Below are 71,415 nucleotides of genomic sequence, written 5' to 3'. Positions count from 1 at the left end.
AGGTTGATCAATAGGAAAAGAAAGAAGCCTCATTAAATGGTGTCCTGGAAAAAGCTATGCATTTGTAACCAATGTTTTCTCTAGCTCTTGCTCCAAAAGAGGCAATGTAGGAAGCAATAGTTATTTTTAAGGTACAAATTACCTTTTTACTTGATGGCATACTAAAAATATCAGGAGGTTCATGGATAGGCCAGCTTGGTAATAGTGTCTGTTCTGCTCTGTGAGGAGCCCGGAATAGATTCTTGGTGATGGGTTTTTTCCTAGTGGAAATCTGGAGTTCCTGTGCCCAAGGTGTGACTTTTTTTTTCTAACACTATTTACTTAATATTGTTTCCTAGTTAAGTAATGACCTTTGTGTGAATCGTATCTACTTTGTCTCAAACTAATAGTAACCGCTTTGTGCAGTAAGAGTTTAAAAATTGAATTAGCATATGAAAATTGTAGCAGGCAAAGGAGCTATAGAGTACAGACGGGCCATTAGGTAGACTGAGGAGAGTGAATCCCTCTCATTGCCAGAAATCTCTGACAATTTCTTTTAGTTGGAGAAATGTGTTTACAAGCTCATCAGGGACATTTGCCAACTTTTGAACTTCGCCTAAAAGGCAAAACTCCCACTGCCTTTGGGATTTAAACCTTAAACACGCAAATGGAGAGAGCTGGCTGTGAATTGTAAGGCAGGTGACTGACAGTGAGTGTTAGCATGTCATAAGTGTGTGTGTGTGGGGGGGGGAGAGTAATACTCCCTATCTATGTTCAAAACAAAACAAAAACCAAACAAACAAACAAAAAAACACCAAACTAGAGCCACTGAAGATGAAACACAATGCTCTGGCTAGAATGAGCTTTGAACACACAATTGTCAAGTGGTGTTCCTAACCCTACTGCTGCACATGACTTTTATTGAGCACATAAGCAAATAGGTATATTTTAATAGAAGTTCTAACACAAACTCTGCCTTGAATTAATTGGAAAAACTTTATAAGTATTTTCTTCTTTCTTTTTCATAACTTCACTGTGAGCAATGCTATGGATGGGAGAGGAAAGGAAACTATTGAATCAAGGATTTTAGAAAGGGTATAAATAAAATGTTCAGGCTATTAATTAAACTGGTTTCCAAATGAACAATCCAATCTCTTGTCTGTGTAATTTCACTATTGGCAATTTGAAAGGGCTCGAATATTTTTCCTCTAGTGTTTTAACAGCAGATGTAGACTAGACTAAGTATGTTAATTGAGAGAGATTGTTTTTTCCAGTTGCCAAGAAACAGACAGTTTTCTTAGGGAATGCAGTGTTGTGCTTAGAGCCTCAGCATCCCCCTGTTCTCCTGCAGCGTTTAGGAAGTTGATGTTCTGGTAACTAAGTTACCCCTGACAGCAGTGGCACGAGCTCAGTTCCACTAATGGATAGAGAGTACCAGTAGGCAATAGCTGATGTTCAAACATGTTGAATGTTAAAAGAGAAACTTTTTTATTCTGCCAATGACTTTGTACCTTCAGGAAAGGGAATTAGATTTTCATGATGAAAAGAAGAGAAGATATATTTAAGTGAAGATTGCTGTTAAAAAAGAATAGCTTAACAGACTAATAATAACCCATCCCAAGCTGACTGCCAGCTACTGTGAACAATTATTTGCTCATGTTGTGAGTGCGCTGTGGTTGCACTTTGTAAGTTTGCTCCCTGATGCCAGTGATCCTGCTGCATTGTTCCTCTCCTATTATTGACATCAGAAAGTGGGCCAGGAAATCCTGAATCTTTAACTCATAAGACTAATGAGCCAAGAATTATGATTAGCTTTATGAGTTAAGAATGTTTAGTGGAATGGGTGATGGATGTTTGATAACCTTTTCTGATGTGTTGTGCTTTTTATGATATTTTCTTTTTTCCAATTATAATTATTCCACTTTATAACTGAGGTTTTTGTGTTTCTTAAATTGCAGTCATAATTTTTGTCAATCATTCATGCCTCCTTGTATTCCCAGCTGCTTGTTTCCATCCCAATCTTCCCATCTTCCCGTTTCCAGTGTTCCAGCTTGCTGCTTATGGTACTTCGGCCCTGTAAGTCTATTCCACGTTCTCCCTACCATGGACTTGAGGGATGAACAGGGGAAAGTATCTTCTTGAGGTGCCTATTTTTCAGCTTAATATGGACTCTCTGCTCCCCCAACAGTCTTCGTGTCAGCTGGCTTTAAGGGATAAGACACCTGCTTGTGTGTGCTGAGCAAGCAACCTTTTCCTCTTTCTTCCTCAGCCCAGACCTGCCTCGTCCCCATGGAGATGCCTGATGCCCTGGGCTGGGGGCTGCCCTCAGGCTGACCTGCTCCCTCGCTCAGGTACAGCAGGACAGGCCCTGCCAGCCATGTTACTGCTCTGGGGGTGCAGCTGGCCCCTGCGGCAGCTGGTGCTGGTGCCCCTGGGGCTGCATGCCTGGAGGCATGGGGAGGCTTGCCTTGCCTGCTGGCTTGTGGCACATCTCTGGGCTCTGTTCCTACCTGTATTTCAGTGTTGATGCTGAGAGTTTTCAAACTAAACACTTCCAATGGAAAGGTTTACAATCTGCTTTAGCAATCTGTTTTGGTTGGCCTAGTGGAAAGTGTGCCAACCTCTGCCTCTCCATGTCCCTTCATGCCTTTCGGAGAGGCTAGGCTTCCTGACTGAACGGTAGCTGTGTTTCTTTGTGATGTGTACACAGTCATCTGTAGCAATTACCCTTAGAACAAGATGATTTGACTTTCAGCAAGCTTTACCCTGAATGATCTGGAGAATCAGTACAACAGAATTTGTATTGGAGAATGTCAGGCCAGATTCACAAAAGAATCTGGAGGGCTAAAGTGCCAATTAAGTGAGAATGTATCCACCTACATTTGAGAGCAGCCTCCAAGCGCTCTGCTCGACCACTTACCCAGACATCTATGGGTATCCATGTTTTTGCCAGACAAGCTACGCCGGCTCCTGGAGTTGCACTCAGCCTCGTCGGAGCCACTGCAATTGTGAATAAGCATCTCTGCACCTTGTCCCATCATAAAACCACCTGGGATTCCTCCTGCAGAGCCTGCCTGTGCGGCTGATTTGCAGAGTGTGATGTGAGCCTGAGTAAGATGCAGTGATTAAAAGGAGGTCAGCAAAAAGCACAGAACTTGCAGCCCCACTGTCATTGAAAATTATGGTAGGTTGCAGGAGGGAGCATCATTATAAAATATCCCAGAGGCACTCTCTGGGAGGTGAGAAATGAGCTCAGCACCATTTGTAGTTAAAAAGAACTGGAGGTCACATTTTTCCCTGGACAGGAAACCTTAAACTCTCCAGCTCGTCTACTGAGAGGACCCCTTCACCCTTCTGTGTGAAGACCAGCCACAGTGTACCAACAAGATACGCATGGGCCCAGGAGAGCCTGGCGCTGTGTTCTCACCATAAGAGACATTTCCTCCAGGGGGCACATAAAGATGATGTTTCTGGCTGCTCAGGCAGCAGCTGCGTCTATGCTTTGTGCGAACGCTGGGAAAACAGAGGTCCATCCCAGTGTTTGCACAAAGCAGACCCAGAGTCCATCTCTTGCGCCCTGTGTTGCTGTTGTGGTATCAGGTGTGAGTTTGTTCTTTCCTGAGGAATGATGTAGGTGTTTCACTCCAAAGCAGATTTGGACTATAGACTTGGTCTATAATTTGGTCTTTGGATGGTGCTAAAATCTGGATAAGCTTTTCAGGCATTCTTCCACTTGGATGTTGTGAATGGTAACCACAGGCATTGAAACCTTTCATTGCACAGAGGATGTGCTTGCAAATTCTATTCTTGTAGCCAAGCATCACCTGTACCATCAAATGGAGCAGCCATCCTACAAGCCTCAGCACAATCTAACTGGGGCTGTCATAATGAGCAAATAAACTGTGAGATGAGCTAGGGCTGTAATAAGCCCTGGAGATGATGTGATTTGCAAGAGATAATGTAGTTACTTGCTATACAACAGAAGAGCGTTCTTGGCATTTTGTAGAGATAAACACTGCAACTTGGCATTTCTCTGAGCAATGAATTTGTGCCTGCAAATGTCATTACACCTTCTTTTTATCAATACTTCATTGCTAGTTGGAGTTGTCTATAAGCTGTATCTCTTCTTTCAGTTAGAAGCTACTGGACAACTCAGCTGAAATTCCCTTCCCTTCTCTGTATCATCAGACCACAAGTTCACTCTTCAAAAAGCAAGTGTTTTTCATATTCTGGGTAAACTACAGGGTTAAATTCTCATGTTTTCTGTCCCTCAGGCAATCTGGTAGTCAGAACAGGTGAAGAGAGAAATATGTTCTTTGTATTAGTAATAGTGCTTGCTATTTTTCCATCTACCAAAGTAATTTTTAAGCAGCCTGCTGTGGGTGTGGGTTCAAAGTATCCATTCTTGAGAACCAGAAATATTTTACTTGAATCTACAGCAGCTAAATATGAAAAGTATAATATTCTCTGCTCCTTCATAACACTGGGAAGAACTCCAAAGGCCTAGGCTGAAGAAAAGAGACGTAATGTCCATACATGGGGGTAAAAATAGCATGAGAGACTGATTGGAAATAATACATTCAGCCTACAGCCATTAAAGGGAAACAGTAAGTCGAAGTGAATGCCTTTCAATGCTTTGCTTATGAGACTTCTCAGAAGTGCTTGTTCTTACTCTGTCACTCACTATGTTGAAGCTGATGTTATTCTCCCAGGCAAGGGAGCAGTACTTAATGCGACCCTGTCCCTCTTTCTCTTAGGGTCTGCCCACACTTGCCATGAGTACCTAAAAATGTAGTTTGCTTAGCAAAGAACTGTTTATCAAATCAAAGCATCTTGAAGACCTATCTTGTTTCTATCAGCTACATAGTACAAAGTTGCACTTTGTTACAACAAAAAACTCTCATCGGTCCTACTGTTCCTGCATGAGTCCCTTCTGTCCCTATCGCTTTCTCTCTCTGGCTGGCACTCGGCTCTAACTGTTCGTCACTGGCTCCTGTGAATCACGTATACAGTTCTCATCCTGCAACTAGAGCAAAGCCCTTCAGGGAAAGAGCTTTTGCATTTTGATCTTCTGAGAAAACTTTTTTTATTAGTGTCATCTCCCTGGCATTTCTCCCTTTACTGTGCTTAAGATAAGTAAAATTGCATTTTCTTCAAGTTTTAACACATCCATAAACTGTGAGAGTATCAGGCTATGAAACTATGAAAGACATCCTGCTGTTTTCGTGTTTGTTTTTAAGGCCATTGTGTTTCAGTTACTACTTTTCATGTAGTCACCCCTCCTCTAAGGTGTGTTACACGCAGCTGTAATATGTTTGTGGCAAGAGTTTTCTCTGCAATCAGCACATGCACAGCAAGCTGATTTTGGTGGTGATTCTGCAGCAGAATACAGCTGCAGAGTGCACCTGGCAAGGTAATATGAAGGAAAATTTTCACCTGTTTCATAATGGTGTCTGGAATTATAGGATCCTGACCCTTTTCAAACTTTAAGCAAATGACCTTGAGCTTCTTCAGAAGGAATTTTTGGGTTTTGTTATGTTGTTAGTTACGTCTGAAGGGAACCACATGCTGCAATCTTGAGTCTAAATTAACAAGCTGTAAAAAAAGGTTGCACAACTGTGTGCAAATAGACAGCTGTTAAAGCCACCCAACCAACAGAGAGCCAAATCTGATAAAAAAAAAAAAATAGCAGAAACTATGTTCTTACTCACTCAAAGCTCAAATGACTACAGATTTTTGTTCCTTTATTCCCCTTCTTCCACCGCAGGTTGAACTGATTCAGATGCTTTCTTGGGGGGGTGTGGAGAGTCCTGAGAACAGCCTGGTTCATGAAGAGGCAAGAGCTTTCTGGAAAAAAGAAAAGCCAGGCTGATGCTATTCTATTTAAGATTTGTTTGCAATTGTGTCTTTGTGTGCACATGTGTAACTATGTGTGAACCTTTGAGGACTGTTGCTATTATGCATTTTAGCTTTTCCTCAGATGGTGATTATTCAGAAACAAGTGTGGGACACTGAGCCTGTCAATGTATTCACTGTATTCCACCATTCGAAGGCTAACGTTGGCCTCACACAGGATGTGTTTGATATACAACATGCCTTTCTTAGAGTCAATCTCATCATGATGTTGGATGAATATTCTGTGACATCTATTGTAGCTGCCCTTTTCTGAAATGCCCTTACTTGCTTTGCAGAGAAAAATAGTGAGGAATATTGTCCCTTCGTGAGCGAAAAGAGGTTGAATAAACAATGAGCTCTTGCATTTGTTAGCACTATAATCGACTGAAAGGCACAGAGCCACACTGTTCCCTATCGCTCTTTGCACATTCACTAACTCAGAGCACAGTAGCTGGAGTTTGGATCTGCTGGCATCCACCATGTACTTCTATTAACCAAAACTGCGCATGTGACTATATACCTGCACTTTCTGTGCCTGTGATACCTCCTTGCTTGTTTTACTGAAGTAATATGGAAGAATTGAAACCAAATCTCCTGAAGCCAGACTGCAGCCTGAAGAATCATTTCAGTTGTGCTCTCACTACTTTTCTCCTCTAACCCGTCTTTCTCTCAAAATCAGAGGACACTGATCTTCCAGCTTTCACAAGCATTTCTGGAAACCCTGCCTTGGTTTGCCTATGCACACTGCTTTTTGCAGAAACAGGAAATCAGTTTCTAGTATTTCAATCCTGGTGCTTTCACGTAAATATGTGCCATTATTTATAACATCTCTGGGGAAGGAAAAAAAATGTCTGCAAGCCTCCAAAATTGTGTCTCCAGAACAAAATATTAATCTGAAACAGGAAACTTGATACTGGTTCATAGAGGCTATAAGGTAGTGCCACTGGTGTTCATGTGGCTTCCATTGGTGCTGATCTTTATTTCTTCTTCCATGTGTGCAAAATATAAAGGAGACATCTATGCCATCTTTTCATGGCTATTACTACAGTCACCTTTTTAGGGATAGCTGAGTTGGACAATTAAAGGGCTGCATAGCACAGTTCTTCATGCCTTGCATCCTTCACACTCTGGTCTAAAGCACAGCAGGACTTTGTTGAGAAGAAATTAAAGTGGGAGGGTAACATAGCTGGAATTGCTCCTTCAAGTCTCCCACTACTTTAAATCTTATTCCATCCAAATGCTTACTTCAAGTAACCACAGTGTTTCACTCAAAATTTTACCAGACACATTAGCTGTACATTAATGGCTCTTGCATAGATGATGTATTTGTAGCTCTAGGGGAAGGGCAAGCAAGGCCACTTTGATATCAGTTTATGTAACACAAAATTTGTTTCTTGGAAGGCTCGAGGCCATTAAGAATAGAAACTATATTGGAATATGTTCCATATGGCAGTTTCTCAGGTACTGTGATAGCTAACCCAAGTTAATAATTAAAATCCATTTCTATCACTCTTTCCTTCTGGATGCAAAATAGGGCTGGAGCTTTCCTTTTAATACCATGCCATCTTTTTCTAAGGATGTGACACTGTTGTCATTACCACAGCACACTTAATCTTTTATTGCGTAACATTTCATCTGGGTAAACAATCAAAGGGAGGAGGGTTGGCTTGTTCTTTAAGATATTTTTGTACAAGATGAGCCTATGGTGATATTAGTGATTGATGGAGCATGAGTAGCACTGGCAGCTTTAAGACTGCTTTTCCAGCGTAATACTGGAAAATGTCCTCTACTCCCTTCCTCCTAGCCGCACGTTTTGATGTGCTGTGATCTTGGTTTGGGCAGCCACAGAGTGTGCTGTCCTTGTGCTCAGCAGCATCAGCAGCCGCTGCACTCAGCAGGAGCTATTTTGGGATTAGTCTGTGTCAGAGGGACTTTCAGAGGTTGAAGGTATAAGAGTAGCACAATAGAGATATTAAGCTCAAAACTCTAGTTTCATGCCCTTAAGTTCTTAGGGACATTTTACCACTTCTTCAGTTACAAAACATGAGGTTTTTATCTGCCTGCCTGGCAGGGTGCTGTGATCTCACGATTGCTGGATGATGCGTCCTCTATATTAAGAAGCCCATAAAAGAACCATCACCATTAAAATATATGAACTAGGTGTAAATACTGAGAAATCTGAGCTTTAAAAATTAATGTACTTCAGGTTTGTTTGTTGCTGTTCCCCCCTCCCCGAACTGTTCTGCTGGGAAACTAAGTCCATGCGTAAAATAGAGAATATTCCAGTGTCCTTCCTCAGTATAGGGGGATAGGACTTTGGTGTCCTATCACCAAACCAAAGGAAAAGGTTTAGGCTAACTTACATAAAATGTGAAAGAAAATTAATGCACTCTCCCACTTGGCAGGGCAGCTCTTCAGCCTCTCCTTGTAGGGTCAGATAGAGCTGTGGACGTTTGCTTGCGACAGAGCTGCAATTTAGTGACTCCTGGCTCTGACCACCAGCTGATGTTCACAGAGACCCCACAATCTCAACTGTTTGCCTTTGACCTCCAAATGCCAAATTAATGGTTTTTTTACTAATTTCCAAAGAGATGCTGCAGGAGCAGTTGGAGATTTAGGAACACCTCTGCAGATGCTTTCACACACTGTCGGGAGTGGTGTCCAACCTGCTTTCTGGCATGTGGGCTGATTGACTTGCCCTGTGCCAAAGATTGTTGTTCTGCTCTTTTTCTACTGTATGACTGTCAAAGAGCTTTAGAGTTCATGGTGTGAGCATTCAGACCTAGTGCAGCTGTGCCTGCTGCTCCAACAGCTACTTTATATCCCAGGCAGGTCACAGCACAGGACAAAAAGCAGCTATGCTGCCAGTCTGTGAGTCAGAAAGCATCTTCAACCTGGGAAGAAAACTGTTATGCCAATAGATTATGTACCTTAATTCTCCAAAGTTACTAAGAAGATGTTGATCAGTTCATTTCTACTTACTCTTGTAAAACTGTGTGACTAGAACTACCTCATGATGGTTTAAAATGGGCAATACTTTTGCATTAATAACTTCTATATATTTACACTTCTTTTACTAACATGAGAGTAACGAGCTAAGTGAAACGTCTTTGCTAATGAGCGTGCATCTGACTTCACAGCTTCAACAATCTACTGAAGCTTTACCAATGACACAATCATGAAAACAGTTAATTAGGGAAAACTGAAAGTTAACATTTTTCTCAAATAGTGCTGGTTCATGACAGTATTTTGGCTTGTGATAAAAGGAAATAAATTGTTGAATTCTGAATGTCTTCCTCCTTCTGGCACAATTTTTCAGGTATTAAAAAACAGTTGCTTTCTCCCTTCAAAGCCTTGAGGGTTTCTGGTCAGAAACCAAGGTTTGCTGACACTTGGGACCAGCACTACTGCTTGGTGATGATGGGGGGTGGCTCATGCCAGCACCCCTGTCCCAGCCACAGTGCCATGGGTACAAATCAAGATGGGGGGGCACTGGTTTATGAGATTTATGTAGAGCCTGGGAGATTTGCCAGATTGCCGCACATATCCAGTGCCTCTTTGAGGGGGTGAATGCTGTACCATTCTTAAAGGGACTTAGGTTGCTCAGTTTCCTCCTTCCTTTTGAATAAATGCTTTATTGGAAAATAGGTTCTGAATCTGTACAACTGACAGCTTGGGCAGTCCTCACAGAATAGCTTAAAATTCAGCAGAAGCAAGCACACATGCAGTTCTCTCTGGGGAACAAATGTATCCACAGGAATTTGGCCCATTGCATTTATTTGGCAGGTCTAGAAGAAAGGACTTACATTTGATTTTGAATTGCTTTAATTCTCATATTTCTTAGAGAAAAGCAATGGCAGAAATCAAGTCACCTGGTATATTTTACATCTGCTACAGCTGCCCCTAATGAAGTGCTCTCAGATATGGTAGCTTGGCACTTCTAGTCAGTAACAGCACTGCAGCTCCAGTAGAAGTTCACCATTTTCATGATGTTTGGACTTCTAATGAAGTTTTGTTACCTATTGTTAGGAGACAATACAAATATATCTGTTCTCTAAAGACACCACACCTTTACCAGCATTCCTATGGGTTTTCTGTAAGCTCCAGGTCATGGGCTAGTCTGAATGACTTCAGTGGTTTTCCTCTGAAGCTGCCTTACCGTATCATGCTGTGAGGAGTAAGCCCAGAGCTCTGAGATGTCTTTTTGCCCCTGCTCATTGTAAGAACAAAGCCAAGGACAAGCATTCCTTGCCAAAATCCTTCTGGACCACCAGCATGCCTAATGTCCCTTGGAATCTGGTAGGGACAGTCCCTGCAGCTCCTGGGGCAGTGCAGAATGCTCTCTCCAGAGCTAACTGCTTGGAAATGCTGAATTACTTAAAATCCCACACATACAGCAGATTCATGGAGTCAAAGAAGAGTAGGAGAGTCAAGAATCTAGCTGCATTTAATATATTCTTGCAAAAATTATTTGATAGTATCTTATTTTCATGATGTTTAGCAGAGGGGCGTGCTGTCATTCACCTCCCTTCTCTAATCCATTTCCTACATGTTAGCAAAGGGTAAAAAATATTTGGGTACTGCACTACAGCTGTGGTGGCTTTATATGAAGACAAATTCCTGATGCTGGGGTATTGTGACTGGTCTGAAAAAATGTTGTGCATTCTTCTTTCTTCATTTAAATAGCAAAATCATGGGAAGTTTGCAAAGGATGGGGGTGGAAGAAATGTTTATTGTTTTCCAAAAGTGGGTGAGAGGCTGGAACACAATTGAAATTGAATTGTTCAGATGGTCCTTAACGGTACAGATGAAGCCTGTTTGGATGGAGTTTTTAACTACTTTATTTCAATTGTCTTAATCATAGGTTTTGAAACCTCATATAGTCTACTTATGTGTGAATAGGAGCTCAGCTGGAAGCCCCCACTGTTGAAAGCTCAGTATTTAATTTTCCAGCAAGTAGGTAAGCTTGATAGATGGATGTGTTCACAGTGTAGCTGCTATCAAAACATTGGTTTTCAAGAACCGATACATTAGGGTACACATTAATGCACAAAAGACTTGTAAGTGGCTGCAGTTTGGACGTTGTGAAAAACAGTCATCTGTATTTAGAGCAATTTATTTCCTTTTTTAATTGACTTCTGGAGCAGGAATACTTTATCAGCAATTTGCTGCTGAGAGCACTAGGACCTTCTGTGAAGCAAATCAGTTCTCACCTGGCAGGAGAGGATGAGGAGGATGGTTTGGGCTCTGGCGCTGAGGCTGTGACTGGCACAGGTCTTCAGTGCTGGACTGACTCTGCTGCCTTTGAAGTCAGCCAGAAAACAGGAGCCGATTCAAAGCGGTTTTTTGGAACCACCCCCTTTGTCAGAGAGCACCGATTCCCTAAACACCCTCAGTGTGTTGGAAATAAACATGAACTCCTCCACTCTGCTTTTATTGCTAATGTGCTTTGTGAAAACCAGCAAGAGGGTGTTACCAGCTTATGGCTTTGCCAAGGCAGTAAGGTGGAGTGGCATGTGGGAACGAAGCCTTGTTTAATCAGGTTTTATAATTACTTTGATACAATTTTAGCTGAAGCATGTTGGGTCAAGCAGTTCCTGGTTTAATACACTTTCTGTTTAGTCATAAGCTGCAGATTTAAGAATTTACCAAATACCTATTCAACAACTACTTTTTACTATTGTGCATTGATCATCTACAAATATGCATATAGTAACTGTATGTTGTATTTTTATTTATCTGTTTTTACCTAAGTTACCAGTTTCAGATGTCAAATCTCCCCTGGCCTCTACTAAATTTTTGGATAGGTTTTAAAGATGAGAGAAATCAATCCTTGGCTTGAACTCATAATAAAGACAGGTGAGCACAGTAGTAGCAGAGCTTTTCCCTCTCCTGTGTCACAGGTGTGGTTTAGTTTTACAGTATTTTCTTGACTGGCCCATTAGATCTAGAAGAGAGGAATATCCTCCACGGTGAGGTGTAGCCTAGGAGATAGGGTGGTTTCGATGCAGAAGCACCTAAGCAGCACTTGCGGGTTAGCTCTCTGGGGTAGGGAGGACCGGGTATAACACTGCGCAGCAGCCTGGAAACTTCACAGCAGTGATAACCCGCTATGGGGATGCACCACACCTACCTGGGAATTCATGCAGAAGCTGTAGAGAGTTTGTAGCAACGAAATGTTGCTATTTATAGGCACTGGGAAAGTTTATGGTTTGTCTTGCAGGTGAGCAAATAAACTGCAAAATTGTATATTCCTTTATCCTCTTTGTTCAGTTGTTAAACCACCAGGTTTCTTCTCCAGAAGCCTACCTGTTTCTTTTGATTTCTTGATTTAACGTCTCTAACCGAGGCATCTGCCAGTTACTCCAAAGGAGTTTGGAGAGCTGCTTTTTAGTTTTGCTATACTTTTTACAACTTTTTAAACAACTCCAAGGTGTTTCTGGGGACCAAAAATAAATCCAATTTTTATTTTTTTTTTCCTGAGGAAGGAACATCTTATAATTAGGAATAACAAGAAATTCATGTTTGTAACAAATGAATTATAGCCTGCAAAGTGGCTTGAACTTTTTCAGCTTAAAGCTGCTTTGGAAGCTTAACATGGGATTAATATTTGAAGTATGCCTGGACTATCAAGAAGTTAATCGATGGATTGTGAGCTATACCCACTTAAAAGGCACAGACATGGAAATCAGCGCATTCTCCACAAGAGGCTCTTAATGATTTCCTTTCAGAGGCTGTGCACACTATCTTAATTATACAGGAGCCTACGTAAAGATACCATTGGACTGGATCCAACAAAAGCTAAAGCAAACAATATGACAACGAAAAGGGCACTTGCGTCATTTCACTTTAGCGTTTATAATACAAACAATAACTGGCAAATAAAAAGCTTCTAGCCTATGGTGTGCTCAGTAGTGCCAGCATAATTACTCCTTCACATGTAATCATTAAAACAAAGAATGCCATAACCGAAAATACTGGGACAGTCTTTCTTCCTTCATGATTTGTCTGCATAAAAGCTAGACCACCTTTCAGCAAGGATGCACATTTCCTGCGGTGCTCTGCTGGCTTCATGAGGTTAATCACCTCTACGTTTCACAGATAAGACTTTCTGTGTCATCTTCTGTGTGCATGAGTGCACACATCCACTGAAAAAAAAAAGCATCAAAAAGGATGGGTGATAAAGCTGGCAGTGAAACTGAGGTGCTGGAGCCCTCTGTCATTAGAGATGTCATTGCTTTCTGTGAAGGGTAGATTTTGAGATGCCCAGTAATGGTTATTAAAAGGATTGGTTTCCCTGCATGGCAAGTCTGGTATTCTGTGATTAAATCCACCTTGTGAAACTAAAGCTTCTGGATCCAAGAGATCCCAAGCTCTTGTTTTGGAGAACTCAATTTTAGCATGTGATGTTAGCTGTGGCAGTGCACTGTTAACGTGCTTTCTCTAATGTCCAGATCTTTACACGCTATTCTATAAAAGGGTACTGATGTGGCTTCAAATGTCAGACCACTCTGACATTTCTCTGCATCTTTGACTGCATTAGGTATACTTCAGAGATAGGCAACACCCTTCGAATGTTTCTCAATATTGCTACCAAAAAAGTTATCACAGTGTTACTTAGTACCATGTTATTGCCAAACCATCTGGATGGTGCCAGGGGGCTTCAGAGGATGGTAGAGGAAGGTGTTCTCCCTCATCCCTTATCAGCTTTTCTTACCTTCCTCTGACCACTTTGGGGGCAGTTCCTATCCCTTGGAAACTTCAGCCCTTCATGGAGGCTGCATTGCAGAGTGCTGTGGTAGGCTCCAGAGCCGCCTCCTTCCACTTCTAGGGAAGAAGACCCCCACCTCACACCACAGCGCAGCATCCTGCACTCTCTTCAGGGGACACCAAGACCTACACTTGTTGCACACACGGCACTTTGCTGTGTCCCAGTGTGTTTTGAGGAGAGAAGAGCACCATTTTCTGCAGGAAGATGGGAGGATGCACAGCCCTCCTCAAGCTTTGAGCAAGTCAAAAGCTCTGAAAGGGGCATGCACACGGCAGGATGGGCACAGGTGAGCTCACAGGATTGACAGCTGTCAGCATGACAGCAGTGACACTCAATACATGTTAGAGATGAATGTACAACACTTCTGGTCCCTACACCCACCAGAGTATGGGACGGAGGAAGGGAGGACTGCAAATGGCATGTTTCTAAGTACAAAACAACTGCCTCCATTCATGCTGAATGGCAGGGCTCAAAGGGTTGTAGTGAATGGGGCTACATCTGTCTGGTGCCCGGTCACCAGCAGTGTTCCTCAGGGCTCAATTCTAGGGCCAATTCTGTTCAATATATTTATCAACGATCTAGATGCAGGAGTTGAATGCACCATTAGCAAGTTTGCTGATGATACCAAACTGGGAGGTGCTGTTGACTCTCTTGAGGGACAAAGAGGCCTTGCAGAGGGATCTAGATAGATTGGAGCATTGGACTATGATTAATGGGATGAAATTTAACAAGTCAAAATGCTGGATTCTGCACCTGGGACAGAGTAATGCTGGGCACAATATAAATTGGGAGAGGAGTGGCTGGAGAGCAGCCCTGCAGAAAGGGATCTGGGGGTGCTGGTTGACAGCAGGCTCAATATGAGTCACCAGTGTGCCCTGGCAGCCAAGAGGGCAAACCACATCCCGGGGTACACCAAACGCAGCATAGCCAGCTGGTCAAAAGAGGTGATTATCCTGCTGTATTCAGCGTTGGTGTGGCCTCACCTTGAACTGTGTGCAGTTCTGGGCCCCACAATTTAAGAAGAGTGTGAAGGTCCTTGAATGATTCCAGAGGAGGGCAACAAAGCTGGTGAAAGGGCTGGAAGGCCTGTTCTATGAGGAGCAGCTAAGGACTTTGGGATTGTCTAGTTTGGAGAGGAGGAGGCTGAGGTGTGACCTCATTGCTCTCTACAGCTTCCTGAGGAGGGGAAACGGAGAGGGAGGTGCTGAGCTCTTCTCCTTGGTATCCAGTGATAGGACGTGTGGGAATGGTTCAAAGCTGCGTAAGGGGAGGTTTAGACTGGACATTAGGAAGCATTTCTTTACTGCGAAGGTGGTCAAAGACTGAAACAGGGTTCCTAGAGAGGTGGTCAATGCCCCAAGCCTGCCAGTGTTTAAGAGGCATTTGGACAATGCCCTTAACAACATGCTTTAACTTGGTCTGCCCTGAAGCGGTCAGGCAGTTAGACTAGATGATTGTTGTAGGTCCCTTCCATCTGAAATAGTCTATTCTATTCTACAGAAGGGTCAGAATAGTTTTAAACATTAATAATACATTTTTTAACATAATTCAGGTTTTCCAATGCTAGTAAAGCCTGACATAAATAAGCAGTGTTTGAAAGCTGAATTCTTGCTGTTGTCAGGAAGCCATGATTCAAGGCACACTGACCCATCCCTTCCAATGGTGAGGCTAGAAGCCTGTTGAAAAGAGGGACATGAATCAAATACACCATCACAGTCCAGTGCATCCTGCTCTAACAGCAATGATAGGAGCCTTCATAAAACTATATCATGTTCTTATCCTTTAGGTGTCATGTTCTGTAGTATCTCCCCTAATCAAATTACCTCCTAGCTTATTTACACAAAAGGCAGAGTCCTTATCTTTAGCAGGGCAGGTTTTTCTCACTTCCATATCTACTGCCCTCAATTTTCTACCTGTGATAATCAAACCATTCCCGTACTAAGTGATTGTGTACTTGGAGAGAGGCACAGGTACTAGGGTAGGTATGAGAGCACTGGCTAACTGCAGGGAAGTGGGAAATAGGAGCTGCAGAAAGACTGAGCTCTGGGGGTTTAACCGGCCTCGTAGGGAACATGCAGACATTGACTTTTCCCAATGTACAGCAAAGAAGGAAAGTTTTCCTCTGGTTGACAGCTAATTTTAAAGAGCTGAGTTTATTTTTTTGGACACTGTACTTGGACTTCCAGTTAGTATTTTAATCTATTAAATGGATGGGAAAAATCACTGGCAGAGTTCAGGGCTCGGAACGATGTGAGTTTGAATTAATTAATGCTCCCAAAGGCAGTATTAATTTAGTACCTAAAGGGGGCTATGCAGATAAAGCCCTCTGATAATTTAGCACCAGAAGGCTTCAACTTCCGTGTAATGGAATAATTTCTCTGGGCAGTGCAGGTTCTGTTCCCAGTTATTTTTGGCGTCACGTTTACCACTACCAGTCCTTGCTATGAAGGAGCTGAGTTTAAAGTTAATGAGACTTCTGTGCACAAAGGTTTTGCCAGCCTGGACCGTAGACAGCAGTGGGGTACCCGATTAGTATAAAACGTGACGCTTTTGCAACTTGGCCTTCTGCCCAGTGGGAGCTACTTCTGTTGACCACATCAAATGAATTCACATAAGTCACCGAAGAATTGCAGGCCAGGAATGGCTGTTGGTTGCTACTGGGTCAGACCAGCTTCTGACCAGCCCGCTAGAGAAATATCCTGTACTCCAAACACTGGAGTATCCATTTATAAACATTTAAAAATATATACGACAAGATGGAGTTGTTAGACTGGAAAATCCTCTTTAGCATGATACCATCTGACCATTAAATGTCTACGGAAAAGGGCTGAAATAGCATGGTGACTCATCAAGGACTTATTGAAATGCGTAAATAAATCTTTCTTTAGAATTTATTGATCAGTGTGGAAGAGCTCATGAAGTAAAATATGCCTTTTTGTCTTTAAGCAGCTTCACACAAGAAGTCTGGCCTTTACACAATTCTTTGACTACCCCTAAGTCCAGAAGTAGTTACTTTATGTATACTGGAAGAAAACCCCATGATTTTCTTCCTTTTATTCCAGCTTCATTTTAATGGGATTATAAACTGACTTTTTAAACATAGGTAAAATTTTCTTCTGTTTCCTGCTGCAATATTCTTTAATTGACAGCCTGTTGTTGGCCAGGTGTTAGCTTGAGGGACCTGTAACACCTGGATCCCCTCTCTCTGTGCGGGCTCTCCCTCTCGCCTCCCGTGCTCCTGCTGCCAAGGTTTATACCGATGCCATTCTGAGCTGCATTGTTTGAACTGATGTCTCAGTGAATGAGATTTATAGCAAATAATGTGAATATGCCAAGACTATCTAGCCCATCTTAGCTGTGGTTTTGCTTGGGAACTCTTACTGTTTTCTGTTTATAATTTTCTCCTGACATTTTTTGTCCTACCATTGGTCACAGACATAGGATAACTTGGTCAACGCCTTAAAGTTAATAGTGTTATCACTCTGGAATTTCTTGTACTTCCCAAGGAAACAAAATGCATTAATTTTAGAGCTGAGTCAAGCCCACAAATGAATTAGCAGTGGGTAAACATCTGACAGCACATTTTCGTAACTAGCTGGTCACGCACACTGAGCTGTTCAGTTCCAGATGACAAGCGAGGGACATGTCCTCTGGGCTTGCTCGTGCACAGCCTTTGTGTGGACTTTGTGATGAGGAGTGATTCTCAAGCTCATATTTCATGTTGGTTTGTTTAATATCTTAATTTCCTAAGAAAACAGAGATTATATAGATTATTTTCCTCTCCTCCTCTTGTCATAATTCCTGAACTTACTGGCCAATTTCAGCCCAATTCTAGAGAGGGAAGAGGACTCGATGATGTTAAGTTTTCGGTATGTTTCACGAAACAGATAGTTAGACAGCTGAGTGGCAAAGGCTGCACCATGAAATTGCTCATTATTGGACAATAGGCAATATACAGAAGAGAGACATGTTACAAATGCTCCAATGATGGAGGACTTAGTGGAAGCAAAAATATCCAGCCACAAAGCCTAAATCCATAGGAAATTTGACTGCCTTCATTCTGGAGCTGATAAAACTTTATTTCACTGATTTGTTGAAAAAAAAAAAATCCATCCTGTGAGTTTTCTAAATGGATTTGGAAGGAAATGTATGGTACGTTGGTGAGACCTGGATGTGCTAGATTCCCTTGTTTTGTCTTCCTGCAGATCACTGACAGTGGACAATGCAACAGCCACTCCATACCTTAATGCATGTTAAAAAGCTTATTCTAAATATGCATAGTTTTATCAGCGATCCCAGTGAGAGCAAAAACAGGACTCAGAATATTAGCAGAGTGCTTTTGAATGTGAAGAATAAGATAAAGAAAGATCTTTTAAGTGCAGGTAAATATCTCCCTCCTATATTTTTCTTGGGTAGTTCCTTTATCAGCCATTTGGAACATACAACATTTAAAACTTATGAGGAGGAACAATATTTATAAATTAAATTACTGTCTTAAAGTTCTTCAACTGTAAAAGTAGAGCATGGAATCCTGTAGTATAGGGTAGTATAGGATACAGGTGCATAAACAGACACGGTCCCAACGCTATAGTCTTGTAAGTGTGGTGTTCAGAAAGGGAATGAATACGGTTGCTAAAATTAAAGAAAGACAGCATTGAATGAGAGAATTCACAGAATCAGCTTCAAAATTAAAACGAACCACAACCTTAATTTCCTGCATCTGTGGATTTATTTCCTTAGCCTGCTCTCTTGGCAAAGATATTCATGTCTTCAAAAATTATAACTACCCATTGACATAATTCACTGACATGAAGTGCATTTACATCTTGGAAGATTTAAAGCCACTTTTACTCTCTCCTCTTCTCCATGGTGTTTGTGTTCGTACATTTATGCATACTTGGCCTCAGTTCCCTCTATCTGATTTGGTGGTGCAGCTGTAATCCACTTCAGTACAGATATCCGGCTCTTCCTTTAGAAACTTCCCCTTGCTATGCTATAGCTCTTGTAAACGCCCTGACGGAAGTGGGTTTTTTCCTCCTTCCTCCTGCTGCAAGAGCTCCCAGAAATACAAGTCACTTTATAAAACAGACATTTGGTTTGAAAAGAGCCTAAAGAGGTGTAGTTTTGCATTAACTTTAATGCATTTGTTTCTTACCTTAAAGAAACATCATGCATATCACTCATGTATAAACAAAATGACTGGCAAAGCCATGGAGGCTGTCCTAGCATTTTAATTTATTAGAGTAAAACTGCCAGGTTATTTTCCGTCATTTCTACTCCATATATTTGAGAGAGAACATCTGTCTGGTAACTGTGATTGTTCTGAATCAAGCATATGATTTTCTTCTTTATGGAGAAAGATACTTGAATGACAGTCCAGATGTGATTACCTTTGACTTGCAACATTTCCCTTCAAATATGTAATTTTTAAAACAAAAATTTAGAAAAAATATTAAATGCATAATATTATTGTTTTATGGCATCATTTTTTTAATTTATTATCTTATGGCATATGTATTTCATAGGATACAAGGAGACACTGTTCTGCCTTAGCAATATAGTATTCCAGTTACTTGGTTTGGTTCCTGCAAGCCGTGATGATATGAAACAAGTGAGGTTTCCTTTAAGTATGTTAAGAAAATCTTCAGAGGTCTAAAATGTCAGATAGTCTTGGCATGGTCAGCATCAGCATTGAGAGAGACAAGGCTCTCAAAAAGCCTAAAACAATAAACAGATAATGGCCTGCAAGACCCCTCTCCCCCTTCCCCCCCCTCCCCCCCCCAAAAAAAAGAGGCATTTCCACTGACAGAGAGAAGGCTACAGATGCTTTGTGGGAGAAAGGGGTGCTGGTCAGTCTCCTGCCATCACCAGAACAGAAGGACCAGGGAGGTGAGATACACTTGCAGAAGCTGGGAAGTTGCCAATGTAACCTGAAGAAGGGCCATCAGCACCTTCCCAGCCACCATCACCTTGGAGGAGTACTGTGAAGACCGACCTCCAGCCTTTTGCTTTTATTTGCAGATGCAGGGTGTGTTATGGAGAAGTCAGGAAACCAAACGCCCCATCCCTGCAGAGGGCAATCCGAACTAAAATATTGCAAAAGGCAGTGGCAGGCCCTTTCCCTTTGACATGGAGTAGATACTATCCATGTCTGGCCAGGTTGTCTTTTTCATTTATAGTATAACAGAGGCCTCAGTAGACTTTCTTTTTTTTAATAATCTTGGCCTAGAAAGAAATCGCTTAATGTAACAAAGTGCATTTACTAAAATGGAGCTGTGGAAACTTTAAAGATGTACATGACACTGGGTTGTGTGTTTCCTCACACATTCTCCTGCTCTTAAACACAGACCCTGCCAAAGCAAATAACTGCACAGTATTTATCATAGCTTTGTTACTATGTAGGACTATTTTTTGGTTAAATGCTTGCTAAGGTGAACTATTTGTTAGCTCCTCCTCTCTTCTGTCTGGAAAAAGCCAACAACATAGAAATCCAATTGTGGTCGTGAAATGTCGCTGACTTGGAGCTGCTTGTGCCAGGATCAGACCTACGATAGGCAGCAGCGTGCAGTTTCTCTCCTATTGTCAAGAACTGGTTTTCACTGCCATGTGAAGGTCCAACAGAAGCCTTTGTCTTATTGTACCACTTCTTTAAATGATACAGCCTTTAAAATTACTCCCATTTCTTCTGTCAAAGAAGGCACTAGGCACATAGAGAGTTTTGCTTGGGTTTTTGTTTTATTTTTTTTTATTTTGGGGTGTAAACCTATTCCTAATTACCCTGTCTAGAAAATTCTGTATGTGTTATCTGCTCGCGTGGTCCTAGTGTCCTCTCCATGGCAAGATCTGTGCAATGGGGCTTTGGGGACTGGTTGACAGCAGGTTGTCACTGGTTGAGAGATGGTTGTCCTGGCGGGGTGGGCTTAGTCCTCTGCTGAGCTGGAAAACAGAGGCAACTGCTTCCAAATCTGGCCAGTCCAGACCTCAGCAGCACCTCTTGATCCTGTTTGGTCCCATCCTCCTCTGGCACTGAATGTCTGTAGTTCCTGTAGTGCTGTAGGGGAGGCAGCAAAGGAAGAAGTGCGGGCCCTGATGATGCTACCAAGGGCCCAGCTACATAGCCTGTAAATAGTTCTTTGGTTTCCAGAAGCTTATCCTTATCCCTCCATACTATATACTATATATCCCTCCATATATAGATAAATTGTGTAATCCTTTCTGAACAGTGAAGGATGTCTTGACATACAGATCTAGCAGGGAAACGATCTGCTCAAAAGCGTGGGGAAGCCTAGCCCTAGTATAGCAGGAAAGTGCTACTCACAATGCACTCAGACAGGGGAACAAGTCCCCAAGGGAACTGGTAGAAACACCCCATTTATGTCTTTTTGAATTGTGTAGGAATGTATTTTTTTTTAGACAATCCTGTATCTGAAAGAATCCTCTGCAGGCAAAAATTGAATTAAGTCCTCTTCAAAGGTTTTTGCTCTTTTAAAAACAAAAGACAGTGACTTAGTGGCATTCCTTGGGCTAAATGGTATCTCTGTGTGCGTGTGTGTGTATTTACATGCACATTTATATATTCAAGGCCAACACCCAGATGACAAATGTGAGAGCTCTTTTATTGTTATTCTTAAAATGTGTGTGTGTTTTTTACTGCGATGCCTGTGGTTATAAATCTCCCTTTAGGAATTTATAATGTAGTGTAAATCACAATTTTTCCCTTATCTAATTACTGCCTATGCATTTTTTATTTTAATAGTTTCAAAAATAATTTGGGGAAAAAAGAAGTTGGTCTGATTTAAGTGACCAGATGACCTGACAGGATTTATTTCTTTGAAGTATGACTACCAAATTACATTCTGAAGCAAGAGAAGCTTTTATTACAGAACAAACCACTTTTTGGTTATAAGTCTTAAAAGCAATAGCAAGCCAGATATTTTCCTTAGAAAAAAGTTCTACTTATTCTACAAACGGAGTGTGCAGTCTTTACTCATATAGAGTCAAAGGGAACTTGCTGGGATGGTATGAAGGTGCAAGTGAGAGTCCACTGCTGTATGTGGCAGGACTTCATTGCGAAAAGCTACTGGCTGCTGTTTACATTTCAAACATTCTCTGAATAAGTGTTGTCACAACAGACAAGCAATTATAGACAATAATGCCAGTAATTTGTGGATTAAGAACTCCTTAAGGATGTATTGGCATGGCGGCAGACAGTAGCTGCTTTTAGCTTGCAACTGTTCACCCTTAGCTGTGCCAGCAAAACTGTTTCTTCCCCGAAGCTATTGTGTTCCCTCGGAGGCAGCAAAACAATGGCGGGGTTAAACTTCTCCCGGTCCTCCCTCCCACCCCAGCCCCCTCCGACAGCTCTCACCCAGACAGCTTAACCTCAAAGAGTCGTTTTAAATAGATACATCTGTTTATGCATATGCACAAAATAGAAATATGGACCATTATGTCAAAGTAATGCTGTGCTAGGCTCTTGCCAACAAACCCAGAAAAATCAAGATTTTCAGATTCCAGTACTGTAAATATACCTGCGAGGAACTTCAGCTGAAGGCCAAGCCCCAGCACGCCGTGGCGGCGGAGGGTGAGGGACGCGTGCTGGCCCTCTGAGTCACCCCTCGGGACACCCGTGGCTCAGGACACGTTCCATATTAGCTTATGCAAACACATGTAGGGTGTGAAACATGCCGAGAAAATGTTGATCGTTTCGATGATCAACAAGAAAGATTCAAGTGTAGTTTGCTCTTTTGTTCAAAAATACCAACATTTAAAAATACAATCCCAAAAGACGTATGGCAACAAACACTTTCAGGGACAAATGAAATACACTTTCTTTGTGCTACTGTTCTGTTTTTATCTCAGTACAATGCATTCAGAAAATTAGAGTGTGTTTAGGAAAATGGCTCACGTAATGAGGAGAAATTAATCTTAGGAAGGCCGTATATATGTAAAGTAGTGGATGGGTTTGAGGGTTTAGGAAAAAGAAGAAATGTGTTGCTCTCGTTAACTCAAGTATTTTTTGTAGGGGAAAAAGGTCACAGAAATTCCTTGATAGGTTTGAACTATAAAGCTGGAAAATGAAAGGATATTTACTGAGCACCATTAACCTGGTACTTCCATAGGCAGATCTGCCTTTAAACAAAAGGTATCTCATGTGCCTGCCTGTCAAGGCCAGCTAAACTGCCAGAGGACTCTGGTCCTTTTTTGCTGTTTGTGCTTAGTAATTCAGCATCTTTTCCTGAAGATGCTGTAAAAGAAAAGCTTCTTTCTCCCAGGCGCCGTGGCTGGAGGCGAGCTCGCTGGGAGCGCAGGGTTCAGTGGAGGCGGCAGCCTGACCCCGCGCAGGGAAGCGGCGGGGTCCTGCTCCCCCGGGCAGGCACGACGGGCCTGTCAGGCCCGCAGGGGCTGGCCCAGCCACGGCCACTGTCAGGTCAGGTGCAGCCAAGGCAGGGTGCCTGGCACAGGGCTCTCGCTGCAGAGACCTTGGCCGGCATCTCGGGGAGCAAGCAGGAGACAGCAGCTGAGAAAAAGCTCTCTGTCCCTGACAGTGAAAGCGGCCTTTTTTGCGACACCTCCTTCCCAGACATGGGGACTTGCCTTTTGCTGGGTTTTCAGCTGATTCTGGTTGCTTGAGTACACCCTGAAGCAGACGATAAAGGCTTCAAGTGTATCTAAGATGTTAACAGGCCTTGTCTGGTACCGTCGGTGCCCCTGCAGATACCTGCCTGTGCCCAAGCAGAGGCTTATCTGATTTCACACCCCTGAAAACGAGACAGAAAGCTGTGTGTGCCCAGCCAACCCACTTGTCTTCTTGTGCCTTCCCTCTCCCCAGCACTCCAGTTCCCCGAAGAAAAAATGTCACCAATACTCTTCTGCCCGCTCCGCATGTGTTTCGGTTTGGAAGCATCCTCCGCATGCCCGCGGCTGGCCGGCCGGGCCCAGGCCAAGGAGCGCCGCCGAGCCCAGCCCTCCCCGCAGCGCGGCTGCGGCAGGGCGCCCTCCCTGCGGACCGCACCCGCCGCCCCAGCACCGGCCAGCCCGACCCCCCCTCCCCGCATCCCTGCGCCGAGGGGGCCTCGCCGCGGCCCCGGGCCGGCCCGGGCGGCCCGGCAGGAGGCGAGCTGCCGCCGGCCCCGCTGCCATCACGTGGCCGCCGAGTTTTCTCCCCGCAGCGGTATGAGGAAGTCAGAGCCGCCGCCGCCGCCGCCGTCCGCAGCCCGGGCGGGCGCAGCCTCCGCCGCCGCCTCCCCGCGGCGCAATATGTGAGTACCCGCGGGCAGCGGCATCGGGCCGCGCCGGGCCGGGCCGACCCCAGCCCGGTCCCCTGTCCTCCCGTCGCGGCCCGGGCGGCGGCGGGGCCGGGCCGCGGTGGCACCTGCGGGGCCGGGAGCGGCCGTCCCGGGGAAGCCGGGGGGCGGCGGTGAGTGGGTCTGGGGGCCGGCCGGGGGGTGAGCGCGGGGCGGGGCGGGGTGGCGGCGCCCCCGCGGGGCCGCGCGGACGGCGGCCCCGCGCCCCCCGGCGGCCCGTCCCCGGACGGGCGGAGGGACGGACGGCACGGCTCCCCTTCCCTTCCCCCGGCAGGCTGGCTCTCTCCGGCGCTCGCCTCCCGGCGTGAAGCCCCCGCCGGCGCCGCCGTCCCGATGGAGGAGCCCCCGGCGGCGGAGGAGGAGTGGCAAGGGGCGACCCAGAAGAGGAAGGCCTGGGCCAAGAGCCGGGACTCCTGGCAGGCGTCAGAAGCGGAGGATTTCGCGGCGGCGGCGCTGGCCCGCGGCGAGGAGGAGGAGGAAGAGGAGGAAGAAGAGGAGGAGGACGATCTCGCCGGCGGAGAGCTGCCGCTGGCCGCAGAAGCAGGTCAGTGCCGGGGGGGCGGCGGGGCCGGGGCCGCAGCCCGCGGTCCCCTGGGACCCCCGGGACCCCCGCGGGCCGGCAGCGGGGGCGGCCTCGGAGGGCCGCGACGGGCCGCCCCTGACAGACGGGCCGTTACTGACTGTCGGCTTTTCTCTCCCGCTCTGCCCTTAAGGCCACAGCGTTCCCAACGAGAAGATCGCGATATGGCTGAAGGACTGCAGGTGGGTGCTCCCGCCGAGCCTGCCCCTGCCGCCCCGCTCCGGCGGCCGCCGGCGGGTCGCTGCGGATGCGGGGCCGGAGCCCGCGGCCCCCCACGGCGGGTGGCGGCCGGGCCGTCCCCTCGTAGCGGAGGGCTGGAAGTCTCGGCGGCGTCCTTTCCCGTGGGTTAGCGTGGGTATCTCTGTGCTCTGGAGCCGTGTTTGTCATCGGCGCTGCCACGAGCCTTCTGGAGTATAAGTACCCTTCGGTCTTACGTGGGTTATACCTTAAGCTGGGGTTGCGAGGGGAGCAGTAGCATACGTACCGATGGCTAGAGAAGAGCTGGCTTTTGGCACCTTTTCTTTCCGTGGTGTCTCATGTGATGAGGCTGAAGACTTTCAACCACTGGGGAGGAACTCAGTTTAGGGTAAGAAAGGCAGTGTTATTTTGGAAGCTGCGCCATTTCTCACCGAGGGGCTCCAGTTTAAAGCCTCCTGTTGCCTTGCCTGGTTTTTGCTGCAGATTTAAAAAAACAGAGCTTACACGGCAATGGCCTCTGTACTTAGGGGTCTCAAAGAGCGATGGCACAGTTTAGACTAACTTGATTTATCCAAGTCTCTCTCCGCGTCTGCTGTATGGGCTGACATGCTTAACTTGTGATGTGGTATATATGTTCTATGTTTCTGTTACTGTTACAAAATACTTCCTTGGTGTTTGGAATGGGCTTACAGCATACTTTTTCTTCATGCTCAGTCACGTAAACGCATAAATGCTACATCCAGTAGCAACTGCTTTTGTCACATCTTTTTCTCCATTCAATCCTAGCAGCCCTTGGAGCCAGAGTTGATGGGCAGAAGCTAACAATTAGCTTTCCAGTAGTTAACAATGGCATTTCAAGACCTCCCCTACTTGATATTTCTGGTTTCCTTCTCCTTTTGAGACCAGCTTTGTTAAGATGAAAATTTACCTCTGAGATTAGCTGTGCCTTTGTGATCTTTTGATCCAGTAAGTGGCTGAGCTGAGCTTACTCCCATAACTGAAGCGTGGGCTGCTTTATAGCTACAAGGTCCTCCGTATAGTTTTCCTCAGATATCTCCAGGCTGTGCCTTGGAGGGGGTGTTGGCAGCTAAGGGCTTGAAATCACACTGTGTCTCTAAAATACGATGTTCAGACCTGACAGGCCGTTCTTCCAGAATGCTGGAATGGGAGAAGATTTTTCTGACTTTACCTGAAATCTGGTGTCCTGTTGGTCTAGCAAAATACATCCTTAAAAATAAGTGTTATGAATTCAGTGCTTTATTAAAAGTATTTTTTGAGCAGGAAGGGCAAAAAATGGAGGAGTGGAGGGGGAAGAGGCCTCTGAGGGAGAAATTCTTCCTAATGCTGCAGTGCCACTTCTCTCCGTATCTGCAGGATTTCTGTCTAGAACCTTCACTGGTCCTGTGATCCTTACTGTTTCCGTACAGGATTTAAGGAATAGCACAGAACTGCAAACTGACAACATGAACATCTAATAGATGGTCACAAATCTTGAGTAGTAACACAAAGCTTGCAGTTTTATTCCTGTGCTCCGGTAACTATGTGGCACCAGACGCTTCTGTGGAATGTGTTTGCATCTCTGGCAGTTGATTCCCAAAATAAGGGAATCTTATTTTATACTTTATTTCCATATTTTACACATAAGGAAATAAAGCACGAGTTTACCATTTTGCTAATATGGAGATGCAGATTTAGTTAATGCATGTTTGTGAAACCCATTGTGGCCCTTCCACGGAAGTCTTTTGAGGTATAGCTATTTACTGTTGTAAATCTTTTCAGAAGAATCTTATGTTCTCCTCAGAAAGATAAAATCTGCATTTTTTTTAAAGATCTCTTAAACCAAGCTATTCAGACAGGAGTTAGCCTCTGATTCTGTAACATGCAGAGTGCATGCATATACAGTTTGTATCTGGGAGGTGTGATCCCAGCTGCCTGGAGTGGTCCACAGTCCCTTGTGTTTTAAAACTGCAGAATGGTTTCATTTTTTTGTATCTAATATAGATGCAAGCAGTAGCTAGCATGTGCAGTAAAATGACTGGTCAACTTGCACTGTTATAAAGTGACTGTATGTATAGAAACCCTGAACTGATTGTCTCTTGATAAGAACGTATTTAGGAAGAGAGGACAACAGCTGTTGTGAAATTTACAGTTGTTTTCCCCCCTGAAAATTCTTATTTGTTTAATAACACTGTTTATGCCATGGAGCTTTGATTGTTACAAAGCGTGGACAACATACGCAGACTGAGCTTCTGTTTCTGGTCCATTGCACAACCTTATTCTTACAAGTTAGCTCTGTTGCAAAAATATAACCATTACTACAAGTGAACAGTTAGTTACTAAAAGAAAGTATTTTCTCTGTTACATATTTTCTAAAAGCAGTCCTCCCCATTTTGTCTGAGTTTCTATAAGCTTTTGTGAAATGTACATCAGAAGAAAATTGGTACTTTTAAAGTCTCATTTTCTGGTTTGAGTTGGCAGCAGCACAAAAAAATCCTTAATACCAACCCACTGCATAAATAGATCTTCTTATAAGATTTATTCCTTTGTTTGTTTCCAAAAGCATCAACAGTGTTATAATATGGATAAAAAGAATTACTAGCTGTCCCTTGATATTCATGTTAGCAATTTGGGGCTCTTATAACTTGGCATCTTTGTTTCACATCTGCTTTGGAGGAGAGAGGAACGTTCCTAATATCCCATGCTATTTAACTTGGTAGACACATGGTTTTTGTTTATTTGTTTGTTTTAAAAAAAACAACCAACAGCAAAACCAAAAAAAAAAAAAAAGCAAGTATGTATTACACTGTGATAAGAATTATGGAGGCTTAAGAAATGTCAGATGTTACCCAAAGTTTCTGGTTTGTTCATGTTTTGGGAATCTCATGCCTTTGAGAAAGGCATCCTTTGCTCTCTCTCTGGTAATTTGAAAACACGTTTTGAAGTAATAAGAAAGCTTACAAAGGTTTTTAGTTTTAACTCTTGTAAAGCTAAGACAGGAAACACAAATGTTTGTCTTATACTGATAGAAAAGAAGAAATTTTTGTCAACTATGTGGTGACGTGTATTGTTTTGATTGAGTGTATTTAAACTCTGCCAGTAATACAGGGGATGCGGGGGGTATTTAGGAGCCATCTCCTGTAGATATGCAGGAAGTGAGTTCTTGAAATGCCGCAGAAAGAAGAGATTTTTTGCTTCAAGTTTAAAATAAACATGGCTCCTGCCCAATTAAGGCTTTAAAAGCTGAGGTTTAAACACTTTTACAGCACAGTGCAAAACCCTTGTCCTGTTCCTGAAGACCACCCTACCACAACTGGTATCTGAGCAAACCAACCTCTGGAATGAGAGGAAGCCTGGAGACTTGCATATGGTCCTCCTAACGGCTCAGTACCCATGTCCCATGGCAATGTGGGCATTGAGAGTTCATTCAGTTCTTTTAGAGACTGATATTGAGCTAAGTTATCACCATATATGTTAAAATACAATAATAAATGAGTGAATGCAAGTGGAAAACAGTAGGATCCCTTGATCCAGGCACACACCCACTTACTTGCTCTTTGCTCTGGCTGCCTTCTGGTTGCTGTTGGCCTCCCTGTGCTGCTTCTCCCCAGCTGCTGTGCGAAGGCCGCTGGGATGTGCTGGGGACCTGTCGTGATGCACCTCTGCCAGGGAGACCTTGTCCTGAGGGCCAGCAAGTGGAAAAGTCCCCCAGCCCTGACCTTCCCGCATACGCGGAGCTGCTCTGAGACAGAGCCGGCCAAGCTCGCTCGTGGGCCTTGCTGGTGTAAAACAACCTGGCACAGAAAGACAGAGCTGTCCGTGCTGTTGTCTGGGAGGATTTTTGTATAGATACTTGTCCCTTGTTTAAACTCGTGTTGTGTCTAGTTCTTAAATGCAAGTTTTTCAAAGGCAGAGGGTATAAGGCAGCTGTACCTGTGTACAGCAGTGCAAGCAGGGCAGCAGATGGGTGGTTGATGGGGCTGCTTTGCTGGTGGCTGCTAACATGCTGTAGAGGTGACAGACAATTTCTGAAAGAAAATGCCAGCTTCGGTGGTTGCTTTTACTGTTTTCTGCCAGCCGGTGCGTGCAGCACTGACCTTGGCTGTCGAAGTCACTGCCAGCAAGTTTCTGCATCGAAAAGGTAGAAGTGTGGAAGTAGCTACTGGGGAAGGAGAGGGAGAAGGATGGGAGTGCACCTATCAAAGGCAGAGGGTAAACAACCAGCATAGATATTACCTCAGAACTTAAGGCTTGTTGTAGCGTGACAAGTTTAGACAATATGCCTTAAGTTTTTTCAAACACTGACAGGACAGACACACAGAAAACCGGGAGATCTGAGCCTCAGCAGAGTCTGTCCCGTCACCCGAAACATGCTCGTGCACCTGGGTGCTCTGGCTGTTTGCCTTGGCGTCTCACCGCGGCGAGGCTTGGCTTTGCTTTGCTTCGCAAAAGACACGTCAAAGTGAGCTTGCTCCGTATCAGCAGGCCACACATGGAAAGAGTGAACTCTTTTCAGAGGGGAAAAAAAAAAATAAGGTTGTTAAGCATAAGGCCTGTTAGAAAGCAGATGCAAACTTTCCTTGGTTAATTTGCCCTCGGCACCAAAACAAATAATGTATCAGAGCACTGTTTACTTTCAGGTCTTTGGGCAGGTTTATGTGTTTGTCTAATTAAAAACCCAAATGAAACATACATAATATAGGCACATAAATCATCTGCTTTCCCCTTCCTTATGAGTATTGTATTTCTGAATTTGTTTTGGGCTTTGAGAGTTAATGCTGCGCTACTTAATAGTGACAGGCCTTTGGTTAAACACATCTCAGAGACAAGATGTGGAAACATCCAGCTAGCGTCAAAACTGTAGTGTGAACCCAGAGAGGGACTGGACTTGTCATTTGTGTGGTTGCTGCTGCTCCTTTTGGGCACTGTGAGGTTCAGCAAATCACCTGCCCTTCAGGGAGCAGCAATAGGAGGGATCACCCAAATAAGAGCCAACGTGAAGAGTCTATAAAGTATCAGACCTGGCAAGTGACAGCTAACATAGCTGTCAAGGTTTCTATCTTGTTCCTGATCACCAAATACAGCTTTTCACCCCTCTCTCCAAGAAGTTTTAAATGTGTAGAAAAATGGCAATAGTTTTTGTCATCTAAATGAGATTTAATTAGTCCATTCCAAAACCCACGATCATTTTGTCTGGGTGTTTTGCTGAGAAGCCCATGATTTTCCTCAAGAGAGGGCTGCTGACCCTGAAGCTTAGCCACTGACTAGTGTCTGAGCATTGCAGTTATTAACCTGTTTTGTTGTTTTTCCCTACAAGAGGTATTTGTTCAGAGGGCTGGGGATTGTTTAGGAAGTTATTGCCAGTCCTCAGATGTTTGTGCTTTCTGGGGGCGGAGGGAGGGACAACTGCTGCTATCACAAGCTTGTTACACACTGTAAGGAAGGACATGAAGCAGCAAGTTTTTAAAGTACTATTAATCTCTTCTGTGGTTTCAGAACGCCTCTGGGAGCCTCCCTGGATGAGCAAAGCAATCCTCTGTTGAAGGGTAAGGAAAGGCTTTACCTACTGGAATCTCTTTTGCTGGGAATGGTGCTTTCGTGGATGTTCATCTGAGATCTCTGCTCTTTAGCAGTGGCACAAACTACAGCCTAGTCAGTGTTGCAGTTATTCTCACTGTGAAGCAGTTGTGCCCGAGAAACTGGAGAAGGGGGAAAAGCTCCTGAATAAGTCTTTCTAGAGAGTTTAGTAAGCCCTAAAAAAAACCCCTCAAAATGTGCAGAATGGGGAGGCTGTAATTTCCTCTCTGAGCTGGCGAGCACTAGGCAGTTTCTGCCTCTAATAACTCTGGTTGCCACACCTGAAAATTTTACTATCTGAGCAGATGCGAATACTAAAGTTCAAAGTACAGTGAGAATGTGCAGGTAGTGACAGGGTGCAGAGGAATTACTTGCTGTACCTGGAGTCTTCGCTTCAACTCTTTCATCTGGTACAGGGCGAGAGAGGGGAATGCCTAAGCTGGACTCTGGATCCCCCTGGTAAGATGTCTGGAGGATCGATAATGTAGCAGCAGAAGGGACAGATGTGTTGGGTGGTACCTCCAAGATCCCACTTGCAATTAATTTGCTTGCAGGTTGACTCGGTGATGTTTCTGAGTGCGAAACTAAAGCAGTGTTGTCATTCTCTTTCAAAGTAATTTTTCTATGTTCTCAAATATAACTTCTCACTTCTTAGTGCGTTTTTTGTATATGAGTAATGCGGGGATTGTAAACATAGTCTGGTTATATCCTGTTGTATCAACTGAAGTGTCTTGCTAATAAGTTAAGCTGTTGGAAAGAAAACACTGCAGCATTCTAGTTGTTGAACTGCTAACTGTACGTTTTCAGGCATGCTGGTGAGAAATGGAGGAAGTTTTGAAGATGACTTATCCCTGGGAGCTGAAGGTGGGTGTGGCAGGATTATGACTCTTTTCTAGCAAGACAAAAAAAAGATATATGTTCAGTCATCTGATTTTTATTTCAAAAGACAGCATTTCCCTTCTGGTCAAAGGCAGTTGATAAAGCTGGCTAGAAAACTAGTTGATAAAACTGGCTAGAAGCACATAGAAAAATGCAGGAAGATTTGCTTTTTGAGTTTATTAGACTATTGCTGGTGTTAAACATTCTGGTCTAACCCGAAGGTCAGAGGCAGCCCTGAATTCACTTCTGCCTTCTCATTTTAATGCTCACAGTGGCAGCACAGCCTGGAGCACTCACCGAGGCTGTGAGAAAGTGGTTTCTCCTACTTGCTCTTCTTGTCCATGGGTTACTCTTGGCAGCCATGCATGCCCCACTTCCACTCAATCCCCTGGGAGTGGCATGTGCGGGCTTTTGAAAGGAGGAATGAAGTTCTGTCAGCCAAGAGGCAAACCCATTAAGAGCTAAGTGCTTTTAAAAATGAAAAGCACCAAAGCTGAGTAAGTATTTTGGATCAGCCATGATACACACTTTGCTGTCACTAGCTACTTGCCTTTTCTTTCTCTTCCCTTTTTTAAGGGGAAGGAGATGTGGCTGTTCATGGTGGACTTCTTTGTTAGAAAAAGACTTTTAGCCCGTCTGTTGATCATGGGTTAGAGGTGTCCATAAACAAACAAACAAAAGCACTGTGGATCCTGTTCTAACAGCAGCATCCTGAAATAAAATAGCAAAAAACAGTCTCACAAACTGGGTCCTGGGGTTATCTGTAGGATAGGGGATATAAAACAATATCTGTTTCCAGTGTTAAAAAAAAAAAAAAAAAAAAAAAAAAGGGAAAAACCACCCCACCCCCCCTTAGCTTTTAATGTTTTTTGAACTACAGCTTTTGCAAAGTGTCAGAACTTGTATAGCAGAAAGCCCTTGTTTCCACAGCAGTCTTGCCAGTGGTGTCAAAGTAGTGGGACAGGGCCTGGAGGAAGGAAATATCTTCAATTTTTAAAGATTCAAGACTTCTAAGGAAAGCAGTTGATCTGATAATGACCTTGATCTGATAATGATGGAGAAGCATTAAATGAGTCCCTTACTGCAATAGATTAAATAGGATTAAATTTTCTTTCTGACAGCGTTTTCTACTTGTTAGATTGCCTGCAGTACAAAGATTTCATAGGAAAAATTTCTTTGTAACAGTAATCCAAGCTCTGAGCATATGGCCAATAACAAAAGAGTCAGTACATTTTAAAACATCATGTCACTACTTTCTTTTCAATTTTTCCCCATATCATTCCCAAGGATTTCTGTTTTTTATGAGCCTTTAGCATGATTTAGGCAGAAGGTTGTTTCCCTCATTTTCAGATGACAAAGGTCCCAATACTAGAATCGCTTGTTGGTTTTCCTGGGTAAGGACGCGGGTGTTTCTGCAGGGCTTTGTTTCCCATCCGAGAACAAGGGGACAACAGAGCTGCTTGGAGCAGCGCTGCATGCCCTGCCAGACAGACAGCCCCTTTGAGGCTGGTATGAATGGCCTGCCCTTGTGCATCCCTGGCTGCCTGAATCCAGATACAAGCCAGACCCCTGTGTGAATGGTAGGGACGGCATCGGGCAGGACCCCCAGCCCCCTACTGAACTATTAAAACCCGTGGTTTAGCTGTTCACGCTAATCACCAGCTAATCCATATAGATAGGCTTATCTTCATATTATAGGCAAGAATATTAAAAAAAAAGAGTTGTGGTGTCTGCATTTTGTATGCTTCTGAAAAGAAGAGAGAGGTTGTGAGGTTTCCATGTTTGCTCTCTGTTGCTGACTGTACCCTGCTGGCCCAGTGAGTTGAGATGCAGGGTTTTCCTGGCAGTGTGTTTGACATCAGTTTGCTGTTTTCGTAGCTGATTCCGAGAGCTGCTATAGCGTATGCACGCTCCTTGTCTGTCTCCCGGGGCAAGTTTGTTAATGTTGAGTCACCTCTTTGGGGAACCCGTAATTTAAGGCTGGTGCTCAACTCTAGCTTGACAGGGTGTTGATTTTCTGAAAGAATAATGCTGCCTGGGATGTTCCCATGTGGAGCTGGGCTGATCTGGCTGCAGAAAGTGCCGACTTCCCCGTCGGAGGCTGGTGACCAGGTGCTTGGTACCTGGCGGCCGGCCTCCCACCAGAGCTCTCTCAACTCTGAGTGTTGCCGCTGGTCCCATCAATGCCACAGGCTTCACCTAGCTGTTGTCCATGGATTGCACAGCTCGGGCAGCTGGAGCCCTGCCCCACTTTGAGAGCAGACCGCACTGCTGTAATGACTAATGAATATAGTCTCAGTACCTGCCCATGGGGCCAGCTGCCATTCTTATGTTCTTTACTTTCTCTACCGGAGCAATCCTCGCGTGCCGGCTTCTCCTCTTCCCCTGCCCGCCTGGGAACAGCCCTGCAGCTGGTAATCACGTCTTCAGTTGCAAAGCAATAAATGGTTTATGTAACAATTACTAGCTTACCACACATAAAATTTCAAGTTAATATGACTAATGACAGCATGTAAACTTGTGTCCATGTGAGATTTTATTTTAAGCAGAGCCTGAATAAACCAGATTGTCTTTATATCAGCCATATACTAGAAATGCTTGACAATCACATTTATATGAGAAGAGAAAAACTTGGCGTATGTGGGAGTATTGGTAAACATGCTCGCTGCCTGCTTCTTCATACCAGTTGTGGGAAGTGTAATTCTGAAGAAGTCTGTGTGTAACTTCTTCTTGTTTCTCTACAGCTAATCATCTACGGAGTGATACCCAAATGGAAACATGGTAAACATTTTTGTTGTTGTTGTTTACTTCAGAGAAATATTTATACTGGAGGGCGGAGAGAGAGGGGGCAGTGGAAGTTGTGGAGGCTACTTCAGAGCTAAAGCTCTTCTGGTCATGTCAGCTTACGTGAGAGGGAAAGAGAAGATCCAGATAGCATAGAAACAGTCATTATGAAATACAGAAAAAAAGCAGATTTTTGTTCTTCTAGCAGTCATGACATAGAAGTTTTAGCATTTCTTTGTTTTCCTCCTGCTATCCCAAAGTCTAAGTAACTGAGTAAGATTTACCTTCTTTGCTTCGCTGATCCCTTGCCATTTCAGAAATTTCAAGGGAAAAGTAGTTTTACCTTTCAGAGTAGATATCCTTTGGGAGTGGGAAAACAAGACTTTGAGAGAGCCTGCTTTGTAGGGAGAGCTTCTAAATAAAATGTGCTGCGACTAAACCCCTGTTGAGCCTTCAGCAAATAGCAGCACAGCCTGCGTGGGCAGCATCCTCGCTGCTCGTCCTGAGCTGTGCCCTGTAAATGCATTTTTAGGTGAATCCTCTGTCTTTGGTTTCTCGTTGGTTGTTCTGTTGTTTGTGTGAGTTAGGATTTGTACAGTAAAATTCACCTTGGGAAGGTTTGTCGCCCAGAGAGATTGTCAGCAACAGTATGTTTGAGGCCGAGGTACCACCTAATGCTGAGGCGGCTTCTCCAGATGCAGGGAGAAAATAGTTTGGGATTGGGAAAGAAACTGGCCAGCAGTCTTGGTTGGAGTTCGTCTTGCTCCGTTTCCTCCAGCCTGGATCCTCTTCAGCTTTCCCGGCCGCTGCCGGGGTGGCTCACAGCCTTGCGTGAGTCACAGTCAAGGGTGAGGGGGAGCCGGGTACCTGAGGCATGGAGAGGTGGCCCTGCCATGGAGAGGTGGCCCTGCGGGAGGAGGCAGCGGCGCAGAGAAAGGCAGGGCAGGGCAGCTCACCAGGGACCGGGCTTCCTTGCTGGAGGAGGGTGGGATCGGGGAGGGTGGGGCAGCAAGGGGAGATCAGGGATTTGTTTATTCAGCTTGCATTTGCCTTCTAATTCTTACCGTCTATGTACATTTTTACTGAGGCGTCCCAGGGTTCGCTTTTGTTATTGTATTTCAATAAATGACATGGCTAATATAAACCAGATAACGCTGAAGGGGAAAAGAGAAATTCAGCAGCGCTGGAGGCTTAGCTCTCCTCCAAGACGGAGAATTGAGTCCCTGAACGAAAGGGGTTTATCACAGGGGTCTTCTCCATTTGTGTTGACAGCAATGGTGTGCTGGCGAAGGAGAAGAGGCTGCAGTTCCACCAGAAGGGGAGAAGTATGAACTCCACCGGGTCTGGAAAAAGCAGCGCGACTGTTTCAAGGTAAGAGTACTATGCTTCGAAGGTCATGGCACAGTTCAGTGGAATTTGGCTGCATTTTGCTGGCAAAACTTAGATCTTCTGTTCCTCAGTTAAATGGACTTGGCTTGATTTATGTGCATTGTTGCGTTTAGTAGCCGAGAAGGGAATTTTCATTTGGTTGCTTGGAAAACTGCTATTTGGTTTTAGTTGTGGTTTGCAGTAAATACTAACAAATGGGCCCAAATGTTAGAAATGCCTGAAATTTTAATTACATTTTAAAATCGGAGCTCTGTGGAATAAGGGCTGATTTTATAAATTACAGGATTGGATCTGAGATGTGTCTGGGCTGATGTCTCTGGTGATGTGACCCAAAACTTCAGATGCAGAGATCTCCACAATATTTCCTAAAGCAGACTGAGCTGTAGGAGTCAAAAGTTCAATAGACTGAGCTGGCTACTGGGCTGAATTAGCAGTTGGAGTGGGTCTTAAAACGAAACAATTAGATAGTAAATGTATTTTCATTTGTCTAGTGTTTCTGAATTACTGGAGCTTTATGAGGAAGATCCTGAAGAAGTGCTCTATAACCTCGGATTTGGAAGAGATGAACCAGATATTGCTTCAAAAATTCCAGCAAGATTTTTTAATTCATCGTCATTTGCCAGAGGGATAGATATCAAAGTGTTTTTGAATGCCCAAATACAGCGCATGGAAGTGGAAAATCCAAATTTTGCTTTAACAAGTAAGAATGTTTTTGAAGCAAAGTTTATTTTTAAGTTTTTGAACTATGTAAACAACCTCAAAAGAAGGTGTATATCTAGTGTTCTGGCAAAACCTCTTTACAGTCTAAAGGCCAAATTCCATTCAGAATCTATAATAAAACTCTTGCTTGGTCTTAAATATGGCAAGAGGTGACCATCAGTGTTGTATACCTTGGGGTGAGAGGAAAGGATTTATAGTGGGGGAGGGAAATCCAAGGCATCCCTTAAGATATATTGCCTTCTGGTTTGTATCATTCCTGCTGCTTGCTCCTAAGCTTGTCTTCTGTTGTAGCTTTAGAGCACTGAAACAAATAGCAATATCTGTCTTTTTCTCGTGTTCTTCAGTATCCGGGTGGGATTTTTGAAATCTGTCAGCAGCGACCTACTTCTGTAGTTGTTGAAATCCCGGCCAGTATTTGTATTGACTTGGACATGAGCTTTGTTAGGTCAGTAATGAGTGTTGCTGAAATGAGGGCATAGCTGAAATGTCCTCTTGTAGCTGTAGATGGAGAGAGTAATGCGAGTAACCCTTTTCTTCCTAGCGCTTTGTAAATTAACTTGCACTCATGTCCCCATGTCCCTTTTTTACATTGTGAAAGCTTTCCTTACTGTTCTCCTTGTGCATTTACCAAACACTCTTGCAAAGGTTTTTTTCCATTTTTTTCATACTGTGTGCTATCACTTGTTACAGGACTAGACAGTGTTCAGTCAACCTTTGGGAGCTTTGATATAAGTAGGAGGAGATTTGGGGGTGGGGGTGGGCAGAGGTTATGATGAAAATTCCCTCTTCAGATATGAAGAAAGAGCTGTCTCTGAGAATTCAAACAATCATGTAGAGATGGATCAACAGGTCTGGGATGTGATGACAGCAAACGGCCTCATAAACTCTGCCTTATGTTCTGTTCTTGTGCAGGTCGTTTTCGTCAGATTGAAGTGCTTACTACTGTGGCCAATGCTTTTTCTTCTTTGTATTCTCAAGTCTCTGGGACTCCTTTGCAGAAAATTGGTAGTATGAATTCAGTGTCTTCCAGCAAAGAGGCATCCAGCCCCCCTCCTTTAAATCGCAGCAATACAGCCAGTCGGCTAATGAAGACCTTGTCTAAGCTCAATCTGTGTGGCACACAGCAAGCCGATGGTAGCGGCTGCCCAGCCCCTTCACCAGTTGAAAAAGCAAAGAGTCCAGCTGAACTAGGGAGCGAGGAAAATGATGTTAAAAATGAATCTAAATTACCAAAATACTCTAAAAAGAAAGACTCTCCCTCTTTTTTGGCTACTGTAAAAGAGGAGATAGCCAGTGGTCAGACAAGTGCTGCGGACACACGTAAACCTGCAAACCTTCCTGCTGGGACTGATGATAAGCAAGAGGGTAGTGTGCTTCCAGCAGATGTGCAAAGCAGCAGGTTGGCAAGCGCCCAGGACAGACCGTGTGAAGAATCTGGTCTTTTGGACTCGCCAAGCCTCAGCAGCAGTTCCAGTACATCCAGCAGCAGCACCTCCACGCAAAGGCTGCCTGCGGCATCGTCAGGTAGAGACCCCTGCGCTCCCCTCACAAACCCGTCCATAATGAATCTAATGCTGCAGCAGAAGGACTCCTTTGAGATGGAAGAGGTAGGTGGAGACAGATGACTTTGGTTTTGCATACAGTTTACATAACTTGCTGGCTGCCAACAGAGGAATGTTCTCTCCTGTGTAGTTGACAGTGTTTTCTCCAGAAATACTTTAAATTCTCCGAGTGATAGGACAGTTGTCGCTCGCTCTCTCAGTAGGCTGCTCTAATTGACCCTTTTAATGAAATAACTTGGCTCTGCTGCTGTTGTTGTTCCTGAGAGTCAGCAGGAAAGTTCTCATTCTTTTTTGCATCGAGCTCAGGTAATTGCCGTCACTGGCAAAACTACTAGGAACTTTTCCTGTGGAAATAGATCTATGTTTGCCTTTACATATATAAAAGCCTTTGGTTTTAGATTTTTACTTTGCTTAAATTGCTAACTGGAAATCTTTATTTTTGTTGCCTAAAAGTAAATTCAGTTTATCAGTTGATACTGATTAAGGATAAATTTGTGGATGGAGCAAGAGTGTTGTTGCATGAAAGGGAACGGGGCTGTTTTGATGGCAATCCACTATATATTGATTTCTTTGTTCTCTGCAAATTAGCACACTGAAAGTTGCTGTTTGATGTGCCTTTGGCGGTGGCTTAGTTACATATTCTGTGCTAGCTGCCCTTTAATATCTTCATAAATGCATGTATCCATTTTTGATTGATAATTGTCATAAAGGGATTTTAATTCCCAGGCTCCTGTAAGTGATTTGTCTATTAGGCTGGTAAATGCACAGCCTACAAATTCAAGAATGCAATTTTTTGCATAGGCTCACACCTTGAATTGTAAGATCTGTGTTAACTTAAATCAGCAGGTGTTCTTGTGGACACATTTTGAAGTGGCTGGTGTTAACAATTCAGCAGTTAACTTTTTTATCTATGTGAAATAGATATGTAAAGTGAAGGATTGTGATTTAATTGGTGGAATGAGTGAAGAAAGTAAGTGAATAGAAAATCCCCAGAGTTTTACAGCGAATGAGGAAGTGATGATTTAGTAGATACTATGCCTAGTGTTGTATTGGCACTACAGGCTTTTGAGGCTCCTCTAGATCAAATAATGTTGTAGCTGAAAGCACTCATTAAGTAGAAAGAGGTAATCGAGCCTCTAGTAGTTCCTGCCGCTTGTTTGTGCCTGTATGCCATCACCCAGATGTTGTGTGGCCGTCTTCTGAATCAGAACAAAGGATTGGTCCAGTTGAGAGGGGAAAAGGAAACACAGTGTATTTTGATTTATTTATTTATTTTGCCTGGTTTACTTTTCAGCTGGATAATTTTCTTGATCAAGTTTGTTGTGTAGCTGCACAGACGTTTTGCATTGGCACCGTGGGAGGGGTCTGAGTGGCAATGCATTTTGCTACATTCTTGATAGCGGGACTGGTTTCACATATCCCAGAGGAGAAATCCGTTTTTTGGTACTCTTTGGCAAAGTTGCAACAACTAATTAAAAAAAAAACAAAAAACAAACCGAAACAAAACAAAAAAAGGAATGGAATTTTCCTTCAGAGTAAGTTGGACTGTCAAGGGTTATGACATGAAGACGACTTGCCGAATTCTGCACAAGCCAAATGCAATGCATTTGCAAAGCTTTGGTTGACACATTTTGCAATGATGCCAGTACATAAGCACAGCTGTTTTGGCAAGACGACATGCAATGTGAGATAGGGTTGTGGTGAATTTTTGTTTATGCAATATAATATGTACATATCAACTGCCTTCAGATCCCTGGGAGGGAAGGATTTGGTTTTGTTGAAGAAACTTAGAACAATACCTGGCAGCGTGATTTTATTTTTGTGAGTCTCTAAGCAGGGTATAATGAACAATAAACTGTCTTAGAAACAGTGACAATAACTCCTCCCCCTGTTTTCCCAGCTTGGCTTGGAGTGCATTCATACGCCTAAGAAAGATGACAGATATATCAAGGAAGCTCTTTCCATGCTTACGAATGCCTTGGAGGTTTGAGTGCCCTTCGGAAGTCTGTGGCTGTGAAGATAGCTAGTGCGGGAGTGAGTCAGGGCAGGATTTCCCCCAAACACCCGCTCCTGAGGTGGCCAGTTACAGTCCCGAAGGTCATTTACCAGCATCAATATTGGCTAAAGGGACAGGGAAGGAGAGGGGAGTGTTTCTGTGTGCTCATCGAGTTGCGCCGTGCTGTGGACGTGGCCTGGATGCTGTCTCCCAGCCAAGGACAGGAGATGGAGGGTATTTAGATGAGAAGAGGTTTGGCTGTTGGGAGGCTGCAAATTTAGCCATCGGAAACTGGGAGGTTTGAGATAATCAAGACACCTTTTCTGGAAGGCCAGTCCGATCAAAGGGCCTGTAAGATTACTTGCTGTTCCTATTTTTTTTTTTTTTTAAAGTGTTTTAAAAGGTTCTTTTCCTAAATTTAAATGATGAGCCCCTTCTATGCTCCCCTGCATTTGGACAAAATAAGCATTTACCCCTTTGGTACAGCCTTCATCTCCTAAAGGAACAGAAGCCTCTTGATTTATTGTGCAAGTGTAATGCTGTTCACTTACTCATGGTGTAAAGTTCAAGCCAAGTACTTCTCAAAACTCTTGTAATTAAGAAAATGCACCCTTGTGGCTGCTATACACACAATATCGATGCAAATGTAGCTGCTGCTTTAGCCAAATACTAATTTGGGCTTAAAACTATCAGTATCCTGGTTTTGCATTTTTAAGTTGATCAAAAACGGAGATGAAGATTTCATTGCTTGGTAATTTTGAAATTAGGCAGGCAGCCCGTTAGAGGGAAGGGTTGGGGGGGGTAGTTGGATTGGAGTTTTTTTGCGTGTAGACTTGCATGTGAACGATTAGGATTTTTTCTCTGGCACACAAAAGAGAAAACACATTCTAGCTTTTGAACTAAACAAAGGCCTCCCTGTTGAGATTTTAGGCATATTCTTTTCATTGTTTGAACGGTTGTCTGAGAACTGCTTTCTTAATAAGCCTGTGTTTCACAAAATGATTAAGTAATAGGATTTATTTTCATGTAGTTTTAAGTTTCCCAGTTGAAATCTGCATGGCTCTGGCTACATTATCTTCCTTTTTTGTACTGGAAGACACAAGAAGTATTTCCATGAGTAGTGGCGTGGTGAAGTCTGGAGTAGGTTCTGGCAGGGTCTGGGTCCTTCTGGAGGATTAGTGGCTTGTGGTAGGGCAGCAGATGAAAATCCTTATGTGTTGACCTCTTGATATATTTTTCTAAATGTATTTTGCTTGTTCTTTATATTCAAATGAGGGGCCAAGAGTGCTGAACAGAAAAGGCAGTAGTAGTGTAAAGGTGGTCAAAGGTATTTTCACGCAGTTGTTTCAGTCTTTCGCCAAAGAGGAACTGAGAACTCTCGGTAGTGTCACAGGATGCAATTTCCTGGTCTTTTTGCATGATGAATGTAGCTGGAGGGGAACTCAGTGCTGTGAGAGAGAGCTGCTGTCCTAAGGATCACTGTTGTCCTACAGGAGCATTGCTGAGTACTGATGAAATAATACTTTGGTTCAAGGAGATAGAATTTACTCCCTCAATCATTATAGGCTGTTGGACTGGAGGAAAAAAACCAAGCCCCTTCCCCCCCACCCTCCATGTGCTGTATATATAGCTTGGGCATTCTTAAGCATAGAAACATATTCCAGTTGTCCTAACAAAATATTCATCTCCTCTTCCTGATAGATTCAGAGTACAGAGGGGGACCTACCACACGTTACAGCTTCTCACCAACTGGCAGTGACCAAGTCAAGAAAAGGTGAGTAGACTTCAACTCCCGGAGTTGAAGAGACTCAGTCTGCTGAGTGTCCTTCCCTCTTTGAAATGCTGATTCAGATATTTAAAACTTCTAAAGTTTCTTTTCTCTTTAGAAATAAAAAAGATCTGGGTTTCTTTTTCAGCTAAATCACAGAACATAACTGCAAAGTGGCAACCAAATTACAGGCAAGACAACAGCCCTATAACCTCACTGGCTGTTTTCACTTTTGTACAATTGATGATAGCTCAGAGGAACTGAAATGTTAATTCAGATTGTATGGGATTTTTTCCCCCGGCAGATACTGTAATTTAAGATACTCATTTAAACTAAAATTATATTGTTTTAAACCTAAATTGCATGATACATCCATCTTTTTCCTATGCGCTGCTGCTCCGTCTGCAAGCTGGCTGCACAGAAGACTAGTGTCTCTGCACCCACATGGAAACTGTAGTCCTTCACATGGCAAACTGTGCACCGGCCCTTGTGGCTCACTTAGTTTGTGCTTTCATCTCAAATTCTTATTTATGTATTTTATGGCTTGAGAGGGGGACAAAGCTGATCTTTAAGTTCATTTTGTGATCGCTACGTTGCCCGATGTTGGCAAGTAAAGTCCGTTCTCTAGTTACTATGTGTAATTAAAGAAGAAATAGAGCTTGTTGCATTTAGTGAGATGCTTAGCTGCGATGCAATTTCTTGGTGAAACACGACTAGCATCTCTAGATGCTAGAGAGGCAGAAAAACCTGGCTTTAAGAAACAGCGGCCATCTTATTTGCCTTTTCACAAATGAACTGACAGTCTTGTGAATTGTCAGCTGAATTGCATTAACGTGGTTGAGAATGCTCTGGACTAAGCGCTGAAGGTTAATGCCTGGTTATTAGGGATAGCTTGTGCCACTAGTTCAGCAGTGTTCTGCACAACACAGCATTGCACTTGCTAGTCTTCCTCTGTCTGGTGGCCTAGTCTAGCCACCAAGAAGAACGGCTAGAAACTGCATCTCTTAACTGTTCCCAGCGTTTCTCCGTTGGCTGTGTTTTAAAGTTCATGATTACATGCTTTACGTGATTACATGTAAAGAGATGCACTCTTTACAGGTCAGGTCTCTTGTTTGCCTGGCCTTGGCAGTTTCAGAAAGAGCTTTTCAGAGAAAGGCAACTTAAGGAACCAGGAGCTGCTGTCAGGGAGGAGAAAAATACATTTTTTCATCTTCTGAAATGCTGATTTTTTTGTTTTCTGTTCCCAGTAGCTATCTTACCCTCTTCTTCCTCCGTGCAAGGAAAAAAAAATGTCAGGTGCTCCTGTGTGTACCTGCTGAAAGGTACCAGCAGTTCTAGCAATGGCAGAAGCAGTTCTTCAGTCTGGCAGAAGCGGGGCATGCTGGCTCATGTTTCCCAGCTAGTATATCCCACCCATTTCTGAATACACTTGGCAGAGATTAGCAATGACACTTTGTTGTCATGCAAGTATTGCCTAGAGTTTTCTATGACTTATCTAACAAGGATGTCAATGCTGATGCTAAGCGTACACGTTTGCTAAAAGTTAGTCTGAGACCAACATTTTATTTCACCTGGAAGATGTGGAAAGCTTAGGACTTTGTTCTATATGGGTTTCAGTAAAATTGCCAAGAGGGAGAGCATTTGGTGGAGAACTTTTCCAAAACGTTAAAAAACAGTAGGCAATTTTTTTTGCAAGTTGTCCAACATGAGACAACATAGAGGACAGTATTCTCAGAGAGCAGGTGCTCACCAAGTATGAAGGCATCCAAAGTTAATGGTCACTTATTAAAAATGGTGGCCATTGTATCTGAATGTGAAATGCCACTCTCACTAGCAATTTCTTGAGGTGGGATCAGCATGAAATTCAAGCACCGCTCTTCTGTTGCAATGTGGTTTCAGTTGATGATCCTCATACAGGCCCACCTCTTTCAGTGGTGTTGGCTCTACTGTACATAAACACGCATAAACAAAAAATTTGTTCCAGATGAATGCTTCCCCTGAAGGAATACATTTGTACGTTTTTTTTCATGTAGGGGTACTTCTGTGTCAATTAGCTGGGTTAGTGCTGTTCAGTACAGACTGTTATAAATCTTGCAGTGTCATTTTACATCTACACAGAGGGCTGCGGATGCTTTCTCTGACATTTACAACAGTTTGTGAGGCATTTTAAGAGAGCCTATAATAAGATGTGAAGTATTTGAATTAAAAAAAAAAGTTTCTGTTTCCTACTGAAATAGTCTGGAGACTTAAGATATGCTTGAACAACACTGAGTCTACTGCTGCTTAGACTCCCCATTAAAGCATGTTTCTCATTTCAGATTAGCTTTGTTTATAAGTGGTAAGCTTGGATTTTCAAAGTGGCTTGCAATGATTGCTTTGCTATAGTACTGTCTTTGTTAAACACTTTATAGGGGATACAAAGAATTCTGTATCATATTGACTAACTTAATGTACTTTTTAGGTTGTATCTTCCAAATAGTACTGAACTGAACTAGTTTATCCATTATGCCTAAAACTGGCATTCTGTTCTTTGTTGTTGAAAACTTCAAATGTAGATGTATTTTTGTGCATGGTTTTTTTTTTTTTTTAGGAATGTAGTAGAGAAGAATGAAAAGCTTCAGTTGCTTTGCACTGTAAACATACAGTGCTGCTAAATGTCCACTATAAAAAAAGCTTATTGCAAAGTTATCTGGAAGGAAGGTTTGTTAGTTGGAAAATGAAATTCTTCCTGACATATTTATACAGCAGCACCTTCCATTTCAAAAATGCCCAACAAACAAGACAAATATAGGTACAACGCGTAGAGAACAAAGTATTCTTGAGACATTGTAATTTGTGAGTGTCTGGTTGCTGACATCGGTGGCTCTGTGAAATTTTGAAGAGCCACAAACCTGTTTCCTTTAAGGCATCTGACATTGATAGTCAAAAGCAGTGATTCATTTTGAAAATTTGGTTCTTGAACATGAAGAAAGCATATCATCAGCACTTCCTGTCCTTAATATATTATTGTATTTATAGCTCTCTGTGGGTGCAGCTCCACAGGAGATTGGAGATGGGGGAGTGAGAAGAAAACATTTGGAACAGATTTAGTGTTTGTGGGAGTCTGTGCTTATCTGTCCAGAAGCTAGGAAATCCCCAGGGACTCTGAAAGAGTTTGTGCAGCAGGGCTCCCTACCGGGCTGGTTTTGGCAGTGCTGGGGTGCAGGGTGCAATCAATATGGGAAAAAGGGGCAGCAGATATTTAATCCCATAATGGAATAGTTTATAGCTAAGTTGGGAATGTCAATTTATTAATAATCTCGTGAAATACAAAGTGCATTAGAGCTTTGCCCATATTGCAGGTACAAGAAACATAGATGTTACTAAAGCTTCACTGGCAGTTTCCACGTATTTCTCCTGCTCTTCTGTGTGGGCAGTCAAGTGACACAGAAAGTATAAGACAAGTACCTGATAGGACTGTTTGGATTGCTGAGACTGAATATTATTTTACAATAGATGAATTATTCCTTTATTTGATAGTCATTCTCTGATAAACCTGTGCTCTCATGTTTTGTGATCTGCAGACTTGTTTCTTCATCATCTGGTCTTGTCTAGAAATTTGTCAGCTTATTTGATAGATTTCTGAATATCCACATTTCTCTGGCATGTGTTCAGTGCCTAAAAATATTTTGATTTTTTTATACAGCTTAAAACAATCCAAGGGGCATTTTTGTTTGTGCTCTGTTTAACTGGGACGTGAGTTTGATAATTCCTTCTGGTTTTGTTCATCTTGGCTGGTTCCTTTTCCCACACTTTCCTTATTATGCTGCCTCTGGCCTTCTCCCACTATTTCAGATTATTTCCTCTACATAGTGTTGATAATAGCTTTGAGCTGCAGGATCAGCATCATGCAGTGACCTTTTTCTGGAAGGTACAGTTGGCTCAGTGGGATGGGCAAGGGATGAGCCCAGGTTAGCCCCTACAACCCAGCCTTTGGTGCTGAGTTTTCTGCATTCAAAGTGAAGAATGGGGAGCCATATCTCATCACGACCTCCTTCTCTTAAGACTCTCCATTGCCAGGAGGCATTTTAATGAGGATCTGAATGTATCTCTTTAGCTTTTTTTAAAAATGTTTTCGTGCTTCCTCCTTGTCTGCTTGAATCTGAGAGACATCCAGGTGCCATAGAGCAGGTTGTACATCTGGATCAGTAGTTGACAAGGAGGGTGGATACCATTACGTATCAGCATATCCCAACATACTAGTTGGTATTTCCAGTCTTTACAGAGCCAAACCTTGTCATTTCACTACTGAAGTAGTAGAGATTTCTGTTCTTTAAAACTTTTTACTGCACTTACATGATAGTGGTATAGTGGAGAACTCTGAGAACTTGCAAGAGACAAGGGTAAGGTGTGATAGAAGAAGACTACTCACACTTGCTTACAAAAAATGTCTTTGATTTGCTTTAAAATGTTCAAAAAAAAAAAATCCTAGCAGCTCTGCAACACAGAAAGCAAGGGATGGCTGTATTAAGGGGCTGTCTCCTTAGGTGAAAACAAGGCAGTTTGAATCTGTTTATGCTGTGCTAGTGTCTTGCCATGGATAAAGACGAGGAGGCACGTATGAGTGCCTCTGCTCTAGACTGACCGGTTGACCGGCAGTATCTGTCATGTAAGGCTGCCAAAGCATGTGCGTAAATAACAAATGCTATAGAAAATGATGTAAAACACTGATTTTTACTTTAGTACTCTGTCTCTAAGGAGGCCAAGAATCGAATTGAGGAGACATGTATACATATATATGTATATGTATTTTTTTTTTTTTTTAATAGCTCAAAAGGAAATATTGACTGAGAAGGAACTAGAAGGACCAGTAAATATTTTTCTTGAGCAGTAATAAACTTCATGCACACGAAACCAGATGCCAGCACATGCACTGGTGAATTGCTTTATTTGAGCTAGTTGGAACCTCTCCCCTGTGGCTAGGGCTTTCACCAGTAGTGCTTTTTCCTTTGAAATTAAAATTGACCAAATAGGAAAAGAGACAGAGGAGGCCATAGTAGGTGACTATTCACCTTGGAGGAGGTGGCAGCTTCCCACCAGCCTCAGCTGTACTGGCAACCTGTTCATGGCACGCTCTTTCAGCCGTATTAATTGTATCGGGCAGTTAATAAGAGCTAGTCCAGTTCTCAGGGAAGTCATTTCCATTGTCTTGACTGGGAGCTGGGTGGGGATGTCTGTCTTGAGGTAGAAAAGTTGTTTATCATCGCAGGATATTGTGGCTACCATGATAACAGAACTGCAGCACAATTTGAAAGGCACTCCCTAAAAGCTGTGTGAAATCTCTGATACAGAAGTTTAACGGGCAGTTTGCCTCTCCTGGTGTTCACAAGCTTCTGGGCCTGTGCAGGCTTTTATTTATGTGTTAGTGAAATGTTCATCAAAATTAATACCAAAAAAAATTAGTTCTGAATATCCAGCAGTTTCAAAACAGTTTTCATAATGCATTCCAATGCATTGAGCTGTGAACTGGGATTAATTATATGATGACAGTTAAGTGGTTGAAGGAATGTGGGGCAAAATTCTGCCTTGAGCCTCCAAGAAGACAGCAGAAAGCTTTTGCCCCAGGGTGAGGAGGAGGAGGAGGCAGGAGTCTGGGGGCTAGAAGCCGCTGTGGTCTCATCCCATCTCCAAGCTTTTACACTTCTGTGGAGAACTAGAGGTGAGATACAGTTGTTGCCGAGGCTGCCATCTGGCTAAGCAAAATGTTTATGGTGCCGTAAGGTAAACGCCATACCTGGTGAGTGCCTCCTGTGTCTACCAGGAAACGATATACATGCAATACTGGACTGCAGAGCTTGCTGAGATCTCCTTGAAAAACAGCTTTGTGGCTATAGTGCTTGCACCAGAGGAAACCACTCCTTGGTAGCACTGAGGATTTTAGAGTCTCTTTAGGCTATTTTAACACTTACCTAATCTAAGTAGAAGGAAGAAGCAGGAGGATCTTATCTTTTGCGTATAAAATGAGCGCTGGGAATGTGCTTTGGCAGATTGCCCATTGATGTGTCAGAGATGTTTTGTATTTGTCCGCTAAACCAGCAGAGGACCGTCTCCAGCAGTTGAGTCCTGCGCATTGCCCTTCTCTGCTCATGTGATGCTGTTCTTCTGGGTGGATGGGGTGGTGTAGGCTGGCAGGAGACGAGTGATCTCCTTTATCTCCATGATCAGGAGGGGTGGCGAATTTGTACGTGTCAATACAAAAGCAGCTGTTCCACTGCCTGCATATGAATTAACCAGTGATTCAGTTTTGTGGAAGGAAAACTGCAGCAGTGGCAAGATCTGCAGAGTGGGTTTTTTTTCCGCAGCACAGGAAAGAAAAATGTAAAAGATGGTTCCTCTTCCACTGCTGCTTGAAGTTTCACAAGTAGGGCTTTGCCTGAGAAGAGGTTTTGCTTGAAACAAACAAGCTGTTTCTCTATATTGTTCAAAGTGGAACTTGAAAAGGAATTGTGTTATCCACTTAATGTTACTTTGATGTAAAAGGAAAGCGTGTATTGAATGTGATTTGGCATGTAAGATTTTGATTTGTAAAGTACTTACAGTTGGGTTTTGCTTGTTTTAAACAGATCAGCTGTTACGGACCGCGAGTCAGCACTCTGACAGCAGTGGCTTCGCTGAGGACTCCTCCACCGATTGTTCTCCATTTAATCAGCTTCAGGTAAGGTTCCCATGTTGTGGTTGAAATGTTACCGATTATTGTGAGACAGTAGGGACCCAGGGAGGGATGTTGATGTTTGACTGCTATAGTGACCGTCAGTCTAGATCCTATAAAACTTCTCATTTTCAGAACTGGACCTGCTGAATTCCATACCGAACTGTGTTAAAATTTTAAAGCCTTTCTGGTAGGATAGTCTGGGTATACTTGGGCCTGGAATAAGGTCTAAGTTCAGTATGTCCTGTTTACCATTGCTGGTGTATCTTTTCTCACCAGCTGAGGCTCCAGAATCACAGTCCATTCCTCTCATGACAGCAGTGGGTAGAGAGTAAGGTAATGAAAGAATATAGCGTTTCTGCTGATCATTTCATTTCTTGTATCATTTTTTGCCTTCCCACTCATTTTCGTTTGCATATATTTCTGGTTTTTTTAGTTAGCAGCTGACAGAAAGTGAAAACAATTTCATACTAACTTTACTGTGAAGGTATACTAATGTCTAGTCGATCTTGAGCTCCCACGCTCTTTCTTGTTCCAGTTGCCTTGATCTCAATCCCAGAACTTGCCGTGATACTGACCAGAGACTGCATGTCTTAAGGGAAGTTTTTGTTCCAGCATGGTGCTTAGCTGTCTGCTCGATGCATGCATTTGCTTAGTGTCGTACCTGATATTTAGGAGAGGTGTTTTCTTGACTCTCCTAAAACATTCGCACAGTAATAGCCATGATTTGGTTGGCCTGTCAATCAGCCATAGAAAAGTCTTGAGTTGGATCCTGGCCTCAAGGCCATCAGTTAGCTGTCTGGGACCTAAACCACCGCCCGAAGGAATACAAAGATGGGAGTCTGGGTATCACCAGTAATTTCATTTCTGTGGCTTGCAGCTGCTAAACTTTTTTTTTTTATGCTACAGTATGTTTTTTTTCTTGTTGCACACCAAACATTTTTAAAGCTGTTTGGCACTTACTAGGAAGAAATTCCCACCCTCCCCATCCATCAATATTGCATTTCCACTTTGGTACTGGTATTCTCTGCTTTCCAGTTTAGTAGTTTTTCAAATGAGTACCAAAATGAAAGCCAAGACAGTGCAAGTTTTTGTGTCTCTTAAACATCAGCTTACACTTTCCAAGAGCAGGAGAATGAATAAAGGAAATCATGAGCCTGAGTCTGTAATGAGTATAATAGTCCAAGATACTGGTTCTGCTCTCTAGTAAACTGGGACTACACTGAAGTTGACAGGCATGTTAGAAGGAGTCTCAGGTTAGAGTTGCTCACTCTTGATCTTTATGTTGGTTGCAGCCTGATTAAGAGTCCATTAAAAGCATGTTGCAACTAAGTGCCCCTTCACTGGAAAACTGGTGGAGTTTGTTTTTGTTGGCTGTAAAGGGATGAGATTTTTCTGCTTTCTATTATGCTGTTTTGAAAAGATGTATTGAGACTGCACAAGATTTGTGCCATGGAGTCACTAGGTTCTTTTCTGCCACCTTCACTGCCTTATTCAGACCAAGTGCTGAGCTGAATTCAGAAAATACGGGTGAATGATGAGACTAGGGGAAATGAGAACTTGACAGCTAGTGGAGAGAACCTGTGAAAAGATGAAGGGGATACAGAGGGGTGTATACTGTTTCTTAAAAGTATGGTAAGTTAGTGCCATCTACTGTTAAATAATTGACCCTAGCAGCCACAGCATTCCTCTGAAACTCAGGAGAAAACTCAAAAACTGGAACCGTATTGCCTTCATCCCTGACATCCAAAATAAAGATTTCTAAGGGAGATTTTGGCATTAAGGTGGGATATTCTGCAGGGGAGTTTTGTATTACCAAAGTAGCGAGAAGAATTCTCCATCCAAGTGCTTGAAGTTTTGCTTGCCTGACTTGTAAGTGAACAATGTGATGGAGGATTAGAGACACAGATAGGCACATGTGTAGCATGCCTAATTTCACCTAGACGTTACAACTTCTTGTTGTTTTAATACCTTTGACTTGAACAGTATCTGAACCTCTACAGTCTTTCATACTAATTTGTGACTGTGCCAGTGAGTGCAACGTTAAACACATACTTAGGAAGTTGACCTTCGTGACTGAAAATTTCTTCTAGATGGTTGGAGAAGGAACTATTGCCTGACGTACACCATAAGTAATCTCTCTAGAGAAACTCATAGTTAGTATCCTAATGGCAGTGAGAACTGCAGAAATTAGAGATGGGAAAAGCTTCTCTAAATTTCTAGTTCATGCATCAACTGTGGTAAACTTCCAAGACTGTACTTTATAACATATACTCTTATGAAAATGTCTTGTCTGCTTGTAAATATACTGGTTGATCAGGCCAGCCTAAGGAATATGCTTTGTAATCCGTAGATCTCTTTGTTTTGTTTTGTTTTCCTCCTTTCTCATAGATGCTTTTCCTGCCATTCGTTACCTATTAAATTAGCATCTCCCTCATCCATGTGCTCTGTTTTAAACTGTGATTTAGAATGAAAAGGGGAAGAAGTATTAGGAGAAAGAAAGGGAGGTTGGGAGTAATAGTACTGGATGCAGTCTTCAACAGAGATTAGCAGCATAATGTGAGATTCCCAGTCTCAGACAATTCTGTGACTTAAAACAGGCCGAGTGTATAGGCAGACTGGTTTTCCCATTCTTAGTGTTATCCTGTGACACTAGTTTCACTACGGTCTGCAGTTCTCCTCACTCCTCTGTATGCATTCCCTAATACTACCCTTTGTTTCAGTGCTGACTGTGAACCCTTATATATGGGAGATGCCATGTACTTCTACCGTGGTATCCCTTTGTCATTGCTACCTAAAATACTGTCATTTTACTCTTTTTACTCTTTTACTCTGCTGCCACTTCTATTCTGCTGGCAATAAAGAGTTTACTGTCAAATCAAAGAAATGCGTGAATAGTTTGCTCTTATTTTTTTAAACCATTTCCTTTTGGTGCCATACTCATTGTGTTTCTAGTCTCTCCGATATAATGGTTTCTTTGTTCTCCTTCACTGTTTTTCTTGCACGTTAACTGCATTTTGTATTATTTGTTCTGCTCACTACCAAAATGACCTAGGAATATGGACTTGGACTCTTAGCCTGACCCCTGAGAAGGCAGTAGTTGAGTCTCCAGTTCACCCCTTTGCTGGCTCATGTCTTTCGTAGGTTCAGGAGTCTTTGCAGGGCATGGGAAGCAGTGCTGACAGCTGTGACAGTGAGACAACCGTGACATCGCATAGTGAGGAACAGAAGACACCAATAGCCAAGGAACTGCCCTGTTTCAATAAGTTTGAGGAGGAGGAAGAAGATGATGATGATGATGATGACGACGATGACAATGATGAAGAGGATATTATCTCTCAAATAGAGAGACGAAAGGTGAGGGCACCTTCTGAGAACAGAAGGAGCGAAGACAGAAAAATTATTGACTATGAAACTGAACAAAATCAAGGAGGAGAAAGCAAGTCATCTCATATATCAGAGACAGTCCAAGGAGAGGTCAGCTCTAAAGAGGAAGACATTTCCACTGAGCGAAAAGAATTGGACCTGCTGGAGGAAGGCAGTGTATTTGAGTTTCCTCAGTACCACACGCACCATATCCTCAAGTCGATGGAATCTCTGGAAGGTGGCGGCTCCTCACCATTGTCCATGGACAGGGTTCACGTCGCCTTGCAAAGAGCTGAGATGAGGATCGTCAGCACATCTGATTCCAGGGCCGGACGCACCCTGCTTAAGTCAAAAGATCTCCTGAGGAAGCAGAGACTCTGGTTTGCTGAATCGGGCTATCCTCTGAGGCGGTCTCAGTCTCTCCCAACTGCATTGCTGAATCCAGTGAAAGTGGTGTCCTCTGTGAATGTCCAGTTAACTCCAGGAAAAGAGACTCTGTGCAGTCCTCCTTCTTTCACCTACAAGTACACACGTGTGGAGGAAGATGAGAAACCAGCATCTGAGAATGACAAAAGTGAGGGTGAGGCAGCTGCCAGCCAGCCAGTGTGCAAATCCACGCTGTTCATTGCGCCTTCGTCCTCCAAAAAAGAAGTGCCCCAGACTGGGCCCAACAGACTGTCCGCAGAGCCCAGTCCCACCAGGGTACAGAGCTGCCCGCTGCACGCGCCAGCACACATGTCCCAGTCAACGTGCTCCCTCCATTCCCTCCCTGCTGAGTGGCAGGACAGACCACTCTGCGAGCACATGAGGACACTGAGCACCCACAGCATCCCAAGCATCTCTGGCTCTTCCTTTGGCGGCTTGCTTTCCCCCTTCAGCTGTCCCTTCTCTCCAAGGCATGCTGGATTTCCTCATCGACCTCATGCCATCAACCCTCCCTCCACTGTGGAGATGCAGCTGCGCAGGGTCCTACACGACATCAGGAACTCTCTGCAGAACCTCTCACAGGTAAGAGGAAGCCAAATTTTTACCTTGGGTAAAGAGGCTGCTTATTTTATCCTTACAAAACCAAAATGTTAATCTGAATATTCCTTTGCATAGTGGAGCAGATCAGGAAAAAATGACATTTTGTGCAAGTTTGATTTGCTACTGTTTTAGGAGCTTCTGTTTAAAGTGGCAAATGATCATCTCTCCAGTGCTCCACTACTTTTGCATTTAATTTTTTCTTTTTGCAGTTGACCCAGATTGATTTTTTTTTTTTTTTTTTTTTTTTTTTTACTTTTATGGATACTCTTGGGTGGGAGGAAGGGACAGTGTACTCTTTATCAGCTATTATTTTAAGGTGATAGTCATTAGCTTTAGATTTGAAAATACATATTGACAGTCCTTTGACCTCTCTCTTGTCTTTGACATACTTCCCATCCAACTGATAGAAATGAATTTTTTTCATTGGAACTCCCATGGCTTCACTAACGGCATCAGTAATGATGTCTGCTTTACATACATTTCTGTGCTGTTTCATGCCAACCTTTTGCCTCTTCAGCTCTGAAGCTAGTAAACACGATCCTGAAGTCATCCATCTTTTATCAAGAATCAGTTTTGTCACAGTGTGTGAAATTTTGTCCATCTCATCACTCAGAGAAGAAATACTTTCAAATGCAAGTGCATTTTTTTTACCACTTTCTGCGACACCTGCTCTACACTATTCAGTCGTAGAGCTTCAACAATTTCTGTGGGTTTTGCCCAAGAACAAACATGCACCTGCCTGCACCATATTCCAGGTGGTAGGCTGTAGTGGGCTTTTTTAGACTCCTGTTGTTTTGTTTTATTTTGCCACTTGTCAAAAGTTAGAGGCTAGTCCATCCAGACTTCGGTTATATCAGCTGGACTTGCTTCTTGGAGCAAGTTTGGGTACTGGAACACAGCTCTGCAGTGGAAGGCTGCGATCAACTGTGTTTTAAGTCAGCCGTTGCCCAAGGTAGTGGGTGGTGTGTCTGGGAGTAAGTGTTCTCAGAATTTAACCTTCTTTGTAAAATTTCCTCTTGAGAACCAATTGCAGCCTTGATATGGGTAAGGGTAAAGTGTGCTACAGCACTTTTGTCACTTATGCCATGCTAACTAAACCTGCTGAGGAAGAATTCTCTCTATTACATCCAGAACTCATGCGTAAGCTGGTTCAATTAAAAAAACAAAATTAGTATCGAAGGGAATAATAATAATATCTCCTAGCCCACTTGTTCTACTGCCAGCATAATTTGTCTAGACTAGTTCCATTTTGGGGGCTTGATCCTTCTCGTTACAGAGGTTTGTATGAAAACATCCTGCTTAAAATACACAGTTCCCTGGTGCTGCTTTTTTCCTACAACCAATATCAAGTTTGGCACGCAGCATACTCAGCTGCTAAAGAAAAAGTTGAGGTGTTTCAAGTATATGATTCTGATTTTAGGAAGAAATAAAAAGGAGTAGATAAATTCCTGATAGAACAGGGAACAGAGAAAACTGGGAGAGGGAAAAAGAAACATCCCCTTGATGTGATCATGTTTGAGCAAAACTCCTCTGGATGAATGGACATGCTTCAAATTTTCCATAGCATGTCAATAGTCCTTCGAATTCTTTCAAAATTACATTCAACAAGCTGTCTTTTTCACGTTTGAAAAGGTGAATGTTTTTGCCCTTTCCACTGTTCTTTGTTGTGCCGTGTCTCTACATGTAACAGCCCCTGAATTTTATCTGGTTGCTCCATGTGTTGATGCAACATGCAAATAAAAATTCTTCAACACTCTTGTTTTCATAAGAGATCATTAGCATGCAGGGGTCTTTGGATGTAGGCAATGTAGTGAGATTAAAAACCAAAATCAACAAAAATCCACAAACTAAGAACTAAGCAAAACCCCACAATAAATGTGACTGTAATCATGACTTGAAAATGGCACCCTTTAATTTGCTCAGTTCTGTTTTCCAAGTCGTTCGTTTTATCATTAACTAAGACAATTGAGACTACTGAGTTTTCAGGCATAATGTGCCTGCTGCAGAAGAACGTAGCTTTTATTCCTACTAACTGTGTCAGGATTAATTTGTTTCTTCGCCTGCAGCACATTTGCATTACAGAGCTTTGGTGCACATGCTTCAGTCAAGAGCTGGCACTGCCGTTTTGTAAGGTTTCCTTTTCCTGATACAGTATTTACATAGATAGCAGAAATCGCAATGCCAGCAAGGTTGTGTTTCAACAGTGGCTGCTGTCGGAGTATCTGCGTGTTTGGGAAGATGAGTTCATAAAGGGGATTGCTGACATTCCCATTTCAAATTGCTCGTTTCTTCCCTAGTACCCAGTGATGAGGGGTCAAGATCTTTCAGCGGCCACCAGTTACACTACTCAGAGATCATCCATTCTACCTCTCTATGAAGTAAGTGACCCTGCGCACACAGTGGTTCTTGGTCAAAATAAAACACAAAGAAACATCCTAAATGTGCCACAGATTGTGCTAACTTTGGGCAGTTTGCTATCTTTGCTCTCAAGAGACAACAGATGACTCCATTCTGCAAATAATGTTAAAAAGGAATTAATCTAAATACGTGGAAATCCTTTCATGTGTTTGCTTGTATGATACATCTAAAAATGTTGTTTTCTTGAATTATTGTGAGTTCACAACATGCAGCCTCTGTAATATACTGAAGTTGCTGAGGTTCTGCTTGCCTCAAAGGGCACATCTGTGGTTATAGGATCCAGACTTATTTTAATTCAGTTTTTCCATGTAACACGTTATTATCTTCCCCCCTCCCTAGAATACGTTCCAGGAGCTACAAGTGGTAAGGCGAAATCTAAACTTATTCAGAACTCAGATGATGGATTTGGAATTGACTATGTTACGTCAACAGACAACAGTTTATCAGCACATGACAGAAGAGGAAAGGTAAAATGGTCTTTTTAAAAAAAGAGAGAAAATACTCTGGCACTTCAGGAAATGTGTCGCTGTCCCTGAAATCAGAGCAAAAAATCTCTTTGTTTCACTTTGAACAGGGTTGGAGCCAAGTTTTTGCCCAAAACTTGTTTATTCTCTTCTTTACACTTCTTCATTCTACAGTTTTTTCCTCTTTGTTTCTTCTAATCCATGTTTCTCATTAATTGATGATTTTTTTCTTCATCGTTTCTCCAAAGTGATTTTACAGCTGTGGATTTTAAGGACTTTTATCACAGGATACATGAACATAAGATATTGGGGGAAAAAAGCTTAAAGATTTTCAGCTTAGATTCCTGCCCTCCCCCCTTTGTAGATGTAAATAAAGAATGAACATGGTAGCATTCAGATGCTTTTTCAACTTACAGTAGCCACTCGGCAGGCTACAGATGACATTCATACTCTGGCTCTGTGTGTTTGTTCTCACTGTGAGTTGCAGCAGCAGCCGATCTGGAACAATTTTCAAAACTACTTATATATTTACTTCAGCTGAATCAGCTCTTGACTAATAACTTTAAAAGTAACCATGTTTGAAATCAGTTGTCCTTCTTAGATAATGGCATCTTGGCCAAAATGTAGCTGTGACTGCTTGGGAATCTATAACCACACAGGAGAAGGAATATGCAATTACTGCGTTGCTCTGTGATTTTTGTTGTTACTGGTTTTAAATTGCAATTGATTAGATATATGTATAAATGCCAATTTCTTCTGCTTGCATATATTTAAGCATTTAAAGCTAAAACTTTTGGAGAATGTTCTGTGACACACTATGTTGTTTAGTTTTCTCCATGAAGTGATACGTATTTTCTATAAATGGAGAAAGACTTCTGTTCCATCTAGGCATTCAGCTAATTTTTCCATGAAAGAGGAATTTTCTGTGTTCCACTTTGAATTCCCTTATATGAAGTCCTTTAGTCGTGGGACTATCCTGCTCAGTTCCCCCATTGCGGTGTGCGGCTGAGTGCAGTGAATGCCCTTGTTCTTTTTGTGATGGACTCGATATAGATACGAAGCTGATCAGCTACAGAGCCTGAGAAAGTCTGTCCGCATGGAGCTACAGGAGTTAGAGATGCAGTTAGAAGAACGTCTACTTGCTTTGGAAGACCAGCTGAGAAGTCTGCACATGTCTTCACCTTACAGACCTCAGACACATATAGTAAGTATTACTTTTGCAACAACATATGTTTTCTCAGTGTAATGTTAATAAACCATAACTGTTAAAACTCTTACAGTGGGATGATATCTGGGGAATCTAATGATGCTGTGTGTATTATCGGGGTCATATTTTCTTATTTTCAATCAGTGTTTTGTCTTGGGGAAAAGGTGTGTGAATAGCGGGACTTTCTTGGTGTTAATACGTATCAATACATATCTTCCAGGGCTTTAGGTCTGAGATTTCAGACCTTTTCTGACAGTGCTTCCTTCTTTTTCCTTGTCATGACCCTGAATTCTCACAGTTTTAGTAGGTAGTACTCATGTCTAAAATCCTTGGGGGATGCTGATGGTCTTTCTGGAGTTTCTCTACACTGATTTTCTTACTTGTGAAATGAGGGCAGAGCGATGAGAAATGCACAGTGTTTCTCTCACAAGAAATGGGGTGTGCTTTCCCTCTAGCTCTGCCAATCCATGGAACTAAAAAACAGGAAAATCCAGTTGTCATCTTCAGATTTTTCCTCCATTGCCTTTTGTAGCTTCTTCAGATGAACATGTGGCTCCCCGCCAAACAGCGGGAGAAGCTCTGCTCCCACATACATTCCCCAGGAGCGCAAGAGGGGGGATAAAAAAGACACTTGCTTATGTTCATTGGTGGCATAGTGATAGACTTTCTCTTCTTTTTCACTCAGCGGAAGACTGTTCCTCTTTTTCCTGCTGCAATTCTGTCATCAGCCAAACAAAAGAAGCACAGACAAAAAGTCATATGTTCTTCCTGGGTTTCATTCCTCTTTCTTAGCCAATCCTCTTCTGTAAAAGAAGCACAGACACAGGCCACATCTTCCTCTTCAGTATTTTGTCATGGGAAAAAAAATTGAAACCCAAGAACAGGAAAATATGGTGTTACTGTGATCCCGAGCCAAACTTGCATTCTTTGAACCATATAAATATCTTTTTATTTGTAAATCCTTTTATAGAAGAGGGCCAGCTTTAAAAATGACTGAAATAAACTTTCTCCAACCAGCTTTGCTTCCTGTTTCCAAGTTTCTGCTTTTACAGAAAGTTGTCTGAGACACAGCATGTTTATATATTAGCTTCTGACAGCTCTAAAAAAATCCTCAATGCATTAACTTGACTTAATTTTTCAGGGTATGTATGGAAGCAGAAGTGCTGATAATCTATCGTGCCCTTCTCCATTGAATGTCATTGAACCAGTAAGTAATTGTTGTGTGCTCTATGTTTTACTAAGAAAAAGAACCAGGAAGGGGTTTCTTAAAAAAGGTTGCAGGAGATTCATTTTACACATAATCTTGGAAATATTTTACTCACTTGAGTAGTTCTGTTGAGAACAGCTGCATTTTCCCTTAAGCAAAGTTAACCATAGGTGTAAGAAGCTGTAAAGTCTATTTGTTTTTAAGAGGAATATGTAGAAGTGAGATGTTGTTTGCATTTAATTGATACAATGACTACATGGTGCGTTTTCTAGGGAAAATTATTTCTTATTTTTCTGTGCATTTTGTGCTACTGAAAACAAGTAGTTCAAAGACTGCAGAAAGGAAAGAACAAACTTGAATTGTTTTAGCAAAGAAAAACAAAATCAAGCCTTTACGTGTGTCTGTGTCCATGGCTCTGGCAGGATGCATCTGTATTGCAAAAGTCAGTGGCTTGGGGAACTGCCACAATTCGTATTTATGTTGGCTTTCAAAAAGCCCGTTCCTTCTTATGATCCTCTTTGTTGCAGTCATAAAGGCAAAGCATATATTTATTTTATAGCTGTATTTGTTACATGGAGAGAATGAGTAAGCGATCGAATAAATAACAAGAAAGCATGGTTGTGTATGTATGTGACTTTTTTATATGCTTATTCAGGAACGTTTCTTTTCTGAATCCTTAGGTCTCCGAACTTATTCGAGAGCAGTCATTTCTGAAGTCTGAACTGGGTTTAGGACTGGGAGATCTTGGACTGGAAACTCTCCCAGCAGAGGGTACAGAGTCCGTATTCTCCCATGGAAACTCTGATTCCTCTTCAGTGTGCTCCGGTCACGCAGGTAGAAAAGCTGGTGTTGGATCCTCTGAACTAACAGGAAAGTCTAAGAGTCAAAGCAAGAAGTTGTACCGAGCCTCTGTTGCCTTAACACCAACTCCTCCGGTGAGAGCAGGAGCTGGACAGCAGGTGGAAAGCTCTGAGGAGCTTGCAGACTCCAAGCCAGAGGTGGAACACAAACTTGAAAAAGTCCCTCTTGTGCCTTCGGTTGATGAAATCCACAAAAGCGTGGAGCAGGAGGAGCTGCAGCAAGTCATACGGGAGGTGAGGAGGAAGGGGCTGAGATCTAGGATGTTTGAACAGTGTTTACTGAAACTTAAAGACAGGCTACCTGTAACTGTTGGCCACTGGGTTTCTCTCTTCCCTCTCAAGCCAAGTCTCCATACTGTAACTGTACTATTTCTGAAGGCTCAGAGCTTGTCACTAGATGCTCAAGCCACAGTTGTATTCTTGTGCAAAGCAGTAGACGTTTTTTCAGTGATAGTGGTTAGCATGTAAATTAATAACTAGTTGCTACTATAAGTCTGGGTGAGAAAGAATTTGCCATCTCTACTACTTGGTTAAGCAGCAGTATTTCAGATTCCCAAGTGAAAATTTCTGTCATGTTTGCTTGCTAAAATGCCAGGTTGGAGTTAATTTAATTGATGAAAAATACTCTTTCTGAAACATCTCCATAGTAAAAGTTAAAAACACTTTCCCAGTCCCTCTATCCCAAACCACTAAGGACTGTAGGAGTTTAAGTGAAGGAAGCTGAAGTCAGATGGGAAGTTATTTCAGACTTTAAGACTGATGTTAGACCGATGCTGTTGGACTAGTTTTATTGGCAGTCAATGAAAGTGAAGGGTGCTTGGTTATTTTTCCTGTGGGCCATGTTAAAAAACAGGACTAAAACTGCATGTTTTGTTGGTCAGTGGCATGACAGACAGCCTTATGGCAAGTAGTATAAATGGGAAAAGGAAGCAAAAGAAACTTCTTGTTCTCAAAAGAAGTGCCTTTGAGAAAGTGGAGTGAGCTCTCTGCTGTGAATACATAAATGAGGATTTCTGTATTCATTCAAATGGGAAACCTGTGGGTTTTACTCCCTCTACTTCAGTGGAGGGGGACCACTTAGCCTTTAGCTGAGGGTCATTGGACCCTTAGCCTTTAGCTTGTCCCTTGGAGCTTTAGTATGGCTCTGCCATAAATCACTCGAAAGGCCAGGAGAGGTGTAACGCTCAGGAATGTACAACAGGCCAGGCTCTAACAGTGCAGTACCATCCTGGTCTGCTTGTTTTGAGGCTGTGAATAACTGGAACCAGCTTTGCCTTAGCTTTAAAACAGATGAGAGGCAGGCCGCTGATGTCATGATAAAACAGGAGCTGTGATCCTAGAGGAATCTTTTGCCACACTTTCACCCCTCTTCTCTCAGTTCAGGAAGAGGCAGAGTGTCCTGGACCATAAGGTATCCTTTCCCTCATCGTCTGACCACAAGACTCTGCTGTGTCTGTCTCTGCAAAGTGGAGATGTTTTCTTGGCTGACTCACTGTGGGCTTTGCTATGTGTAAGCACTTTACACTTGCACAATGAGATTTGTGAAGCAGTAGAGCATTACTAAGGAGTGTTCTTATAGAAGATGATGGGTGGAAGCATATCAAGATATTTACTTTGTTTACTTTTGGGTAACTCCATAAATAACCAGAGCTGAGAGTGCAAAGAATAATGCATAGCCAGAAGCATTAACCGTCAGTGAACTGCTGGTGTTAAAAGAGGATGAAGGTTGTCAGTGAGGTGAAAAGGAGATGAGCTTTCAGTAAGTAGCTTCATGATGCTGAATAGTGCTTCGCCCCATCGGTAGCCCCATTAGAGTCAGTGGGCTGAGTTACGGAAAGTGGCGTTATCCTGTGGAGGGTCACAGGATAGGTCAGTCAGCTCACGGTGAGGTGCCATCAGACCAACAACCTCATCATTACTGTGCTCAGGATTAGGAGCTCAACACCTTCTGGCTATCACTGATCTTTACAGTGGAGATTGTGATGCTACAACTTTACACCTCGACTTTGAAAGCAAAGGAATGGATGAGGCCGGGGGGCAAGTATTCAATTTTTGAATGTCTTTCCCTCCCTGCCACCCTCCTGCTGCCATCTTCTCTGAAGTAGCTAGAGTAAAGTTGGAAGGAGTGTTGGGAAAGGCCTTGTTTTGGACATGTCATAAAATACTCCCAGACATCCCAAATTCTCTCTCCTTCTGGTCCATTTTTTTCCTTTCATGCCTTTTTAAAGGGGTTCCTTGCCTAATGCTTAGAGAACACTTGCACATGAGGTATTTATCATGCCTCACACTTTGCTGCCGATTCTGAAGTGAAGCCAGGATATTGTATTTGTATCCAGCCCTTCTGTAAAAACCTGCGTGCCAAAGGAGTGGTGTCATGATGGTGGGCTGCTAAAGGAGAAACAGAGAGGAAGGAGAGCGCTGTAATTCAAATGTACTGTAAAAGCAGCAGAGACAATAAAGGGAGCTGGAGTCAAAGTACAGCGTTATTTCAGTCAATATTTTCTCTGAGGTTAGCCTGTGTGAAAGTTCATCTTTAACTTCATTAATTGAGAGCAAATAAAGATGTGTACTCTTTGCACAGAGATTGTTCTTTGGGTTGTGTGGCACTGAGGACATTGTAATGCTGAAAGAATCTGCACTGAACTGAGAGGCTACTATTCAAAGATGAGTAGTCAGCAAATAACTGAGCTTGACTCACTTTGTAAATGTATGAGCCCATAGAGAGATTGCCCCTCAGTTTAACTTCATTGGCAGCCTGTTTCAGATTGGTTCTGATTCTCAGCATGAGAAGTTTTGTAGGTCAGAATGAAGGTGCATTGGCTCGAAGCACCTGGTAGTTTTTGCAGAGCCAGAATATGCTTTTAAATACTGGTCAGGAAAATCTTTTGTATTTCATAAGAGCTAAAACAGAGCATAAATTCAAACGTGTCTTCCTTAAGTAGCCCTGTTGTTAGCAAAGGAATTCCAGTTTCATTGTCAAAAGAAAGAAATCTGGTAGGATGCATTCTTGATGTACGCACTCACAAATGTTAAACCCTTGGTTATTCCTCCCATTCTCTGTAGCTGCGTGACCTTGTGTTGGGGAAAGAAAAGTCAGGCAGTGTTTCAGAATATGCCTGGGTGGGTTGTAATGCATGCGAGCTTTGACCTGTAACTATTTGCTGGCGTTAGAAAAACCCATGGTGTTAACTTTTAGCGTTAATGGACTAACTCCCACGGAAAAGCATTCAACAATGTGAAACGTTAAAACACCAAACAGTGGCCCTCTTGTTTTGATGAAAATACAGCCTGACCTCCACTGGAGTATCACATGAAGCACTTATTGCTTGACTCGTAGGTCACAGTGTCGCTAGGAGTGCCACCAGGGCCTCTCACTCTGCTCTTCTGCACTTCAAAAGATGTGATAGTTTAAAAAGCTTTCTGTTTAAGAGCAATGCAGGTATTGTTTTTGCTAACAATTCTCCATTGTAAATTACATTTAATGAAGTTATACTTTAAAGAAATGTATGTTTTCCTGTCACCATCTGTTTTACGAGGCTGTAATGGGTCTTTATGGAACAGAGAGATGGTTGGATAGAGAATCTTTCCTTTTCTGTTTTCCATTCAAATCCATGTTAGCTCAGCATTGATCAAAAATGTCTGTTGTTCATACTTCCCTTGTGCAGGAGTTGGGTTCCTCATCTTACTATCTTGAGCTTAAAAACTCACCAGCTGCTGCAATGAAGAAGTGGCACAAGAAGAAAATAGAGTAGAAAATAATTTTAATTGTACAAATGTACCTCAGATCAGGAGTATGAGGACTGTGACACCATCATGCCCATTTTCCCTCAGTAGGTGAAGAACACCCATCTCCAGAATTGCCACTGTAGCACATATCACTCTCAATCAGTTAATTATTTAGCAGCAACATAATATTACAGTAATGGTAATACGTTCGTATGGAGAAAGATCACTGGTTTACTGTAGTAAAACTATCTATGAATCTCATTAATCTTATCTTATTAATGCAATATTGAATATCAGTGTTCTATCAATGTAGTATATATACCATAAACGAGTGGGTTCTCTCCTCTTTCAAATGATCAATTTCTCATTCAGCTGCTAAAAATACCGGTGGAGCATTCATTGACTGCATCTGTCTTTTGTACAGAGGAAGCCTTGGCAGCAGGCTGTGCCCTCTGCAGAGTAAATGGAAGGTGCACCTTGCCCTAAATCGTTTGTAATGAAAAAGGCAAACATTAGCAATTGTCATGACACGCGCATGGGACTGAGTCACCGCGGGAATAGATGCTGTGCTCGCCACACCGGAATGACCTTGATGAGTCTGGAAAGGAGGGAGGAAGCAGTGGCAGTGAAAAGAAGCAGCAGAGGGTGGCCTTGTTGTCATCCGGGCGGGAAGGTGAGAGGCAGAGGGCTCAAGTGATCCACCAAGGTCAAGCCAGAAGTTGTTGGAAGAGCTGAGAATAGAACAGGAGCCACTTCCCTTCCAGTCTCTGCCTCGCCACAAGACTGTCTGTCATACCTGACCATTTACTTGCTAATTTGGGAAGCTTTTATCAGTTTTCTTTGGAAAGCGAGGTTTATTTTTGTCTATCCGGCGAGGGAAGGACACAGAATGACTGTTTTGTAGCATACTTGCAGACCCACCCTGTGTGATACTGGAGAAGGAAAGCAGAGAGAGCAGCGTGGGGGTCTCTTACGATGGTGGCCCGCTGGACAGCCGGGGTGCTGTTTCCCTGTGCCAGCGTTTCTAAGTCCCAAAGCCCCTACTGCATTGACAGCAGTCCTAAAGCTTTGTACGTCTGTGTACGTACAAAAGCTTTGTACGTATGTGCATCGGCATAGACATCCTCAGGACTTGCGGCCATCAGTAAGCCAGGTCCTGTTACACACTGGCTTTTCTTTTGTCAGTTAATCAGCAAACAACCCAACTGGAAACCTGTTTGCCAATAATATTATAGTCTCTGAATTTCTGCTTGATGCAAAGTAGTAATGAAACAAGGAACTTTGCCACTAATGGTTTAGGGATTGAATTGCTTGCCAGGGAGAACAAGGGATAAATAACCTGTTGCTAATGCTGCTGCCACCCTTCTGACGTTGTTGCTTAATCCTTTTGACGCACCAGGAAAAGGGGAGGCTTACAAGAATAATTGCAAGATGATCATCGAGATGATGAGAGGGCTACACAAACATAGCAAGGCCTCTGGGAAGGCTGGGTTTGAGTAAATATTATTCCCGTGGTATTGGTGGGGCATCAGAACATGAAGGAATTTGTTACTGGCAAAACCGGGATTAGAAATTTGGGCTTTTTTTCTGGCATCGAGTCTCATGTTCATTACCGCTACTCCGGCACTTGAAAGCAACTTTGAAATGACACTAAGAACAGTATTTTCTTTAGTCTAAGATCAGTTATTTGTGCCAGGAAATTATTTGCCCTTTTCATAAGAAAAAGAAAACTGTATTGCTTAACTGGGCTGATGAGTGCTTCTGTGCGTGACTCTGGTGGCTGGGCTCTGGCTCTTACTCGCCTGCCCGCTCTCACCGTCATTGTCCTCCCCTGGCCTTGGAACTGCATCTGACTTGTTAGTGCTTCCCCAAGTGAAGACCATCTAAAAAATGAGTTGGTGCCAAAGATTTCTCGTACTTGTGAGCAGCCCATATTATTTTTCTTTGTCATACCCTGCTCCTTTCTGGCATAATATGCTGTTGTAGAACTGGGTTTTTCTCCTTTTCCTTTACTGTAGCCATCAATGCTCTGTTCTTTCCTTGTCCTAACTTCAGCCACACTCAGGTGCCTGCTAGTAGTAGCTCCTGGGTTTGTTTTATGTAAAACTCCATAAGTAAATGCTTTGTCACAATCCTGTGAAAAATAGCCTTTGCTGGCATAGATCATACCCCAGGGGCCAACTGATGATGTGAGCAACAGCTGAAGTTCTCTGTCTCTGCTGCTGAGTATGTAATTAGGGTTTGTCTCCTTTTGATCTGTACGAAAACAGCAACTCATGTTCATAGACTTGGACCTTTCCTACTGCGTAATCTGTGAGGCAGATTGGTCCTGTCTTCCTTTTCAAGAGATAATGACTAATGTCAAAGAGCGCTGCATTTGGGGCGCTTTTGATGCGTGTATCCTGAAATGCCATTTTCAGAACTTTAGCATAGTTGAAATGTATTTTTTCTTAACATAAAACCAGTAATCCTAAGAATAAAACACAGATATATTTACCATCTGGAAAAATAAAACTACTTTGGTTTGCATTTATATGATTTGCAAGAACTTTGAAATTACTTACAGTTATTTTTCCAAGAGAAACGCTGTTATATTTTTCCATTTGCATTTTTTTTGGAAGTTAACTTTTTGGTATTATACATTTTCAATAATGTCAATAATGTCATACATATCTGCAATATCATTTAGTTCTATCCTTTGGTTATATAACTTACTGACCTTAAAACTTTGGCTAATCCCTTCCAGATCAAGGAATCTATTGTTGGTGAAATAAGACGAGAAATAGTAAGTGGATTGTTAGCAGCTGTATCGCCCCAAAGCAGATCTGCAACTGCAAAACAAGATACACAGCCATGAAACAGGTACTACAGGTAATCTTTGGCAAACTGCCACAACCAGATTTTATTTTTTTTTGTCATATGGAATATCATTTTTAACTTAAACCTTGCTTTGTTTGCGTTTTCCCCCTGAAACATAAGTGATCAGAATGGAAGTTCATCAAATACAGAGGATACTGATAATCCTGGATAGCTTTGGAAAATCAGCTGGTTTATAGTTTGGCCCATTCTCTTGTCAGCTTTCATGCAGTGGTCCTTGATATTTGGTTTTGGTGTGCTCCGTGATGACTTCGCATGTGAATGCATCCTGTGAGAGGATTTCTGTAGTTTGCCTGCCTTAGATATGAATATTATCAAAATACGTTCTTAAGCATAACAAGCAGACTTCTGAAAATCTAATTTAGTTATTTGTTTTGCTTTTTGTTTTCTGTAAGGTTGGATGTAGTCCGAAATGCTGTGGGATTCTGCTTTGAGTGGCGTACACTGGTGAAAGTGTCAAGTTATTTTTGCTTCAGGAGGTGTTAAAGCTGCTGAGATAGGCTACTGTATTCGACGCTTGGTTCTATGATGTGTACCTTTCCTTGAGTTCATCTATAAAGACTTAGACACTTTAACTAGTTCGTTACTTTCCTTAAAGCATCAACAAAACTCTGGCTCTCTGAAAGATTTTGTATTTATTTGTATGTCCCTGTTGTAAATTTTTATGTAGCTAATTTCTTTGTTTAACGATGCATCATGAAACTTGAAGATTTCCAGAGGTAAGCAATTTATAAATAACACACACGCGTTCAGCCTAGCTTTTTTAAAAAAAAAAAAAAAACAACAAAAAACACAACAACAAAAAAAAAAACCAAACACTGACCTCTATGAGGTATTTATTGTGCAATAACTGATCCACTTTAAGAGCTTGAAACAACCCATAATGGTTTCCACTGCTGTTACTTAGTGCCACTTCAAAAGAAGGAAAAAAATCCTGATGTAAAAATTGCTGTTAATTCTTGGGGCGGTGACTATTAGCAGAGTGGTAGAATGACATGAGGTTACTTAAAACTACTTAAAGTTTTGACACTGAAAGCCTTATCTTTGTGTAGAAGACAACTTTTAACTAATTTTATTTGCTTCTTTACTGTTTGCCCATCCCTCTATAGAAAAGTGCCTTATTTTAAGCACTGTTTTTTGCCTTTGTGTTGACTGCTCTTAGTCATACCAAGAGAAGTTCTCTTCTGCTTCATATTAACCAAAATGCAATAAAAGTACTGATCTTCTGAAAGCAATTAGGATGTGCAACTTGGAATGGATGAACGACCTTGCTTGTATTATGGGGAAAATGGAAAAAATCTCTTTTCTTTCCCCATCCCTCACTGAGTATATTTTCAGTTAGCCTGGTGAACATGCATTTGTTCCAGTGGAGCAAACTGGAAGTCATTGGAGGTTTTATGTGGTCAAATAGACATTTAGTGGATATGTAATATCCCATTTTGCTGTGCTTGGAATCTCTTTACTCCTTTGCCATTTCCATCTACTAAAACTCTTTACACTATGTCAAGGTCTTTAATCAAAAATAGTTTCAAATATAACAATATTGTATGAAAAAGTTTATAAGATTTTAAATTGTGTTAGGAAGACACACAAGGGCTGATTTCTTAAAAAAAGTGTATATTAAACCAATAAAATATTTATTTTGCCTATAATCTGTGTCAGTGTTTTTCATAGTGCATGCTTTACTCTTAAGCAAAATAAGTAACACAGATTTGATAGAATGGAGAACAGCAGGAAAGCTCAGGACTTGGGTTTCCAAAAGCTTTCAGATGTTCAGGGGAATCTATATATGTTTAGGAAATGTGAGATATAAATTTGAGAGAAATGTTGGCACTTAAAACCAAACTGTTAAAGTTGTTGGCTACTGTTGTGGCTGCAAGAATTTGATTGGTCTTGACCTGTCTTCAGAGTTTGGCTCTGTGAGTAGAGCCAGAGCTTTCTTGAAAACCTCATTCTACATGTTTAAAAGTTGAAATATAAACTCCGACAGCACTTATGCATGGTAATCCATATGAGATGGTAAGCTGCAGTAGGTTTCTGCTTTCCTTTGCAGCTTGCATGAGTACGCAGTTCCATTCCAGAATGCTACCAGCCAGACCCGAGTGCCTGCAACCTTCCTTCACAAATGCGCAAACCCAAAACCTACTCAAATAATTGCAGCAGCAGATGCTCCCCTTGTCCCCCAGCCAGATTAATTGGCACACTCTACTGTTAACATAGGTCCTATGCCCCCCGTGTACTACTCAAAGTGGCGTTCCAAGAAGGGTGGCAACTGTGGCTCTCGTGCCGCAATGGAGGAAAGCAGCTCAGGAGCCAGCGGCCATCGAGCAGCATCCTCTGCGCGTCTGGCAGCCCGGCTCCTCGCTGCTCCGGTGAGAAAAGTCACTTGTAGGTAACATCCCAGAGTGTCCGGGGTGCTTCAACTTGTAGCTTGTAAGAACCTTTGATCTCAACAATGCAGAGTCTAATGTTTAATATATCCTGAGAAATGAAAAATATTGCCAATTTTTTGTCCAGCTGATGGAAGGCAGATTTGTAAGGTTCTGGCAGAATTTAAAATAAAGATATTTCAAAATGACATTTCTAAAAACTGTACTGAAACTAATGAATATACAAGCACCTATTTTTCCATATCCTGGTAACAGATTTTTGCCATTCTTAAAGACACTTCCAGCTAATATTTTCTGAGTGACATTTCTCTGGATATAGGAATGTCTATAAATTCCTGTTTAAAAAAAAATAGAATTGTAGTGCACTGTTGTCATATAAGTTAAGCTGAACTGGTATCAACCTCTATTGATAATTCTGATTGTGCCTTAGGAACAGACGTCGTTATTACTGGACATGTGCCTAACCTGGGTGGCTTGCCCTTTAGTAATGTCAGTTCATCTGTAATGATTTTCTGAGTGTGGATGTTTTTTCTTTTGTTTAATGATTGAAGCTGTTACTTTCCTTACAAATGAGTGTTGTCTTTTTTTCTGCCAGCCTGCAATTTGATATGAATTCTATGCAGATTAAAACAGCTTTATTAGTGGCTGATAAATATTGGTCAATCAAATTTGCTGTGAATGAAGCTGGCAGTAATGCCAGAGATATTTTGGATGCTTTTCTAAGCTTCACTGTGATAGTGGTCTTTGCTGCCAGTTGGCTGCAGGAATATAAAGCCAAGGGCTGTATTTTGGAAACCCTAAGAGCTAGCTATTTTCTGTGGGTACAGGACAGCTACATCCCTGTTGGTAGCAAAATAGACTTGTCTTTAACTTGCTGCAGAGCAATATGTGCCTATGGCACAGCTCAAATCAGGCAGAGGTTTGGGGGCCTAGTACTTGGAGATTTTTTTTTTTTTAAGGTGAGTAAAAACATGTTTCTAGCTCCCATTGTTGCAGCAAAAAGCTACAAAAATGACCTCTGCTGAAATGATGTGGAGACATCTCGGCATTCAGCAGCTGGAGGCAATAGCTGGAAAGGCAGGAGCAGCCCCCCGCACTGCTTGGGTTCGTGCTGCGATGCCCGTGAGGTGCTGCTGCCGCTTGCCCACAGCACCGTGTGTGTGAGCCCTGAAAAGGAAAGGACCGAGGATGGCCACGGACCCAGCTGTGTGGCCAGGGGTGAGTATGCAGGAGGAGAGGCTCCTGCTGCTGGTAGTTTCTGCAATGCTGTTCGGAGAGAGGACGCAAAGTGGCCCTGCCCCTACTGAAAGAACGGATGGGCTCTTGAAGCTTTTTCAGGCACTTTTGCTGACAATGACCTTCATAGAGGGAAGGTTGCCATGCATCTTCTGCTTTCTCTCAAATCGTGCAGTGTGCAAGCCCTTGGCAGCCTACTTTTAGAAGTCAAGTGATGCCCAAGATGCTCCAAGCTTTGCATTTCCTAAGGACCAATTTGCTCTGATTGCTGTCTCTTTTAAGGTGAGAATTTAAAGCCTTGCTGACACAGTCCAACCACTGATGCTCGCCAGTATTACTCTACTGAGTCTTGAGGGGCAGCATTTGTACTGCCTTTGGATTTTGCGTACTGCTGAGCAAAGGGCTTACATTTGAAATATAGCATAGGTCAGAACATTTGCATTCAGTTATACCACAGATGAATCTGTTTCAATGAAACTGGCCACAGGAAGATACAGATTAGGGAGAGGGAAGAAGAGCCCAATTTGGAAACTGGAGTAATTCAAGCCATGTCTAGCAGTGTAGAACAAAATCATGCCTAAACTACTGGAAAATTTCTCTTTTGGAGGGTTTTTTTCAATAGGTAACAAACCCAGAACTCTGAAACTTGGATGATGTCATAAAATAGAATAACTGCTGGTTAGATGGCTTCAGGCCAATGCAACACTTTCTTCTGAATTAACATGATAATATCAAAATAATACGTGATTTGATTTTCAGAAAAACCAAGAAACTCATACTATTAACTTAGCATAACACAAATTTGCTTTGATATATTCTATGTGATTTTAGATGTGATGGTAGTCCTTCATATTTATGCCATAGAATAAAAATGCACAATATTGTTATAGTAAAAGTTGTAACAATAAAAGACAAGACTTTTTTTTTTTTTTGAAAAACAAACAAAATCACTTGATAATTCCAAATAGCTTGCATATCAGGCAATTCTGCTTAGATACTTGCTGAGTGATGGTGAATATTAGCATGTTTCTCTTTTTTGACAGTGTAGAGGGGAAAGCCTGGACAACGGTTAAGTAATTAAATGGTAGCAATGAGAAGGCAGTGCGATGAAAAGCAAGAATTGCCTCAGTGAGTGAGTAGCTGTTCTGCTTACTGTGAAATCTTTGGTACAGATACGTGCTTTCACAGGTATTTCTAAATTTGTGAGTCTTTGTATAATAATGCAGAGTTTCTCATTTTTTTATTTTCTCAAGTAGTCCTGTTTTCTATCAGTTATTTGCTGCAACACATTAGGGAGTTTTAGACTCAATTTTTCAAGAAAACATCTACAAATATATTTCTGTTTATTTTTGTGTGCTCAGCTTTGGTTTTAGGTTTTGTTTTAAAAGTATCATAAAGACAGGGAAAGTGATTTTGAAGGGCAATGTCCTGCACTAAATATCAAACAATGCAGGTTTTAAATATGTACTTAATAAATTAGGTATTGTTGTTATTGGGGGGATGCAGGAAAATTTACATCTAGGCACAGTTTCGCACTGGCATAAGTGATGGGAAAAAAAGCTTAGCAAAGGGATTGATTATTCTTAAGTACAAGGAGCATAGTGACGCAGGCTCATTAAATGCTTGGAGTTTTGTTGCAGTTAGTAACATAAGAGCAGTCACCGCAGATGAAACCGAAGGTTCAGCCCCTTCAGTATCTTCATCCCCACAGTGGCCAACAGCAAATGCTACTTTTGGGGAAGAACGTAGCAGGAGGAGAGGGAGGGAGGATCTCTGCCCTCCCTCTCTCAGCAGGCGGTGGTTCTGGGATTTCCTAGCCGGTGGTGCTATCCTTGATGGATTTCTTTTCCATGAATGTATCTAATTGCTTTTCTAGCTCATGTAAAGTTTTGGTGTCCATAGCATGCTGTGGCAATGAGTTCTCCAATTTAAGCACAGCCTGTATGGAGGTTTTTTGTTTGAACCAATCCCTAAATAATTTCGCATGATGCCTTCTAGCTCTGCTGCTGCCTTCAGGCCCCATGGGGCTGCAGAGAGGGCACGGCCCAAACTGGGGTAGCCCTCAGCTCGTGGCTTGTCCCTACTCACAGAGCAGCCCCGTTCCTGCTGCTCCTGACACTTGTATAAGAAATAGCAAACAATGCGCCCCAGCCACCTTCTCCAGGTCACCAAACCCCCGATACCGCCCTTCAGGTGTGCCAGCTGCACAGGGCTGGCCGGCTCGGTTGCTCCCATGTGGATGCTGCAGGCCTAGCCTATCCTCTGAGGTGGAGGAGGAGGCAAGAAAGAAGGGAAATCTAAAGAGTCTCAAACTAAAAAAATCAGAGTTTTAAAAACATATTCTGAATTTGACATACTGAGCTTTTATAGCCCAGTTGATGACTTTCCATTTTTAGCCTGGTAGCATGTGTTTGTACACTGAGTTTTCTAACTCAGACTCTGAAACTTTAGAAGTTCATTCCTTGTTCAGCTTCTCTGTGTTCTATATTTTAACTTTTGTTTTAAAAAAAATTACAGTAGAAACTCAATTTTAAATTTCAGTTGTTTA

The 71,415-nt window shown here is 42.6% G+C and overlaps 1 protein-coding gene across 2 annotated transcripts; it reads left to right on the top strand.

Moving 5' to 3' along the window:
• The first annotated feature begins 23,844 nt into the window (after positions 1–23,844).
• On the top strand, positions 23,845–66,876 carry ITPRID2 (ITPR interacting domain containing 2). 2 transcript variants are annotated; one of them, XM_082314275.1, is made up of 19 exons: positions 23,845–23,907; positions 24,227–24,496; positions 24,666–24,714; positions 30,224–30,273; positions 31,112–31,168; positions 33,928–33,964; positions 35,240–35,338; positions 35,848–36,056; positions 36,989–37,683; positions 41,336–41,408; positions 48,005–48,096; positions 51,235–52,464; positions 54,780–54,860; positions 55,240–55,367; positions 56,418–56,568; positions 57,713–57,778; positions 58,459–58,872; positions 65,111–65,226; positions 65,637–66,876. In XM_082314275.1, the coding sequence occupies exons 2-18, from the start codon at positions 24,286–24,288 to the stop codon at positions 65,219–65,221; spliced, it is 3,753 nt and encodes a 1,250-aa protein (XP_082170401.1). In that variant the 5' UTR covers positions 23,845–23,907; positions 24,227–24,285; the 3' UTR covers positions 65,222–65,226; positions 65,637–66,876. The 2 variants fall into 2 exon arrangements, with proteins under 2 accessions (XP_082170401.1, XP_082170400.1); XM_082314274.1 differs by having other exon boundaries at positions 65,111–65,235.
• The last annotated feature ends 4,539 nt before the right edge of the window (positions 66,877–71,415 follow it).

This window comes from Platalea leucorodia, assembly GCF_965183815.1.
Source record: "Platalea leucorodia genome assembly, chromosome: 5".
NCBI lineage: Eukaryota > Metazoa > Chordata > Aves > Pelecaniformes > Threskiornithidae > Platalea > Platalea leucorodia.
Note: the sequence above shows the minus strand (reverse complement) of the source record. Positions and strands in the feature narration are given on the sequence as shown.

What these genes read in the sequence shown, in the direction of transcription:
- ITPRID2 (XM_082314275.1), top strand. Translation starts at nt 24,286, where the DNA reads ATGGAGGAGCCCCCGGCGGCGGAGGAGGAGTGGCAAGGGGCGACCCAG. An exon ending in ATATGGCTGAAGGACTGCAG is followed by an intron (nt 24,715 to 30,223) that starts GTGGGTGCTCCC and finishes CTGTGGTTTCAG; the next exon opens with AACGCCTCTGGGAGCCTCCC. An exon ending in AAGCAATCCTCTGTTGAAGG is followed by an intron (nt 30,274 to 31,111) that starts GTAAGGAAAGGC and finishes GTACGTTTTCAG; the next exon opens with GCATGCTGGTGAGAAATGGA.